Source organism: Bufo gargarizans, chromosome 11 (genome assembly GCF_014858855.1).
Source record: "Bufo gargarizans isolate SCDJY-AF-19 chromosome 11, ASM1485885v1, whole genome shotgun sequence".
Taxonomy (NCBI): domain Eukaryota; kingdom Metazoa; phylum Chordata; class Amphibia; order Anura; family Bufonidae; genus Bufo; species Bufo gargarizans.
Genome location: NC_058090.1, coordinates 9,554,792 through 9,615,739, shown reverse-complemented (window position 1 = coordinate 9,615,739; position 60,948 = coordinate 9,554,792). Strand labels below are relative to the sequence as shown.

Sequence of the window (60,948 nt, the reverse complement as noted above, 5' to 3'; positions counted from 1 at the left end):
GTACAGGCATGGTGTATAGAGGTGGGCACAGGCAGGGTGTACAGTGGTATGAAGAATGTGGGCAGAGTATACAGTGGTATGGAGGAGGTGGGCACAAAGGTACAGGTCAGGAATACAGTGGTATAGAGGTGGGCACACGCATGGTGTAAAGAGATGGGCACAGGTACAGGCAGGGTACACGGTGGTTTATAGGAGGTGGGCACAGGCAGGGTATACAGTGGTATGGAGGAGGTGGGCACACATGTACAGGTACAGGCAGAGTACACCGTGATATGGAGGAGGTAAGCACACATGTACAGGCAATGTATACAGTGGTATGGAGGAGGTGGGCACACATGTACAGGCAGTGTATACAGTGGTATGGAGGAGGTGGGCACACATGTACAGGCAATGTATACAGTGGTATGGAGGAGGTGGGCATACATACAAGCAGGGTATACAGTGGTATGGAGGAGGTGGGCACACATGTACAGGCAATGTATACAGTGGTATGGAGGAGGTGGGCATACATACAAGCAGGGTATACAGTGGTATGGAGGAGGTGAGCACACATGTACAGGCAGGGTACACGGTGGTATAGAGGTGGGCACAGGCAGGGTGTACAGTGGTATGAAGAATGTGGGCAGAGTATACACTGGTATAGAAGGGGGCACACAGGTACAGGCAGGGTATACAGTGGTATAGAAGTGGGTACACAGTGGTATAGAGGGGGGCAGGCACAGGTGCACAGACACACAGGCCGCCCGCACAGCGGCACAGACACTCGCCCGGGTCACTTCCTCTCTAGTCTCCTCCCTTTCCGGCGGGCAGCGGTCACATGACCGTGACGTCAGGCGGCGCTCTCTTGGCGGTGGCCGGGCCCGATCTGCGCCGCTGTCTCCCCCTCATCTCCCCGGAGCCCGGGATCGCACAGTCCGGGAGAGGAGCCCGGCAGCCGGCCTCCTACATCCGCAGCTTGGGGTCTGATGCGGCAGGCCGGGCCCGCGGGTAAGCCCTCTCCTCCTGTCTGCGGGTATCGGCCCCGGAGCCCGGCACAATGCGCTGACAGAGGCTCCATGTGCCAAGGGAAGGGGCCTGCTGCCAGGCTACGGGGTACCACCTCACCAGGGCTGCCTGGAGTATGGTGCCAGGCGGTGGACTGCCGGGAGTGTGCCAGCTGCTGGGTGTAATGGAGCCAGTCAGCGCCAGGCATTGTGTACGGGGGGCAGGTTGGCAGGTATTCAGTTGGCAGGTGTCATGGTGCCAGGCGGCTGTTTTTTGGACTTTGTGGTGCTAAGCAGCTGGTTGTCAGGTGGTTCAGAGCCAGGTGGCTGGGTGTTGGTTGTCAGGGTTGTGCCACATGGTGGACTGCTGGTTCTGTGCCAGCTACTGAGTGTAATGGAGCCAGTCTGTGCCATGTGCCAGGGAGCTGGTTGTCAGACAGCCTTGTGCCATATGGCTGTGTTGAGTGCCACGCAGTGGACCGCTGGTTCTGTGCCAGCTACTGGTTGTCACGGTGCCAGGGAGCTGGTTGTCAGACGGCCCGGTGCCAAGTGGTGGATCGCTGTTTCTGTGCCAGCTACCGGATGTAATGGAGCCAGTCAATGCCAGGGATCACTTATGGGTGTCAGACTGTACGGTTTTCGGTGGGCAAGCTGCTCCGTGCCATATGGCTGGGTGTCACAGTGCCTTGTGGCTGAGTACTGGGTGCCACGTTGTGACTGCTGGTGCTGTGCCAGCTACAGGGTGGAATGGAGCCAGGCATCTCTTATGGGTGTAAGGTTTTCAGTGGGCAGGCGGCTCAGTGCCATGTGGCTGGGTGTCACCGCTTATTCCATGTGATATGTGGCGTTGCCTGGTAACAGCCGATGGATGCAGCGGGTGACCACCTCTCTATCACGTCATATTCCGCTCACCTCCAGAATTCCTCTTCTCTCCCGGCCGCCCCTGTCCACCGTCCTGTACATCATGGCTGCAGGCGGCGATGAGGTGACCTTTATGACATCACGTCTTATGTCACCGTGAACACTAAAGGGTTAGAGGCCCCCCCCCCCCGCTGACCTGTCCGTCTTGTGGTCTTTTTAAATTCTCCACATTGTTCCTTTGTTCCTCCTCCTGGAAATGTATAACTATATTGACAGCGAGGTGTTTCCAGCTGAGGGTTATATACACCGTCTGGTATGTCCAGCGTCGGCACGAAGGGGCCCGCCCCCTAATGGGCGCCCATCTGGAGATCGTAGTCGTACCTTTCCAGGAGGGACTGCAAAGGAAAAAGGGGGTCAGTCTGCACATCCCAAAGCGCAGGGGCACGTTGCTATGGCTGAGAACAAGACTGTTAAACAAAACATGCAATGCAACGGCTCACTGAAAACCAAATAAAGTACAAAATTGTGTCAGTTGAACATGCTATACTAATAAGTTAGAGAAGCTTGGCAAATCATTTTGTACAAAATTATTTGAGCCCGTCTGCCGCACGCCAAGGCGATCTCTAGTTAGACGGGTCCCTAACACTAAATTCTATCTGTTATGTGCCATGATGGCTACCATATAGTTCAGCAAGTGTGGGTTCCACATGCATGCTGGGCCCGCCTTAATTTCTATCATTTTTTGGTGCCAAAATGGCCTCCATTATATCCTAGGAAAGCAGGTACCAACATGCATGCCGGGCCCACTCCACATCACTGCCGGCGCCAAATGGCCACCAAGGACTGCAATGAGAGTCCACAAACTATCTCTCTCCTGGTGACAGATGGCTTCAGTGAGTGAGGGGGAGCGGGCCAAGCTATATACTCACACTAATTAAAATCAGCCTATGGGGCAGACGAGCTGGTCAGGAGTGGACGGCTGGGGAGGCAGCCACAGGAGGGACGGCCCGATATACGGGTCTTGGGAACAATGGTCCAGAAAGGTTATATTTTTGGGAGTGGAATAAAAATTATTTAAAAAATTTTTGTGTAGTCCTGGACCTGAATTAAGCCCGTCCTTAAAGGGGATGACCGGGAATACATCATTTCGGACAGATGCCGGCAGCCCGCCTCCCGTACTGAAGGCATCATTCTTACATCTACGCTGCCCGGTCCGTCAGAGGAACAGACTACCGGACTTCACCATAGCCAGATACTGCCGGTCACTGCTGGGCCCCATTGACTAAGATGGGATCCGGCTGGTTTCCAGCATGAGTGCCCGATTCCAGCTGGATCCCATTAAAGTCAATGGGGTCCGGCAGTGAACCGCAGTTCCCAGCTATACCGGATACGGTGAAGTCAGGTAGCACGGATGTGAACGTACCTGTTCCCCGCCGCTCTGGCCCCTCTGCTGATCGGCTGTTGGAAGGGGCCACGGCGCTTGGGTGTTTGCTGCGTCCTCTTCCTCCGTCCTGTGGCTTCTCGTCCGTCGGTCACGTGGCCTACGTGCAGCTCAGTCCCATTCAGGTTGCGTGGGATGGAGCTGCAATACCAAGCACATGGCGTCCCCTTTATGGGCCAGAACCTAGAGCTGGGACGTCCATACGTTACAAAGAGCAATCTGTGGCTGGGACCTGGTGATTGCAGCTAGGAGATGCCGGGCCAGAAGAGATCAGCGGGTCACTGCGCCGCTTATTTCTGCGAAAGGAAATGTGTATATGCTTGTGTGTGAAACATTTCGTCTAATATCATATGCACAGATACTAAATGTATGCTTGAAATGTCTATTGTGCCTTGCAAAAGTATTCACACCCGTGGCGTTCTTTCTGGTTTGTGGCAATAAATCCTGGAATTAAAATGGATCTTGGACACGAGTTTGTGCTCATTCTTCTCGGCTCCTCCAGGTTAGATGGTTGCACTGGTGTCTCCAGCAGTCTTCAGGCCTTGCCTCAGATTCTCCATTGGGTTGAGATCTAAGCTTTGACCAGACCATTCCAAGACATTTACACACATCCTCTTAACCCCCCCTCTGTGTAGCTTGAGCCGTATGTTTAGGGTCATTGTCCTGCTGGAAGGTAAACCCCCATCCCAGTGTCAAATCTCTGGCAGACTGAAAGAGGGTTTCCACAAGTATTGTCCTGTATGTGCTGCCATATTTCCTTCAATTCTGACCAGTTTTCCAGTCCCTGCCTATGAAAAGCTTCCGCATAGAATACAATGCTGTCACCACCATACGTGGTGTTCCTAGGATGATGGGAGGTGTTGGGTTTGCACCACACACAGTATTTCCCATAATGGCCTCATCTCAACAGAAAACCTTCTTCCGTGATTGGGGAGTCTGGGGAGGTTTATAGTGTCCTGTCCAATGGACAGATCCCTCCATCTTCTCTGTGTAGTGTACGGCTTATAGTGTCCTATGGACAGGTCCTTCCATCTCCTCTGTGCAGTGTACGGCTTATAGTGTCCTATGGACAGGTCCTTCCATCTCCTCTGTGGAGTGTACGGCTTATAGCGTCCTATGGACAGGTCCTTCCATCTCCTCTGTGTAGTGTACGGCTTATAGTGTCCTATGGACAGGTCCTTCCATCTCCTCTGTGCAGTGTACGGCTTATAGTGTCCTATGGACAGGTCCTTCCATCTCCTCTGTGGAGTGTACGGCTTATAGTGTCCTATGGACAGGTCCTTCCATCTCCTCTGTGGAGGGTACGGCTTAGTGTCCTATGGACAGGTCCTTCCATCTTCTCTGTGGAGTGTACAGCTTATAGTGTCCTATGGACAGGTCCTTCCATCTCCTCTGTGGAGTGTACGGCTTATAGCGTCCTATGGACAGGTCCTTCCATCTTCTCTGTGGACTGTATGGCTTATAGTGTCCTATAGACAGGTCCTTCCATCTCCTCTGTGGAGGGTACGGCTTATAGTGTCCTATGGACAGATCCTTCCATCTCCTCTGTGGAGTGTACGGCTTATAGCGTCCTATGGACAGATCCTCCCATCTCCTCTGTGGAGTGTACGGCTTATAGTGTCCTGTGGACAGATCCTTCCATCTCCTCTGTGGAGTGTACGGCTTATAGTGTCCTGTGGACAGGTCCTTCCATCTCCTCTGTGGAGTGTACGGCTTATAGTGTTCTATGGACAGGTCCTTCCATCTCCTCTGTGGAGTGTACGGCTTATAGTGTCCTATAGACAGGTCCTTCCATCTCCTCTGTGGAGTGTACGGCTTATAGTGTCCTATGGACAGGTCCTTCCATCTCCTCTGTGGACTGTATGGCTTATAGTGTCCTGTGGACAGGTCCTTCCATCTCCTCTGTGGCGTGTACGGCTTATAGTGTTCTATGGACAGGTCCTTCTATCTCCTCTGTGGCGGGTACGGCTTATAGTGTTCTATGGACAGGTCCTTCCATCTCCTCTGTGGAGTGTATGGCTTATAGTGTCCTATGGACAGGTCCTTCCATCTCCTCTGTGGACTGTATGGCTTATAGTGTCCTATAGAGGGTCCTTCCATCTCCTCTGTGGACTGTATGGCTTATAGTGTCCTGTGGACAGGTCCTTCCATCTCCTATGTGGAGTATACAGCTTATAGTGTCCTATGGACAGGTCCTTCCATCTCCTCTGTGCAGTGTACAGCTTATAGTGTCCTATGGACAGGTCCTTCCATCTCCTATGTGGAGTGTACGGCTTATAGTGTCCTATGGACAGGTCCTTCCATCTCCTCTGTGGACTGTATGGCTTATAGTGTCCTATGGACAGGTCCTTCCATCTCCTATGTGGAGTGTACGGCTTATAGTGTCCTATGGAATAATTTTGCATCTACATTTCTCATATATTCGCCTAATATCTAGGAAATAACGATCAGTCTGCTTGATTTCCAGATTATAACTACCACCGTGTGTGATATTTTTTATTTATTTGCTTTATCAGATGCACCTGATTATAAGACGCACTTAGATTTTAGAGTAGGAAAACATATTTTTCATCAGATCGGATCAGACCAGAAAATAAATAAACCTACTTACCTCTCCTGCTTCTGACAGTGCGCGCTCTTCCTGCACTCGTCACTCCCTGGTCTGCTGCCGCCACTGCACTGCGACCTGACGACACAGTGTCGGGTAGTAGTGCAGGCCTACGTGCGCAACGTCCTGACACTACATGCAGTGCCAGGAAGAAGACCAGGGAGCGGTTGGTGCAGCCAGCGCTAGCAGAACTACCCTCATCTTTCCTCCTGCATACTAATGAGCGCGTCCATAATGAAAGCGCTCATTAGTATTTTACTTTTGGGGGGAAAGGTGCGTCTTGAACTGTGAAAAATACAGTATTTGCCAATATTGGTACGATGTTGCAGTGAGTAAAGGTTCTGATAAGATGCATTCCTTCTAACCTCCTGTGACTGTAATATTTCCTCTGCTCTTCCTTTACAGTTATGACGATGTCACAGAACGTTTCAAGACTTTTGGCATTTGTGACCTCTCAGACTGACAGAGGTGAGTCACTCGCTCTCAGTAAACTTCCAGTATTCCGAAGCACTCGGTAAGGCGGCAGGTGTCTAAACCTGCAGGACTGTGATTTCTATCCTGGATATTTCTGTGTTTTCCTGACTATTGAAATGTCTTTCTTGGATTGCTGGACTATGCCTTCCAGTCCCCTCGCGCTGCGCCCTCTAGACGTCTGGCCGTAGTAACCCCTCGCGCTGCGCCTTCCAGTCGTCTGGCCGTAGTAACCCCTCGCGCTGCGCCTTCCGGTCGTCTGGCCGTAGTAACCCCTCGCGCTGCGCCTTCCGGTCGTCTGGCCGTAGTAACCCCTCGCGCTGCGCCTTCCGGTCGTCTGGCCGTAGTAACCCCTCGCGCTGCGCCTTCCGGTCGTCTGGCCGTAGTAACCCCTCGCGCTGCGCCTTCCAGTCGTCTGGCCGTAGTAACCCCTCGCGCTGCGCCTTCCGGTCGTCTGGCCGTAGTAACCCCTCGCGCTGCGCCTTCCGGTCGTCTGGCCGTAGTAACCCCTCGCGCTGCGCCTTCCGGTCGTCTGGCCGTAGTAACCCCTCGCGCTGCGCCTTCCGGTCGTCTGGCCGTAGTAACCCCTCGCGCTGCGCCTTCCGGTCGTCTGGCCGTAGTAACCCCTCGCGCTGCGCCTTCCGGTCGTCTGGCCGTAGTAACCCCTCGCGCTGCGCCTTCCGGTCGTCTGGCCGTAGTAACCCCTCGCGCTGCGCCTTCCGGTCGTCTGGCCGTAGTAACCCCTCGAGCTGTGCCTTCCGGTCGTCTGGCCGTAGTAACCCCTCGAGCTGTGCCTTCCGGTCGCCTGGCCGTAGTAACCCCTCGCGCTGTGCCTTCCGGTCGCCTGGCCGTAGTAACCCCTCGAGCTGTGCCTTCCGGTCGTCTGGCCGTAGTAACCCCTCGCGCTGTGCCTTCCGGTCGCCTGGCCGTAGTAACCCCTCGAGCTGTGCCTTCCGGTCGTCTGGCCGTAGTAACCCCTCGCGCTGTGCCTTCCGGTCCTCATGTGTACTGTTTCTCTATTTGCAGAGCTGTGCCGATCCTCAGCTGCAATGATCTAAGTCATTGGACGATAGAAGACCCTCAGCATGGCTGGCCTGCAGCTCCTCACCCCGGCCTCCTCACCCATGGGCCCTTTCTTTGGACTGCCCTGGCAGCAGGAGGCAATTCATGATAATATATACACCCCTAGGAAGTATCAGGTACTTGGCTTCTTTATAAAACTGTATGAAACGGGGACACCTAGTGTGAGCACGTGGGGGGTGCTTGCAGCTTGTTACCTACACTGCTTGCCGTAAACTCCAAGCATGTCCTGACCACCACAGGCTGTTCCGCAGGTGAACAGTTCTTACTACTTTAAATACTAAGGAAGTCCGCCACACATGGGAGACTGACAACCTGTCTACACAATGAAGCGAGCTGTGGACCTGTAGTCGGACTGAAGATCCTGTGGTACAGTCCATAGCGCTAATGCTTCTGTGCAGTCAACACCACATGATGCTTCTCACCCGATCAACGGCAGAGATCACCCTCATATTTCTGGGATTTAAAGTTGCTGCATTTGGATTCAAAAGTGAAAAAGTACTCCTACCAATCCGTCTGCGCTCTGTACCCCTGTAATCATGAAAAGTATGTGTAGACCTCTCATTGTCCTCTGGTTCTCCTGCAGGTGGAGTTGCTGGAAGCAGCTTTGGACCACAATACAATAGTATGTCTGAACTCGGGCTCAGGGAAGACGTTCATCGCTGTACTACTTACTAAAGAGCTGTCCTATCAGATCCGGGGGGACTTCGATAATGCCGCCAAGAGAACCGTGTTCCTCGTCAATTCTGGTAAATGTCACAAAATGCTTAATCATCTTGTGGCCAGAGGGGTTGCTGCTGGTGGATGGCGTTGTTGAGATGTGAAGCTCTCTACACAGCAGGCGCCCAAGAGCACCAGTGTGCAGGGACTTGCCAAAGGGGCTGCAGTGGTCCTTCATTCCGAGGACTGATGGGGGCCCTAGCGATATCACATCCCCTTTCTGTGATGGAAAAACCCCTTTATACCAGTCCTGTTTGAGTTTTTAGTTGTTGCCTCGCTGCATTTCAGCAGCAATATGTACAAAGGTTCCCCCAGTCCCCTGTCATGGTGCTCCGTGACCCAATTAAAGCCTCCCCTAAGTCTCCTTTTGACTGCGGCAACCTAAGGGTCTAACAGTCAGGATCAGAGGTTCCTCTGATACCGGCTGTAAGGGACCTTGACTGTCATTAGATGACAATACCTAAACAATGCTTATATCGCCCAGTGACATTTTAGGGCTCCGCAGCCTCCTTTTTGCTTTTCTTTCAGCCTGCTTACAGAATTCTGTGATTATCTATTCTTTCCAGCAAAACAAGTTACCCAGCAAGTGTCTGCCGTTCGCACTCACTCAGATCTGAAGGTCGGGGAATATTCCAGTTTAGAAGCCGTGGAAAGTTTGTCGCAGGAAAAATGGAACAAAGAGTTTGCGACTCATCAGGTACGATGGGCAGGGGCCTTATGTTCCCTGCAGATAGAAGAAATCAAACTTCGCTTTGTGTGAGCTGCATAAACCTTCTGCTGGTGAGGGGTTAATCGCAGTGTTTCTCGCGAGTATGCACAGTCGGGACTAAAGTTGGTCGCGCACTATAGATTATGGATGGCCGAAAAGCCCAATTTAGGCCATTCATTTTTGGGACCCGATCCAGAAAGACAGATGCCACCTGATGGCTGAATGGCTGTGATGTCACTAAGCCCCAGATTTGGTCAGCAATTTTTATTTTTATTTTTTGGTGAAATGACAAGTCGCCCAGAAAATCCATCTGAAACCCCTAAAGCCTCATGCAGATGTCCGTGAGATACCGGACTGGCGTCCTGCTGAGTGCAGGAGCGCACGGCGTCATTGGTTCTTATGACGCGTGCGCTTTGTGCCGCTGCTGTACAGTAATACACTTGCATAGATCATACCAGTGTATTACTGTACAGCGGCGGCGGCACGACGCGCACGGCGTCATAGCAACCAATGACGCCGTGCGCTCCTGCACTCAGCAGGACGCCAGTCCGGTATCTCACGGACCGCGCATGAGGCTTAATACATGGCCAGCTTCAGCAGGAGGTAGCAGACTTGTAGACCATGTTGTGGTCCTGTGAGCCTTCTCCTTCACCCTGGGGTCTGTCTGTGTGTGTGTAGAAGTAAAGGTGGCCATACATCTTACGGTTCACCCTGCAGCTTTTTCCCCTGACCCCCTGTACATATGCACGCTCTACTGCAGGCACGCTCAACCTGCGGCCCTCCAGCTGTTGCAAAACTACAACTCCCAGCATGCCTGAACAGCCTACAGCAGGGCATTGTGGGAGTTGTAGTTTTACAACAGCTGGAGGGCCGCAGGTTGAGCATGCCTGCTCTACTGAATGCATGCATTGTAAATAGAGAGGAGCATGTCACTGCACCGGACCCCTGTGGTTCCATCTTCTGGCTCTCCGTGGTCTCCCTCTCTCTCCCCTGGCAGTGGATTATCTCCCTTGAGAGCAGAGATCCATCAATGCTGAAATCCAGCATGACCAATCCTTCTCTTGTGACATCCGCTCTCAGAGGAGAACCTGCACAACTCCATACACATTAGATATGATTTTTTGCAAGTACACCCCATTTTGTCTGATCCGCAGTCCTTCCCCCTATTATCTTTCCCCTACTTTCAGTAGAGGGGAAAGAATTAGGAGCCGCAGAGTCACATTGCAGGCCTTGTGATAGCTGTCGCTCAGCTTTTCCCGATCCCTGAATTTGCTTAGTGACTCAAGTCACCCAGCGTCACCAGATACGGATATGACCAAGAAGCTGGAGAGGGCGACACAAGGAATTACTGGATTCAGCCTCTGGGTGAGGGGTCGGTTATGACTGGCACCAGTTAAGCTCTGCACCTCCAGGAGAGGGTCGCTGGGTGGTTCAGCGCTCGATCTCCAGCCATTCAATGCCGACATCTACTTTTATCATCCATCATAACAGCACTAGGATTATTTCCTTGTGTTAAAACATCTGTCCTATCATCGAGCCCCTGTACTGGGGGGGAGGGAGGGTCAGGTATCTCCCCTTATATTGCAGGCTTGGTGTAACACATTTACCTAAGAAGCAACTATGGGGGGGGATCTGATTGTTACAAGGCATCTAATAAAAGGGGCAGTAATTTAAGTCGTGGCTTTGAGTTTTCGCCGGGACACTTGTCAAACTTCATTCTCCAGAAAACGTTTAGCACAAGAGCAATTTGGTGCGTGTCAGCCACTGGACGTGATGGGAACTGTCAGATAGTTTACAGAGGAATCATTGGAAACATGTGGGCGCTAAAATTCAAACCAGACGTCCGCAGGTTCCTGACGTCCTCCCTTGTGCTTTATTTTCTAGATTCTGGTGATGACTTGTCACATCTTCCTCCACGTCCTGAAGAGCGAGAGCCTGTCCCTATCCAAGATCAACCTCCTGGTGTTCGACGAATGCCACCTCGCCATCGAGGATCACCCGTATCGTGATATCATGAAGGTAGGAGGGGGAGACTTGTCACTTCTTAAAGGGGTTATAAAAGATTAGAAAAACATGGCTGCCGTCTTACCTGTCCGCAGAGAGTGTATATCGCAGCTCTATCTAATTTACTTTAGGGGAGCTGAGCAGTAATACCAGACAGGGACGCCGCTCTTTCTGGAAGAAACCGCCATGTTTTTCTAATCCTGGACAGCCCCTTTGACCCTATGCCCTCCCCCACGGAGCAAGTGAATGAGTGATTATGCCAAGTCCTTCAGAGCAGTACTCCTCTCTGGCTAATGGGTCTTCAGCCGGGGAACCCACCCCACCCTTGACATGCAAAAATCAGCCTGATGGGGGCGCTACTTGAGGTCCACTTTATACCGGGTCATAATTGGGCAAAGACTTATGAAACCTGAAAGGGGCTTATGTGCGATTACAGAAGAAGAAAAAAAAAAAAAGCGCCTCAAATTATGACAAATGCCACATTTGCGCCGTGATTTCTAAAAGTGGACGGGGCTTATCAGACGGATCCACCCACTTTTATCATGCTGCAGTCGGTCCAGATTGGGGACAATCCAGCTGGGGAGCCAGAGCTTGGCTGCAGAGCACCTGCTCCCGGGCGGCGCCTGTGCAGGACAAATACTACTGCCTCCTGAAAACGCCACAGGCCAGAATAAGGCCACTCGATGACCAGCAATTTGGCGGTCATTAGGGTTTTTAAGGACCTACCATTGTACATGAACTAGTGCAAGTGGCATAATCCTTCTCTGTGCATTTCCAATTTTTGGGGTGAAAGCACCCCCCCCCCCCCCCCCCCTCTTATGGGGCGTAGCTCATGTCTTTCATGATCTTATCCCTTATGAATTTTTCCAGCAGTAATCTCATTCATGACCTGCTCCTTCCCTGTCACGCACAGATCTGTGAAGGTTGCCAGACATGTCCGCGGATCTTGGGACTGACCGCCTCCATACTGAACGGGAAATGTGACCCCCGCGATCTTAAAGAGAAGATCCAGAAACTGGAGGAAATTCTGAAGAGCAACGCTGAAACGGCGACCGATCTGGTGGTTCTAGACAGGTAAACACAATGCAGAGCTGGAGCTCATCTCCTGCTTATAAAGGACAAGGCATGGGTGGGCTTTTCTCCCTGCGGTGCTAGGTTAACCCCTTACAGGGCTTATCCCGTAAAAAAGTATTTATCACCTATCCACAGGACAGGTAATAATTGGTCCTCAAATCCCTTCCCTAAATGGAGCGCCATCGTGCATGTCCATCCACGGCTCCATTAATTTCTATGGGATTAGTTTCTTAAATGTTATTTAACTTACTTTGACTTTTTTCACACTTTTTCTTGACTATAATTTAACTTAATTCTAAAGCATTATTGCCTGTCAGTGTAAAACTGACAGGCACACTTTTAGACCATGCTTCTGGCAGACCTTGGAGGTCTTTGCCAGGCCCGGGCTTTCATGGAAACCCATTGGTACCACGCAGTCATGCTGCAGGGTGCCAGTGGACCACTAGGGGGAGCACCCTCCCTATATTAAAATGGTTTTCTGAGACTTTTCTACGGATGACCTATCCTCTGCATAGGTCATCGGTGGTGGCCCTGGACCTCTGCCAATCAGCTGTTTGAGAAGGCAGTAGCGCTGTGGCCTTCTCTAAGCGCACCAAGCACAGTGCCGTCCATTTGATAATGGCTGTGCTTGTATTGCAGGTCAGCCCTATTCACTTCAATGGGGCCGCACTGCGTCTAGGTCATTTGACAGATCATCACATGGCCTAGGAAAATCTGTGAGAAGTCGCCGGTGCTACTGCGAACGCAGGTGCCTTCTCATCCAGTCGATAGGTCATCAGAAGAAAGCTCTCAGAAACCCCTTTAAACTCCTTAGGGGCCACAGTTATTGCCCGTGGCATCTAAGGGGTTAAACAGTCGGGATAAGATATAACTCAACTATTATGGGATGTTTGCACCTGCAACTAATGGCACGGTCTGGTTCTTGTAAAGGTACGCCTCGCAGCCCTGTGAGATTGTTCTGGACTGTGGCCACTATCACGACAGAAGCGGACTCTACCAGAAGCTCCTATCAGAACTGGAAGACGCCCTGGACTTCCTGAAGGACTGCAACATTCCCATCGTTTCTAAAGAGAGAGATTCGACATCCATCTCCAAGCAGGTACAAGAAGTCAGGACGTGGAAGTCGAGCCCTATTGCCTGTGGATGAGGTAGAGCGGGCGATCTCCGCTTACTGATCTGTAGTCTCTATGGCATGGAGAGGCAGTCTCCTGTACAGATAAGATGGGCTGTGACCAGTTCTGTACTTAGATTTGCTCACATGGTTGTCACCTAGACAGGAAGTTGCATTTCTAGGCAAAAAAGTACTACTTCCTGGTGGGTACCATAAAATGTTCCCATAGACCTTAGAGGGGAAAAAATGGCACCGTTTTATTTCTGACAACGCAGGTCTGACTATTGACGAGAACTGGGACCCCGTTTCAATGATGCTGTGGTCAGGCATATGCTCTGCAACTCCATTCACCTCTGCGGGTCTGCCAGAGAATGCCGAGAGCTTGTACTCATGTTCATGGGAGCCACGGCGGTCTGAACACCGCTAATCAGACGCTTCTCAACACTCCTGTGTATATAGGACAACCCCTTTAATCTTTTAATGATTGCCGCTACCCCTTATTCCAGAATACCAGGCTTTTCTGGAGATCATTGGCTGTCATGTCTGCCTTCCTGATTGCTCTATACACGGTGCTTATACGAGCTATGGAAGAGGAAAAATGGGACTTGTTGTTAAAGGGCATCTGTCAGCAGTTTTGTCCCTATGACACTGGCTGACCTGTTACATGTGCGCTTGGCAGCTGAAGACATCTGTGTTGGTCCCATGTTCATATGTGCCCGCATTGCTGAGAAAAATGTTTTAATATATTCAAATTACCCTCAACCAGGGCGTTACCATTACACCTAGAGGCTCTGCTCTCTCTGCAACCATCGCGTCTGCTGCACTTTAGTTGACAGGGCCAAGTGTGATCACATTTATACCGCCTGGCCCTGTCAATTAAAGTGCAGAGGGCACGGCAGTTGCAGAGAGAGTAGAGCCTCTAGGTGTAACGGCAACGCCCTCGTTGCTCCTAGGGGAATAGAGGTAGTCCCAAAGTTGGGGGGGGGGGGGGGGGGGGCGGAGAATAGGCTTCAAATTAGAGTCAGCCAGTGTCATAGGTACAAAACTGCTGACAGATGCCCTTTTAAGTCCTAAGCAACATGTTGTCTCACTAGACAGAAGCTTGCATCGGGGGGGGGGGGGGGGGGGGTTGGCATCTGTGCAGGTACCAACCCTCCAGCTATTGTCTGTGTTACACTACAGTTGCATTAGAATAGATATTAGCCAGTGGGGCTTTCATTATAGCAGCTGACGGGGGTCCCAGCTTATGGACGGTCACCAGTGCAGATGATGCCCTAATTCTGTTCTACCCATTGGGTGCCCCACATTTGGTGACTGGTTTCCATCTCTTCCTCTAGATTCTCTCGGACTGCCGGGCGGTTCTGCTTGTCCTGGGTCCGTGGTGTGCTGATAAAGTTGCCGGGATGATGGTGAGGGAACTGCAGAAATATATTAAACACGAGCAAGAAGAGCTGCACCGGAAATTCCTGCTGTTCACAGACACCATCCTGCGGAAGATCCACGCCCTGTGCGAGGAGCACTTTTCTCCCGCCTCCCTCGACTTGAAATTCGTTACCCCCAAAGTCATCAAGCTTCTGGAGATCCTGCGCAAGTACAAGCCCTATGAGCGGCAGCAGTTCGAGAGTGTGGAATGGTACAACAACCGCAATCAGGACAACTATGTGTCGTGGAGCGACTCCGAGGATGACGACGATGAGGACGAGGAGATAGAGGAGAAAGAGAAGACTGAGACCAGCTTCCCCTCACCATTTACCAACATCTTGTGCGGGATCATCTTTGTGGAGAGACGATACACGGCGGTCGTTTTAAATAGGTAAAATTGAGTTCTAAGATATGTTCACATAGATGTTATGCAGTGAGACCCCTTCATCTGACCATAAGACTTGTATCTGGCATTCTTCAGCAGTCTCTTCCTTGGCAGGCTACATCTCTGATTTTCAGTTGTGTCTGAGATGATGGGTGGAGACGAGCTGTAATGTAGTCTACCCATCGAGTACACGTGAAGTCAGGAGATTCTTCTTCCTATAACTCACTCAGAAGCAGCATATAGGACATAAGATAGAGACAGTGGCGTATCTAGAGTTCTAGGGGCCCCAGGGCAAACTATGAATTGGGGGCCCCCCACCCCCATTAATCCGTAACCCCATTACCCCGCCTCTCGCTCTGTATATATTTCACTTGGCCCCCACCCAGACTGTATACATTTCATTTTGACCCCTGTATATAATTGAATGATTTGGCTGCCCCTGCCCCCCTCTCGCTCTGTATAGATTTTATTTATTTGTGGCCCCCTCTTATATGGCTGGTGCCCTCTTATATGGCCTTTCTAAATTCAGTTCATAGGGCCACTACCAGGTGCCCCCGCCAGGCTGCCACCCTCTCTGTATAGATTTTATTTTCTTTTTGTGGCCCCCCCGGCCCTTTCTAAATTAAATTTATAGTGCTGGGTAGGTGCCGGGTGCCCCCAGTATGGCGCACAGTGTGTGCATACCTAAAAAAAATACTTACCTCTGTTCTGTTCCGTGTTCGGTTGTCTCGACTCGCTGTCAGCATAATCACGTCTTCCCGCGAGACCTGTGACTTCTAGCGCTGCGTGTCACCGACATTGAGCAGAAAGGGTGTATGTATGGGGATGTACGCAGCGCAGCCGCACTAGGTCACTTACTTTTTAAATAGGTAAAGCAGAGGCAGACTGGGCTGGCTAAAAGCACTTGCGCCCCCCCTCCCCCTGTGACCGACGTCGTTACGCCCCTGGATAGAGAGAAGTACTGAGCAGTATAGATGTGAATAAAGCACTGATAGTGAGATACAGTATACCAGTATTAGCTGCATGCACAGCTCTCCTCCATTAATTTCTATAGGAGTGACAAAAATTCAGAGCGGCACACTGTAATTCCAGCAGTCCCATTGAAATGAATCAGAAGCCCCTCCCCCCTCTAACTTGTAATTTAAGGGAGAATACTTTTCAGGGTTGTGTGATCCCTGTAGAGAAAGAAACTGCATGCAGTATTTTTAGTGCAGTATCTCGGTCGCCTGGCATCACCTGTACCCCACGCGTTACCGTCGTTTAATGAGTTTCCCTACATTCTGTCTAGTTGAGGCTCTCTGTTGTGTCCCAGCTGTAACATGCTATATAACCGCTGCTTGCTGCCTCACATTGCAGGTTGATTAAGGAGGCCGGGAAGCAGGACCCCGAGCTGGCTTACATTAGCAGCAACTTCATAACTGGACACGGCATCGGAAAGAACCAGCCCCGAAACAAGCAGATGGAAGTGGAGTTCAGAAAACAGGAGGAGGTAACTGGCAGCGCCCCCCTCCCCTGCTCACATTGGGAGAAGAGCACTTTTCCTTTTTGGCACAACCTCTGTCCTGAATTTTGCGTTGTGTCTGTTCCCCTCCGCGGCCTGGATTCCCTCCAGCCCCTAACTATAATTATGCGCCATTATAGACCCGGAGCGATCACTTGTAAGGCCATTACAGGTCGGGTCTGCTTTGCTTGCAGCTTATTGACCCTGACAGTTAAATACCGCCATTTACTGCATGTAAGTGGATATATAGGAATGGTCCGAGATTGGAATGGACTTTCCTGAATCCTAAACTGCCACAGCGAACATGTCCTGGGTGCGGTTGGAAAACCTTGACATCATCTGAAGGGGCAGGAAAGTAGTAAATGGAAATACTTCTCATAGCGTCAAACAAAGGAAAATATTCCAATAGTTCCTCTAGGTCGTTAGATCCTTCATTGTACTACCAGACGATGACTGTTTGTTACAGCACATCTATTAGGGGTTGAAAACTGCGTCAGCATGCGGTTTTACTGCAGATTGGCGCGGTTATCAAATTGAATAATTGATGCGCGGTTTTGCAAGTAACAAATCTCATCCAAGAGCTGCAGGAAAAAAATTCCTTTTGTGAAACCGGCGTACAGATGCGGAAAGCACACAGATCATCAATGTGTGAAACGCATCCGTATTTTGCGGATCTGTGATTTGAAGACCGCAAAATACATACGAGTGTTAATAAAGCCTAAGTCCTATAGAGAATCGTAGAGCATGCTGTGCTTTGGAGCGCGCTGGCTGCAGCATTTTTGACCTGATGGCGCTTCTTTTACTGATACACTGTAACCAATCCTTCAGCTGTGTGAGCAGGACTATGTCACCGGAGTTTTTTTTTTAGCCTCTGGATATAATTCTAGGCTACTTTCACACTTGCGGCAGAGGATTCCGTCAGGCAGTTCCGTCGCCGGAACAGCCTGCTGTATCCGTCAAAACGCATGCAAACTGTTGGCATTTGTCATACGGATCAGAATCCTGATCCGTATGACAAATGCTTTGAAATGCCGGATCCATCTCTCCAGTGTCATTTGGAAAAACGGATCCGGCATTTATATATTTTCACCTATTTTGCGGTCTGAGCATGCGCAGACTGCAATGCCGGATCTGTTTTGCCGGAACACTGGGCCGGATCCTGCATTAATGCATGTCAATGGGAAAAAATGCCGGATCCGGCAAGTGTTTCGGAATGTTGGACGGAGATAAGACCGCAGCATGCTGCGGTATTATCTCCGTCCTGAAAAGTCAAAACTACTGAACTGAAGACGTCCTGATGCATCCTGAACGGATTGCTCTCCATTCAGAATGCATGGGGATAAAAACTGATCAGTTTTTTTCCGGTATTGAGCCCCTAGGATGGAACTCGGTGCCGGAAAAGAAAAACGCTAGTGTGAAAGTACCCTTTGACTGTCATTCACTGATCACAAGCAGAGATCTTGAACACAGCGAGAAGTTGATGTTCAAAATTTTTATTGCATTATTCCTTATACAACGCGGGAACTCTTTAGGTCGCTGACTATGCCTCCCATTTTAGGTTCTTCGGAAGTTTCGCGCTCATGAAACAAACCTTCTCATCGCCACCAGCATCGTGGAGGAGGGTGTGGACATCCCAAAATGCAACTTGGTGGTGCGCTTTGACCTGCCAACAGAGTACAGGTCTTACGTTCAATCCAAAGGTCGAGCCCGGGCCCCCATCTCAAACTACATCATGTTGGCAGACACGGACAGAATAAACGGATTCGAAGAGGATCTGAAAACCTATAAAGCCATTGAGAAGGTATGAGATGATATTAATACATTCAGAGGGACCTGTATAGTAATCATACATTGAGAGAATGCGATGCACATCAAGAAGGTACCATATTATAAGGGTAATACATTGAGAAGGGGCAGTATAATGCATAGAGCAGGTGTGATGGAATAATAAAATAATACATCAAGGGGGTGCAAGCAAGAAGGAGTGATCTAAAAGTAGTGCATTGACAAGGTGCGACATATACTAATAATGCATAGAGAAGGTGTGATATAATACACAGGGATGGTACTATATAGTAGTAATTCATGAGGAGGTACAATATAGCAGTAGTACATTGAGAAGATGTAATGTATCAAAAAGGTACCATATAATAATACATGGAGAAGGTATGATATAATAACACATTGTTACAGTAGTTATAAAAGTATACAGACTGATGGGGTGGCTCAGGGGTTTCACATTCGCTTCCTTTGCAGATCTTGCGGAATAAATGCTCCAAGTCCATGGATTGTGGGGACACGGAGTCTGACTCCATTGTGGATGATGACGGTATCTTTCCTCCATATGTGTTGCGGCAAGATGACGGCAGCCCAAGGGTCACCTTAAACAACGCCATTGGTCACATTAATCGGTAAGCACAAAGCTGCCTACAGTCAGAATTATTTTTGGATCCATCAAGCCCTTTCTTATTGTAAAGATTTTTATTCACTTTTACTTTTGATTTATACAATGTTGCTTAAATGTAGTCCCCAGTAAATTCCCACTTGGCTGCCTTCCCCATCTGGTAGCTGTAAATGTAGTCCCCAGTAAGTTTACAGTTAGCCTCCCCCCCCCCCACGGTAGCTGTAAATATAGTCCTCAGTCAGCCTCCCCCCCCCTCTGGTAGTGGTAGCTGTAAATATAGTCCTCAGTCAGCCTCCTCCCCCCTCTGGTAGTGGTAGCTGTAAATATAGTCCTCAGTCAGCCTCCTCCCCCCTCTGGTAGTGGTAGCTGTAAATATAGTCCTCAGTCAGCCTCCTCCCCCCTCTGGTAGTGGTAGCTGTAAATATAGTCCTCAGTCAGCCTCCTCCCCCCTCTGGTAGCTGTAAATATAGTCCTCAGTCAGCCTCCTCCCCCCTCTGGTAGTGGTAGCTGTAAATATAGTCCTCAGTCAGCCTCCTCCCCCCTCTGGTAGCTGTAAATATAGTTCCTAGTAAGGTTCTCTGTATTATGGAGTCTAGAGCAGTGAAAAGAAATCTTGCTCACAAGTCAGTCCTCAGCTTTGCTGTGTATTGCTGTACGGCTGTGGTGTTTCTGCTCCTTCCTTGACGAGCAGGAGCGAAAGCTATTTCTATTGACTGCCCTAAAGTGAACACAGGATCGCTGTGTAAAGGCCTTGGCTGTGGGGAGAGTGTCTGAGCATGCGTGTCCACTAGTACTTTGCTCCAGTAGGTGGACCTGCACTTTTCTAAACCCTTACACCAGGTGGCGCCATACTATGCCAGTAAGTGAACCCCAGGTGGCGCCATACTATGCCAGTAAGTGAACCCCAGGTGGCGCCATACTATGCCAGTAAGTGAACCCCAGGTGGCGCCATACTATGCCAGTAAGTGAACCCCAGGTGGCGCCATACTATGCCAGTAAGTGAACCCCAGGTGGCGCCATACTATGCCAGTAAGTGAACCCCAGGTGGCGCCATACTATGCCAGTAAGTGAACACCAGGGGCGCCATACTAGGCAAGTAAATGTCAGAACTCTTCACTGGATCGTTTATTTTCAGTAAATGGTCTACATTGTACATTTTTATCATCTGTACAATAAACTCTATTTACTGGTGACAGTGGTGCTTTCCTCCCTCTGTACACAGGTATTGTGCCCGGCTGCCCAGTGACCCGTTCACTCACCTCGCTCCAAAATGTAAATCCAGAGAGGTGTCCAGTGGTCTTTACCATTCTACCCTCTACCTGCCAATCAACTCCCCGCTCAGAGCGCCCATTGTTGTAAGTACCTGGTAAGAATTTAGTGGCGAGGTTCCTCAGTATTAAGGTGATGCCTCGTCCTTGTCCATCAGATTTGAAGCTGCACCTTACATCTTATTACGGATTTTGTTATTTAGACTTCTAATTAGTCTTTATACTCACTTCGCTCGTTTAATTTTCCAGGGCCCATCCATGAGCTGTGCCAGGCTGGCTGAACGAGCGGTGGCTCTCATATGCTGCAAGATGCTGCACCAGATCGGTAAGTCTCCCAGTTTTGGATTTACTGTATGTTATAATAATTCGTTATCTTGTGTTTTCCTCGGAGCTTCCCTTTCTCCTGTGCTGTTTGTTGTGCTCGGACACGCTCTTACGTCTTCTTCAGGCCGCTCTTCTCTGCACCGTCTAATGCCTGATCAATCCCCTTTCTCACTTGCACTGCACAGGCGCTTTACTCAATAACATTGGTGCTATGCGTCAAGTATGTGTTCCGGCTTAAAGGGGTTCTCTGGGTGTTTAATATTGATGAACTGTCCTCAGGAGAGCTCATCAATGCCTAATCGGTAGGGGTGCGACACTATGCACCCCCAGTGATCAGCTGTTTGAACTGGTGCTCCGGTGATCGCCGCGGCCTACTCAACGCTTACCCAGCACAGTACCATCCTTTGAATAGGACTGAGCTGCACTTAGGCCATGTGACCAATAGAGATGACATCACAGGCCTAGGAAGAGGCTGCGGTTTTATACAGTGCTGTGGTCTCTTCAAACAGCTGATCATTGGGGCTGTCGGGTTTCAGCCCCCTCCTCCAATCAGATATTAATGATATACTCTGAGCATAAAGTCATCAGTATTAAACACCTGGAAAACCCCTTTAAACGGATTTTTGCAACAGCTCACATGCGGCCTGTAGTTTTTGCGCATAAGTTAAAGGGCATCTGTCAGCAGTTTTGTACCTATGACACTGGCTGACCTGTTACATGTGCACTTGGCAGCTGAAGACATCTGTGTTGGTCCCATGTTCATATGTGCCCGCATTGCTGAAAAAAATTATGTTTTACAATATGCAAATGAGCCTCTAGGTGCAAAGGGGGCGTTACCATTACACCTAGAGGCTCTGCTCTCTCTGCAACTGCCGCGCCCTCTGCACTTTGATTGCCAGGGTCAGGTATGATCACATTTGCACTGCCTGGCTCTGTCAAAGTGCACAGGGCTCGGCAGTTGCTGAGAGAGCAGATCCTCTAGGTGCAACGCACCTAGTGCTCCTAGATGTACATTTGCATCTATTAAAATATCAGCACTGCGGGCACATATGAACATGGGACCAACACAGATGACTTCATCTGCCAAGAGCACATGTAACAGGTCAGCCGGTGTTATAGGTACAAAACTGCTGACAGATGCCTTTTAATGTGGACAGAGACTTGAATCCAGAGTGTTCTCCTGGTGGGAGCAGCGGGTAATGGTTGTGTAGGCTATCGTCACGTGTGATCGGTGATCGCCATTTCTTTTTGGGATATTTAGCAGATTCTCTCTTAGATTTGCATGTAGGCTTCTGACAGTTCTCTATTGCGGAAGTAAACCTTGTAAATCCTCCTCCGCAGGTGAACTGGACGACCATTTAATGCCAGTTGGCAAGGAAACTGTTAAATACGAGGAGGAGCTCGACCTACATGATGAGGAAGAGACCAGCGTCCCTGGCCGCCCAGGCTCAACCAAGAGAAGGCAGTGCTACCCTAAAGCGGTACGTCCCCTCACTAGTCCAAATTCACCCTTCGATATTAGCGGAGTTCCCTGAAATGAACAGATTGTCTACCTGCCCTCCCTCTGGGGTCTTTATGATGGGGCAGCGATAACAGGGTGGGACTGTGTTCTGTATAGGGCCTGGTGTACACACATTAAACTCCTGATCTCTTCTTTCAGATCCCAGAGTGCCTGCGGAACAGTTATCCAAAGCCCGGGCAGCCATGCTACCTGTATGTGATAGGAATGGTATTGACAACCCCTCTACCAGATGAACTGAACTTCAGGAGGCGGAAGCTCTACCCTCCCGAAGACACAGCCCGATGCTTCGGCATCCTGACTGCCAAACCCATACCTCAGGTATCATCACTTACTGCCCCCCATTAAATAAACTGCTGTTTAAAGGGGTTCTTAACTTTGGAAGGGTCCCTTGACGATAAGCAGGTCTCAAAGTTTCCCCTGCTTGGGACCCCCAGTGATCCGCAATAACCCATCGGGAAGCCTGACTGTAAATGTTCAGGAGAAATTAAGTATTCCATAATGCCCATTCACATCAATGTCCTCCAGAGCGAGAGATGCTGTTTGTACCTATTCTGAATGTTAACCCCCCCTTCCCTCTACAAGCTCAGAATAAGAATGGGTTTTCTGACGTTGACAACCCCTTTAAAGGGAACCTGTCACCGGGATTTTGGCCATAGAGCTGGGGACATGGGTTGCTAGGTGGCCGCTAGCACATCTGCAATACCCAGTCCCCATAGCTCTGTGTGCTTTTATTGTGTAAAAAAACTGTTTTGAGTGATATGCAAATGAACCTCATATGTATCCGGAGATGAGTCCAGCGGAAAGGAGCCCAGCACCGCCCCGCGTCCTCCGAATCTCCTCCTTGCTGGCTGACGTCACATAGCTGGAGCGCCGAAATCCCGCGATGCGCGAGCTAGCGCATGCGTAGTTCGTTCCCTGTGCTGATGCCAGCACAGTGAATGAACACGATGCCGACACTGTGCATGCGCTAGCTCGCGCATCGCGAGATTTCGGTGCTTCAGCTCTGTGACGTCAGCCAGCAAGGAGGAGATTCGGAAGACGCGGGGCGGTGCTGGGCTCCTTTCCGCTGGACTCCTCTCCGGATACAGGACACATATGAGGTTCATTTGCATATCGATCAAAACAGTTTTTTTACACAATAAAAGCACACAGAGCTATGGGACCTGGGTACTGCAGATGTGCTAGCGGCCACCTAGCAACCCATGTCCCCAGCTCTATGGCCAAAATCCCGGTGACAGGTTCCCTTTAAGTACCATATCTCTTTGAGGGGGTCAAGCACAATACAGTAATCTGATGCAGGCAGAAGCAACCATCCCCTTGCACTGTAGGAGCTCGGAGAGGCTGTTAGGGCCACGTCTGCTGACAAGCTTACCGACTGTTTCCATTAGCAACCTGCAGATTTGTCTATAGACACTAAATGTAGTTGTCTCTTGCAGATCCCACACTTCCCGGTCTACACCCGTTCTGGAGAAGTGACCATATCGATTGAGCTGAAGAAGTCGGGATTTACCTTGACTTTACAGCAGCTTGAGCTCATCACCCGGCTGCACCAGTACATATTCTCGCACATCCTTCGTCTTGAGAAACCTGCACTAGAATTCAAGCCCACAGCAGCCGATGCGGCTTACTGTGTTCTACCTCTCAATGTTGGTAAGGCGCCGCCATCTGAGTACTGTGCGGGTGTATAAATGGAGCAGCCAGTCTCTCGTGCACGTAGTTGCTCCGTTTATTCTATATGCGGAATACATCACACGACCGTCTCCCACCGTCCCATACAGAATGAAAGGAGCGACTGCGGGCATGTGCGGTCTTCCACTCTATTCATCCCGGGGTGCATGATTGCTGCATGTCCAAAGCTGTCAGACCCCCAAGTGGCCACACGTTTATCCCTTATCGCTGACAACGTCTTAGGATTTTTGTTGTAGTGTTGTCACGTCAGCCTTGGAATCAAATGTAATGGAAATGTGTGTGTACTGAAGGGGCACTTTTGTCATTAGGATCTCCCATTAGTGTAACATGAGCCTAGTCAGCAGGATTAACCCTGTTAAACCAGGCATACTGTCTGGCAGGGTTGAAGCTGCTGATTAAAATGATGCCGGTCTTGTAAAAATCGGTTGTGGCGCTCCTGCCAAAAAAACGGTATTCTTTATACAAATGAGCTCTTCAGTGCACTGAGGGCCGTGTCGGCAATGGGAAGCTGAGGTGCACCAGGGGTCCAGGCCCTGCCCCTCAGTGCACTGAAGCTCTTTATAAAGAAAAAAAATCTTACACTCATTGGAAAACCTCAATGATTTTTCACAAGACAGATGTCATGTTACCCAGCAGGATCATCCCTATCCGATAGGATGTCTGTTTCATCCTGCAGGTGCTTTTTAAATGTGTTTTCTGGGACTAGTATATTGATGGCTTATTTTTAGGCTAGGTCCTAAGTATCGGATTGGTAGGTGGGATCCAATATTCGGCGCCTGTTCCTAGAATGAGCCATCAATCTTCTAGTCTTGGATAAGTGTGTTTCCCATTGTACACTACAGGGACTTCTGTATGTTCTGGTGGCTGACCCTTAAAATCCCATGTAACACGACTTTGTGACTTGTGTTCTCTCCTAAGTTAATGACTGCGGCACTTTGGATATAGATTTTACGTTTGTGGAAGATATTGAGAAATCAGAAGCTCGTACTGGCATTCCTAGTACTCAGTACTCAGCTGAGAAACCTTTTGTATTCAAGCTTGAAGACTACCAGGATGCAGTGATCATTCCAAGGTAGGTCCTGTGGGGTGAAGGCCTTGCAGATCAGTAAAGGACGCCGATGTGTCTCACAGATATTAACACGATTTGCCCTGAAGACCAGGCCTGCCATGTGTTATCATGTCTGAGCCTGGTGCAGGGTCCTCTGGCTTTAACCTGTCCATCAGTGGGTGCTGCATGCAGCAGGTGACCACGTAAGATCTCCACGGACGCCTCCTGTCCCTTGTTGATAAGATATAGCTGTTAACCATACGTCATTCATTTCTGTTCCTGTAGAGCAGTGGTCTCCAGCTGTGGTGAAACTACAACTCTCAACATGCCGGAGACCTCCACTGCTTGGTGTCGGCGATTTATGGTATGGCCACACGTAGCTGGTCTGCTGTGGTCTCCATATCACAACCGTCATTGCGTCAAGTTTTCCAACGCTTTCTAAAATCTAATCCACTTTGCTTTTACTTTAAATGTTACGGATTTACCACCCGAAATTCCACTGTAGAGTATGCGCAGTATGTACACCACACGTGGCCGTGCCCTTTTGCTGACCTGCTTTTCCACCATGGGAGGATGGGTTGAATGCAACAGATGTTTGAGTTATACAATTGAACTCCAATTTCTGAAACCCTTCCTCAGGTGACTCAAATTGTAAAAATTTAAATTTCTCGTTAATGGCATTGGGGGCCGCAGATTTTTGGATGCCCCCTTTCTTTTTTTTTCTTTTTTTTTTCTTTTTTTACTGCGGTTGGATGTTTTGTCCAGCGCTTCGTACCTATGGAACACAATCACATCTGTGGTGACATCAGCATGATGGCCACTGGATGAAATCATTGCACTGTGGCGACTTGTCATGTGTGAAATGGCGCAAAGTGGAATTTTAACTGATGGGGAAACCCCTTTTATAATAATATTCTGCACCTGAGAATGCAAGTTAACAAAACGTATCTTTATTTTATCCCGCCAGATATCGCAATTTTGACCAGCCTCACCGATTTTACGTTGCTGATGTATACACTGACCTGACTCCGCTCAGTAAATTCCCTTCCCCAGAATATGAAACGTTTGCTGAATATTATAAAACTAAGTACAACCTCGACTTGACTAACCTCAACCAGCCACTGTTGGATGTCGACCACACCTCGTCACGGTACGCAAAACCGCCACGCTCTGTGGCGCATCGCAGCGCACTCTGTAGCCGTCTATTAGCACAGCTTGCCTGTTTGTCTCTGCTTGCTGTCTGTGACTAGAAGCATTCATGGTTACATTCAAAAGCTACTCCTGACTGTCTTACTTTAACAGTTTCTTACAATGTACCATAAATGTGTACTTCCATCCTATAGGATATGTTTGTCACTGTTTGGTGAGGGTCTTACTTCTGGGACCCCACTGAACCTGTCCGCAGCACTGGTATAGCGTGGCATCCGCTTCTATGTTTTCTCTATACAATAGGGCCACTGCCACACTGTTGCGCAGGGGAACTGCAGCTGGCACCATTCGCTTGTATAGGGCTGCACTGTAGTACCCTGCATGTAGAGCCCTTGTGCTAAATTAGCGCTGTGGTCCCTTTACTCTCAGGCTCATGGGTGTCCCAGAGATCCCCCACAAATCATGGCCATATGCTATCGCTGTTCCAAACCCTCAGCTGTGGTTAGAGGGCCGGGTTAATTATTGGTGTTCGTAAGTGCTTCCATTCACTGACCGCAATCGGAGACATTAAAACTGTATTAAAGTTGTATTTCACAAAATAATCAATTAATTTACCCCTATAAGACTTAACCTCCTGACTCCTCGGCACCTGAACCAGAAGGGGAAAGCTCTTCCTTTAAGCAGCGCAGAGAAACGAAAAGCCAAGTGGGAAAGTTTACAGAACAAGCAGGTAACTTTCCAAAGTGTTGTGCGTGCGTCACCGCAGACGGGGTGATCGTTCCCGGCCGTAAACACGTCTGCTTTCTTCTATATGACAGATTCTGGTTCCAGAACTTTGTGCGATACATCCCATCCCTGCGTCCTTGTGGAGGAAGGCGGTGTGCCTGCCAAGCATTCTGTATCGCCTGCATTGTCTCCTGACAGCCGAGGAGCTGAGAGCCCAGACAGCAATCGATGCAGGCGTTGGAGTGAAATCCCTTCCTGAGGATTTCCGGTGAGAGCTGCTCAGATGTCTGTACACATTGTTATACACAACTCGATCCTCCTAGGTGAGGACTTCCAGCAATTTCTTAAAGGGGGTTCTGCAGAGAAACACAAGGTGATTGGTGCTGGGGATCAGTCCCTCACCAGTCAGAAGTGCCAGTGAGTGCCTCAGCCCCTTCAGGCAGGTTGTCCTTAGGATAGGCTATTAATATCAGATTGGTGGGAGTCCGACTGCTGCCATCTTACCAATCGGATGATTTCATGTACTGCACCTTCTTTATTGCCGCCCAGGCACAGCACTGTACATTTGTTAGTGGCTCACTTTACATGGGTTATCCAGGAATTTGATCCTCAGGATAACTTATCCATATCAAATCAGCGGGGGCCCGACTAGCAGGACCCCTCTTATATCAGCTGCTTTGCTCACTAGAGCAGGCATAGCTAACCTGCAGCTCTCCAGCTGTTGTAAAACTACAACTCCCAGCATGCCCTGCTGTAGGATAATAGATGTAGGCAGTCTGGGCATGCTGGGAATTGTAGTTTTGCAACAGCTAGAGAGCATCAGGTTGGCCATCCCTGCTCTAGAGCTTCTGTGAGTGCCCCGGTCTCTTCACAGCTTACCAAGCACAGCGCAGTCTATTGTATAGTGCATGTGCTTGGTGTATTGTAGCTCAGCCCCATTCACTGGAATTTGACTAAGCTGGGCCTATGACATGCGATTGTTGTACGGTGACGTCACTGGCCTAAGCGCTCACTGAGCACTGAGGCCTCTTCGCACAGCTGATCGGCGGGGGTGCCGGAAGTCAGACCCCCGCCAATCTGATATTGATGACCTATCGTGAGGATAGGTGATCAATATCAAATTTCTGGATAACCCTTTTAATGGGGCTGAATTGTAATTCCCTGGCTCAGCCGCCATTTAAGTATGGTGCTGTGCCAAGTATACACTGAAGGGGCCATGGCTCTCGCTCCTTTCATTCGGCTGATCGGGGGTGCTGAGTCAGATCCCAGCAATCTGATAACGGAGTGCCGTAGGCCACTTATTTTGTGGAGCTGAAAAGACCCTTTAAGAACTAAGCCTAGAGTTCTGCATTGGAGAAAGATTTGTGCCACTACTGAATCTAGTTTACAAAATTCCCTACACTGCTACATTGTAACAAACTGTTGCTGTGCAAGACCTTGAATAGGTCTCTAAGCAGAAAGTATACCTAACAGACAAACTCTTTCGTTCTTGCTTTTCTGTTTTTCTCCTACTGTTCTGTAGATATCCCAACTTAGATTTTGGGTGGAAAAGGTCCATCGATAGTAAAACCTTCATCTCGAGCCTCAACCCCTCGGCATCCGACCCGGATTGTAAACTGGGTGCAGCTGCAATGCCTGACCATGGTGCCAAACCGGAGGCACCCGCGGAAAATCATGACCAAATGTCTGTGAACTGCACAGCGCCATGTCCGCATCCTCCCAGTGTCCCCCAGGCGGCTCACGCGTCAGGCGATGGCAAAGTGTTCGATGGCGTCTCCCATAACGGTCTTACTAATGGCGATGGCGACGTTTGCCCCGAGAGTCAGCCGACTTGCTGCAAGCTACTACCTGTTCAATCCTCTACCTCATTACCCCTAGAGAATATACCTAACGAGAACCAGCCCACCGCCAACAGTGAATGTACTGTGAGTGACAGTAACGCTACCAAACCTACCTCAGGTGGGAGTCCCGGCCCCGCGGCCAGCGCAGTAGGTGAAAAGCGCGAACACGGGACTCCCAACGGGTACTCCTCAAAGACTCTCGGGCCAAACCCTGGTCTTATCCTGCAGGCTTTGACCTTGTCCAATGCTAGCGATGGGTTTAATCTGGAGCGGCTTGAAATGTTGGGTGACTCCTTTCTGAAACACGCCATCACCACCTACCTATTCTGCACTTACCCCGATGCTCACGAGGGTCGTCTGTCTTATATGAGAAGCAAGAAGGTAAGTGTTCATTTCTTAAATGGCTCGTTTGCTCCAATGCACCTGAAATAATAAAAAAAAGAAAAACAAAGCAACTCCCTTTTTGTGTTTTTAACCCCAATACAGACCTATGGGTCTCTATGGTGAAAGGGTGATCCTGCAGTCATGTCGCTCTTCCGTCCCCTTAGCACAGCGGATTTATTCTGTGGCTAATCTGCGAGCGAATGCCCAAAGTGGTTTCCGTCAGAGATAATGCCAAGAAAGGGCATATCCTTTCTTTGCGTGATCTGGAAGCTTGCTCCGGTGCTGTGGCTGTGTCGGCTGTCGCATAAATCTGAGACGCTGCTGCAATGGCTGGGATAGGAGCTAACTCCACTCCAGATTGTTTAACCCCTTAGTTGTCGTGGGCAGCGACCATGGCATTGAAGGAGTCCAGCAGAGACAGGCAGCTCCTTCTGTTAACCCATTGGTGTCCCTGCAAGGTGATCATGGGGTGCCAGTGGGTTGTATTGGCAACCGGAGTATCATGAAGGCAGGGCCAAATAGAGTGCCTGTCAGTAAAGCCCTGACGGGCAATAATAAACTGCAAGACGGGAGTATTGCAGTGTATTACCAAAGTGTTTAGAAGTCAGTTAAGTCATGCCCTTCCCTCAGTTCCAGAGTAAATTGGTACCTGGCTCCTGATAGGCCATGAACTGTTAAAGGGGTTTTCCCATCACAGACAATGGGGGCATATCGCTATGCCGAGAGCGGTGGCTGGAGGACCCCGGGATCCGGCCACCGGCAAGCGCTCTCCCCATACAAGTGAATGGAAGTGCACCGCGCTTGCGTGGCCACCGCTCCCATCTATTTTTGCCAACGGAAATAGCCGAGCCAGTGTTCGTCTATTTTCAGCGGCCCCATAGAAATTAATGAAGGGCGGCTGCGCATACGCAGTGCACCCTCCACCACCTTTCCCCGCTCCGTTCTCAGTGTAGGTGCGGGTGCCATCTCTGGGACCCACACCTATCAGACAATGGGGACATATACCATTGTCTGTGATGGGAAAACCACTTTAAGGGGCTGGCCACCAGTACTGATTTTCGTTGGCGTGTGAACTAGAGCTGTGACACTGTTTGCACTGATGCGACCGTCTCGGAACGCTCTGGTTCACTCCGCTTTGAAAATCTGTGCTTCTGACTAGTGTGCATCGGAATGGCATTGTGAGGGGAACGATGAGGTGAGTATCGCTTCTTTTATTGCTCTGCACCACTTTAAATGTCCCTACTCGCTGCCAGCAAGCATAGATCTTGACAAGGGATTGAAACAAAGTCTTTTAGGGAATTAGCGAATCATTTAACTTGGCCTTTGGTGAAAATAATAATGTGTTAAGTCCATTTCTTGTCGCTCTCCCCCCCAGGTCAGTAACTGTAACCTGTACCGTCTCGGGAAGAAGAAAGGCTCGCCAAGCCGCATGGTCGTCTCCATATTCGATCCACCCGTGAACTGGCTCCCTCCTGGATATATTGTGAACCAGGATAAAAGTTGCTCTGAGAAGTGGGAAAGTAATGAAACTGTGAGTAAGAAGTGAAATATTGTAGGAATCACTAAAGCAGGCCGTGTAATATGAAATGTAACACGTGTGCGTCGCCCCCTTCCCTCCCCCCGGAGACCCCGCACACCTCGTACCGAGCAGGCCAGCCCAGCGCTTGCCCAATTTAATTATGTTTCGCTCTGTGGAGAAAATGTAGAAACTTCCGGGAAAGTCTCCAATCTGTGGAGTCTGCAGTCGTTCATGATGTCCCGATGACTGTAAAGGAGGCAGGTTTTCAGGTTAGGCCAGATTCTTAAAGGGCATGTCCACTGTGAGTAAAAAAAATCCTCTACTATTTCCTTGAGTCATTTTTTTTATTGGAGAGGGAAAGTTTTGAATGAATCCTATTGCTTACAACCAGCTGCTTGGGCTGCAGTATACATAGTCTGTGTTTCTCTGCTTGCTGTCAGTGAATGAGAACACTTTTTTTTTTATTTTTGTCCATAGCAGTTGTCTCCAGAGGTGGATGCCGTTGTATCCAGTCTGGGCCACGAGCTTAGTACATGATGAGCTCGATACAGGTTTACTGCCTCTGAACGTAACCGAGAGTCTTCTCGTTCACTGACAGCAAGAGATTTTGAGAAATTAAAATGCAAAATCTATTAGAAAGTTTTTTTTTTTTTTTTGTTTTTTTTTTCCCCGCAGTTAAGCTTTATCAACCTAAAACTGGAAGACTCCTTTAAAAAAGGTCTCCGAGAAGACTGTCTCGTATAGTACGTTGATGAGCCTTCAGCAGCTGCAAACTATCTTTTGGCATCGCTGCTTTAACCCCTTAAGGGCTGAGCCTATTTTAATTTCAGATTATTATTTTTTTGCAGAACCATTAATAAAAAAAAAAAAACACGGAAGTTACTCCGTGTGCATTCCTTTTCCGTATGCTCGCATGTCCGCTCTGTAAAAATAATAAAAATGTCCTATTGTTCTCATTATGGACAAGGATAGGACTGTTTTATTATGGGCCAGTTGTTCCGTTCTGAAAAATACAGAATTCACACGGACACCATCCGTATTTTCTTGTGGATACATGTTTTGTGGACCACAAAATACATACGGTTGTGTGCATGAGCCCTTAGGCCTCTTTCACACGGGCGTGAGTTTTTTTGCCCGGATAAGAGCCGGGTGCGTTGCGGGAAAATGCGCGATTTTTTTCTGCGCAGGTGCAAAACATTGTCATGCGTTGCACTCGCGTGAGAAAAATCGCGCATGTTTGGTACCCAAACCCGAACTTCTTCATAGAAGTTCGGGCTTGGGATTGATGTTCTGAAGACTGTATTATTTTCCCTTATAACATGGTTATAAGGGAAAATAATAGCATTCTGAATACAGAATGCATAGTAAACCAGCGCTAGAGGGGTTAAAAAAATAATAATAATAATTTAACTCACCTTAGTCCACTTGCTCGCGAAGCCCGGCATCTCCTTGTGTCTCCGCTGCTGATGAACAGGACCTGGGGTGAGCTGCTCCATTAAATACAGGTTAAGGACCTTCGATGACGTCACTCCGGTCATCACATGGTACGTCACATGATCTTTTACCATGGTCATTCACCATGGTAAAAGACCATGTGATGACCGGAGTGACGTCATCGAAGGTCCTTAAGCTCTATTTAATGGAGCAGCTCACCCCAGGTCCTGTTCATCAGCAGCGGAGACACAAGGAGATGCCGGGCTTCGCGAGCAAGTGGACTAAGGTGAGTTAAATTATTATTATTATTTTTTTAACCCCTCTAGCGCTGGTTTACTATGCATTCTGTATTCAGAATGCTATTATTTTCCCTTATAACCATGTTATAAGGGAAAATAATAATGATCGGGTCTCCATCCCGATGGTCTCCTAGCAACCATGCGTGCAAATCGCACGGCATCCGTACTTGCTTGCGGATGCCATCCGATTTTCACACACCCCATTCACTTCTATGGGGCTTGCGTCACGTCAAAATATAGAGCATGCTGCGATTTCAACTGAACGCACAAGTGATGCGTTAAAAACATCGCTCATGTGCACAGCCCCATAGAAATGAATGGGTCAGGATTTAGTGCGGGTGCCATACGTTCGCCGCACGGATCGCACCCGCACGGAAAACTCGCCCGTGTGAAAGGGGCCTTAGGGTGGGGTTTTTCCAGTGGGGCTTCAAGCTGGCTTTAATCTAGGACTGCCATCAGAAATTTGAAGGTTCCATAGAGGCAAGCAATGTGCCCCCTGCTCCCAGGTTTACAAATCGCCTTAAATAAATTTCTCACTATATTGTATGTTAGGCCTCTTGCACATGAAAGTTTTTTTATTTTTATTTTTTGCGTTCTGTATACGGAACCATTAATTTCAATGGATCCCTAAAAAACGGAGGTACTCCGTATGCTTTCCGTTTTTCCATTCCGTTCAAAGATAGAACATGTCCTATTATTGTCCGCATAATGGACAAGGATAGGACTGTTCTATTAGGGGCCGGCTGTTCCGTTCCACAAAAAACGAAATGCACACTGACGTCATCCGTATTTTTTTGCAGATCGCAAAATACTGAAAAAGCCTTACGGTCGTGTGCAAGAGGCCTTATTATGATTACAGAGATGCCAAACACTGTTTTGTGATTTACTTTTTTATTTATAAAAAAACTAAGGCATAAAAAAATCCCATCTTCACAGCAGATCCTTTCTATAGAGCAGTGGGTAAGGCAGCTGTCTACTGTACAGAAGGTCTGGGCAGGGCCGGTTCTAGGCGAAATGGGGCCCTGGGGCGGAAAACAATAAGGGCCCCCCCCCCATGATGCCCGCCCCCGCCATGACGCTTGCTTACTTTGTGGGGCACAGTGTAGCGCTATACTGTACATTGTGGGGCACAGTGTAGCGCTATACTGTACATTGGAATGGATGGATGGATGATGGATTCATTAACAACAACCAAACAAGGCTACTTTCACACTTGCGGCAGGACGGATCCGGCAGGCTGGTCTCCCTGTCGGATCCGTCCTTCCGCTGTTTCGCCCCTATTGACTATAATGGGGACGGGGGCTGAGCACCAGCGCAGCACGGCGAAAGCCGCCGGACTAAAAAGTTGGACATGCAGGACTTTTTAGTCCGGCGGCTTTCGCTGTGCACCACCGTGCTGCGCCGGAGCTCAGCCCCCGTCCCCATTATAGTCAATGGGGACAGAGCAGCGATATGGCGATATAGCGGAAGGACGGATCCGCCAGGGAGAGCAGCCTGCCGGATCCGTCCTGCCGCAAGTGTGAAAGTACCCTAACCAATGAATTATGAACCTATCAGACTGGAACTTGGCTGGGGGCGGCGGGCCTTCCCTGGCGCTGCTTGATTGATTTTCTTTCTCTTTGTTTCTTTCCTTTCTTTTCTTTCCTTTCTTTTCTTTCCTTTCTTTCCTTTTCTTTCTTTTCCTTGCCCTGCTCAGTGAGGGGGCGGAGCCTTGTGCCTGCCTGTGCCGTGCATGCCGCTGCTGCTCCAGCCTCCAGACAGTCTTGACTCTCTGAAAGAGACCGCGGCAGCGGCGCAGCCACCTGCGCCCGGCGGGGGGCCCCCTCCAACACTTGACTCACCCAGAGTGAGTAACTTAGTTTAATGTATTAATTACATTACTGCCGGCTGCCGCGCGGCGCCAGCCCGCAGAGTCCAGCAGCACTGTCCCAACTGACAATAAGAATAGTAAGGCCGGGCCGGCGCTAGGGGCCCCCTAATGAGCGGGGGCCCGGGGGCAATTGCCCCCCTTGCCTCTATGGTAGCGCCGGCCCTGGGTCTGGGATTCAAATCTCACTGAAACATAATCTTAATCTCAATAAAAGTTATGGCAGAAAACTAGCATTTTTGCTTTCCAGTTTTTCTTTCAAGGTAAAAGTTATAATTTTCTACAAAGTTATTGTTACTAAAAAGAAAACAAAGCAAAAGCCATTAAAGTTTTTCTAACATCCTTAGTATGAAATATATCAAAACAGAATTTGGTATCCCTGTATTCATAAAAGGCTGTACAATACAGTGAACATGTTTATGGTGATTGGTAGATGCCGCAATTGTTTTTCTTTTCAGCAATATAATATTTATTTCTTCTTATGCCTGTGAAGAAAATAGCTTTTTAAGCACAAACTTCAGTCCTTCCAACAGAGCAGGTCTGTAGTGTAATGGTAACTCTGACAAACAGAAGGTCTGGATTTAAAATCCTGATGAAGACCTGTTACCCTAAGTTCACACCTGAGCGTTTTACAGCGCGTTCAAACGCGCTGTAAAACGCTCAACACATGAAAACCAATGCTTCCCTATGGGAATGGTTCTCACCTGGGCGTTTTACAGCGCGTACGATCGCGCTGTAAAACGCCCGACGCATAATCAAGTACTTGAGCTTCTTTGGGGCGTTTTGACGCGCGTTTGTGGCCATAGGACACTGCAGTCAATCACACAAACGCGCGTTTACTATTACAAAAAACGCGCGTTTGAGAAACGCTCAGGTGTGAAAGCAGGGTTAAAGCAACCTGTCACCGGGATTTTGTGTATAGAGCTGAGGACATGGGTTGCTAGATGGCCGCTAGCACATCCGCAATACCCAGTCCCCATAGCTCTGTGTGCTTTTATTGTGAAAAAAAAACAATTGATACATATGCAAATTAACCTGACACAAGTCCTGTCCCTGACTCTTCTCACATACAGGACTCATCTCAGGTTAATTTGCATATGTATCAAATCGTTTTGTTTTTTTTACACAATAAAAGCACACAGAGCTATGGGGACTGGGTATTGCGGATGTGCTAGCGGCCATCTAGCAACCCATGTCCTCCGCTCTATACACAAAATCCCGGTGACAGGTTCCCTTTAAGTAAAAGTCTGGAAGAGGTCTCTTTCCCCAACCCATATCCAACACGGCTTCATTAGTATCCACTGCATTTGATCTGTGATGTGACTGAAGGGTGAAATCCACAGTGAAAATCCATCCACACAGATCAGTTTATGGTGCAGATTTTCTTTTTTCATAGCGTGTGGAACCGCCCAAAAGGGTAGGTTCACCCATTTATTTTTTTTTTTTTTTATTTTTATTTTTTTTTTAGCTGGTTTTGAGGCAAATTTCTCTTCAGGTTTTTCAGCCAAGGTCAGAAGTGGAAGGAATGACTTGCACTTCTCCACGTGGCTGGATCCACTTCTGGTTTCGGCTGAAAACTATGAAGGCAATCTGCCTCAAAACATCCTTTTAAAAACTCCTTGTGAACCTACCCTAGAAGTACTAATTTGAACACTGTTACGCGTACAGCTATATTTTTGGCTTTTCTTTTTTTCTGCCATTGATGAGGAACCATTTTTCTGCAGGCCAGCGATAGCGTAACTGCTAATGGCAAGATGGACGATGACTTTGACGATGAAGAGGATGAAGATCTGATGTGGAGGAACCCTAAGGAGGAAGCTGAGTTTGACGACGACTTTCTGGAGTATGACCAAGAGCACATCAAATTCATTGATAGCATGTTAATGGGATCAGGAGCCTTTGTAAAGAAGATTCCGCTTTCAACCTTCTCCGCTCCTGACCCAAGTTTTGAGTGGAGAACCCCAAAGAAAAGCTCCATGGATCATTGTCAGTTCTCACCCGATCTCGATGACTTTGATTACAGCTCGTGGGACGCCATGTGTTACCTGGATCCCAGCAAGGCTGTAGAAGAAGACGACTTTGTGGTGGGTTTTTGGAACCCTTCAGAAGAAAACTGTGGAGTAGATGCCGGGAAGCAGTCCATCTCTTATGACCTCCACACTGAGCAGTGTATCGCAGATAAGAGTATAGCGGATTGTGTAGAAGCCTTGTTGGGCTGCTACTTGACGAGCTGCGGTGAGCGGGCCGCCCAACTCTTCCTCTGTTCTCTTGGCTTGAAAGTTCTCCCTGAGATTAACAAACAGGAGAACGGTGTTAACTTGAGCAAACGTAACAGCAAGACAACTTCTGACCTTTCAACCTGCAAAGGGGTGGAGTACGGTTACTTGCAGATACCCCCCAGATGCATGTTTGACCACCCAGATGCAGAAAAAACTCTTGATCACCTGATATCTGGATTTGAAAATTTTGAGAAGAGAATTAACTATCCATTTAAGAATAAAGCTTACCTCCTTCAAGCCTTTACTCACGCCTCCTACCACTACAATACCATAACTGGTAAGAAATGGACTGCAAAAACTGTACTGCCCCCAATATAATAAAATACCTCCCTCTATGTTCAAGAATATGTCCACTATAACACTCCTCCTATGTTCAAGAATATACTATAATACTGCTCCTATGTTCAAGAATATACTATAATACTGCTCCGATGTACAAGAGTATACTAGAATACTGCCCCTATGTACAAGAATATAACTACTATAATACTGCTCCTATGTACAAGGATATAACTACTATAATACTGCCCCTATGTACAAGGATATAACTACTATAATACTGCCTCCTATGTACAAGAATATAACTACTATAATACTACTTCTATGTGCAAGAATATAACTACTATAATACTGCCTCCTATGTACAAGAATATAACTACTATAATACTGCTCCTATGTACAAGAATATAACTACTATAATACTACTTCTATGTGCAAGAATATAACTACTATAATACTGCTTCCTATGTACAAGGATATAACTACTATAATACTGCTCCTATGTACAAGGATATAACTACTATAATACTGCCTCCTATGTACAAGGATATAACTACTATAATACTGCCTCCTATGTACAAGAATATAACTACTATAATACTGCTCCTATGTACAAGGATATAACTACTATAATACTGCCCCCTATGTACAAGGATATAACTACTATAATACTGCCTCCTATGTACAAGGATTAAACCTAGTTACTGTTGCTATGGGGGCAGTATTGTTGTATATTCAGTGCTCCGAGCAGTTGTCACTTCCCTTCCCCCACTCTCACTGACATCTTCTGAAAAACATTCAAACAGACTGAACAATGTTCATGTGGTTATTGGATCGGCCGATGTGACTTCTGGTAGCGGACTTTACAGTAAGCTCGTATGCAGTAAGTGACCTGGAAGCGTGCCGCGCGGTTTCATGCATTCTCCTCCTTCTTTTCAGACTGCTACCAGCGCTTAGAATTCCTCGGAGATGCAATTTTGGACTACCTCATTACTAAGCACCTTTACGAAGACCCCCGCCAGCACTCCCCGGGAGTTCTCACTGACCTGCGCTCGGCTCTAGTCAACAACACCATCTTCGCGTCGCTGGCTGTGAAGTACGACTACCACAAATACTTCAAGGCCGTCTCTCCAGAATTGTTCCATGTCATAGACGACTTTGTGCAGTTTCAACTGGAGAAGAACGAGATGCAGGGGATGGACTCGGAGGTAGCAGAATAATCCCTCACGGGTGGATCGATATGTGCCGTGGCGCTATTTATATTTTTATATAATTTTTATCCTTTCCTCCTCAGCTGAGAAGATCGGAGGAGGATGAGGAGAAAGAAGAAGACATTGAGGTGCCGAAGGCCATGGGGGACATCTTTGAGTCCCTTGCTGGAGCTATTTATATGGACAGTGGGATGTCTCTGGAAACCGTATGGCAGGTGTATTACCCGATGATGAGACCATTAATAGGTATTTCTATACATTATATTAAAGGGAGCAATGATTGGTGGACGTGTGATGTCTGTAAGTTTTAAAGGGCATCTGTCTGCAGTTTTGTACCTATGACACTGGCTGACCTGTTACATGTGCACTTGGCAGCTGAAGACATCTGTGTTGGTCCCATGTTCCTTTGTGCCCGCATTGCTGAGAAAAAAAAGGATGTAAGATATGCAAATTAGCCTCTAGGAGCAACGGGGGCGTTGCCATTACACCTAGAGGCTCTTCTCTCTCTGCAACTGCTGCGCCCTCTGCACTTTGATTGACACAGCTAGGTGTGATCATGTTTTCACTGTCTGGCCCTGTCAATCAAAGTGCAGAAGACGTGACAGTTGCAGAGAGAGCAGAGCCTCTAGGGGTAATGGTAACGCCCCCATTGCTCCCAGAGGCTCATTTGCATAAATTAAAACATAATTTTTCTCAGCAATGCGGGCACATATGAACATGGGACCAACACAGATGTCTTCAGCTGCCAAGCGCACATGTAACAGGTCGTGTCATAGGTACAAAACTGCTGACAGATGCTCTTTAAAGGGCTGTGTCGACGGTGTGTTACAAGGATTACAGTCACTGGAGGTCTGATCTCGTGGGGGCCCACAGAGGACTGATCCCGCAATCCATGCTAACATCCTTCTGCTCACACAGCGGAGGCTCTGCCTGTTGTTCCTGTACTGTCAGATGTTGGCTAAGCTGATACATTGTAACACCGTCTTCAGCTGTGTGTGAGCTTGACTACATCCGGACCGGTGTCGGCACCTGATTATAAAAGCAATGGGAGCATTTATTAATCCGTTTGCACCACTTTTGTGGCATAAAAGTCGTGACCTGTGCAGTCATTTGACCGACGGCAAGAAAAGTGGGTGTGGTTTAGCGGGAGGGGCGGGGCTATGGTTATTCAATTTTAAGCCATAAAATGGCGCAAAGAACAGTGCAAATCTATGCCTTATCATTGCAGACCATGTCGTTTTCTGGCTGCCAGACAGCCCAAGATGCACCTTTTAAAAAAAAAAAAAAAAAAAAAAAAATTGGTGCTTAAATAATATTGGAAAACAAAAGGTTTTATAAAAAAAAAAAAAACATTAAGCACAAAAAACTGAACCATTGCTTCAGAATTTCCGGGAAATCTCAATATGACAGGTTTTATGATGATTATTATACTATAGAGCACTTGTGCTCTTACTAATATTTGCTGACGGCAGAATGTTTTTGTTTTTCCAGAAAAATTTTCAGCTAATGTTCCCCGATCCCCTGTGCGAGAATTGTTGGAAATGGAGCCGGAGACGGCCAAATTCAGGTCAGTATGCGCATCCAATCCGTACTTGAGACTACTCCTCACCCCACTACTCTTGGGGAACATTCTAGATTTTTATTTTATTTTTTTATTTTTGCTCGCTCTCCATAAATTTTCCTGCCTTGTAGTAGCCATTGTGTGTAAAAATGCATTTGAACTCCATTTTGTCTTCAGCCCGGCCGAGAGGACGTACGACGGCAAAGTTCGTGTCACCGTGGAAGTGGTAGGCAAGGGCAAATTCAAAGGGGTTGGCAGGAGTTACAGAATTGCCAAATCGGCAGCTGCTAGACGAGCCCTCAGAAGCCTCAAAGCAAATCAACCTCAGGTCGCGAGCAGCTGAGAAATCTCGTCGCCCGTTGCCAACGCCCATCCGGAAAACAGATAACAATGTAACGGCATCCAGACGAACCGATCACCGATTGAATGATATCAACCGGCCTTGTGGGACGCCCCCCCCCCTTCCCCTCTTCTCTGATCCTCTTTGCAGGCACACCCTTTTAGTGCATTGTGGGAAAAGATAATAGCGTGCAAGCACCATCAGGTCACCTATCCTGCCATCTGTCTAATCACGACGGCGCTTTAGCTAGGACGTCGCCAGTTGTGAATCCGGTCTCCATCTTGTCTTTAGAACGTTCCATTTTAGGGGAGGATAGGGGCCAGGGTCAGCTATTTGGGTTCTTGAGGGGGCAGGGGGGAGAAAAAGTTTATGTAGCCGAGAATGAAATCTATATATATTCACATACGTCAAATATTTAATTCACTTATTGAGGGCTGTTTTTCTTTCTCTTTTTTTTTTTTTTTTGGAGGGGGAGGGGTGTTGCAGAATTTATATTGGGTTAACTGGCCTGACGGGAATTCCCAGTTTTTCCTCACTGTGTCATGCAAGAACACCCGTAACATTTACAATATACATTGCACTTCTAGTGACACCGCTGTGTCGAGGAGCGAGTGAAAGGATGAGAGTTACAAATGTTTTTTGTTTTTTTTTTTCTCTAAAGAAAAATTTTTGGAAAAATTTCCCACTGCCTTATTATGGACGCAAGACCTTTGTGGCATTTGTACGGATCTAGTCATTTCTGGGTTTAATGCACATGCAGTAATTACTCCTGTCAAATAGATTTTTCTTCTTCCACCCCCCAATGGAGTAGTGGAAATTTTTTTAAAAAATAATCACATTTTGTTTGTCAAGTGTTGAGCCGTGGCAAACATTGGAACAGAAAACAAAAATATTCCTCTGGATGGATCTTCAGATGACCGCTGCACATACCGAGACGCGTCGGGCGTTACAATGTAACCTATCCGAAGAGCCTCCTCGCCCGTCTCTGCTTTCTTAGGATGCCACCACCATCAAATTTGGTTACCAAAATTTTCTAGGATTTTGCCGAAAAAATCCAAAATGTGACCGGAATGAGACGCCGTGACCCTTTGTGTTCTGTGATATTTTTTACTTTATTTTTAATCGAAGCGATTTTGTCATTTTTAGTTTGGTCGTCATGGGTAAGGGGGAGGGGTTTGTAGTATGTCTAGTGTTTTCTGTGTCCACCCGCATACCCCCCTTTTTGTCTTATGGGTCGGGGGTTTCGCCTAAATTTTTAGTCTACGTAGGCAGTCTTTACTTGAATACCTCATTTATCCTTTTTTTTTTTTTTTTTTCCTCCCTCCTGCATGCTTTTCTCTTTTATTTTTTGTCTTGGTGCTATGTTTGTATTAAGCTTGAAATGCGTATTTTTTTTATTTGCACTGTAACTGTATTACCTCCTTAATTTACGTGTTTCTCGTGTTTCTTTAAAAAATATTAAATAATTGTTGGGTGTTTAGGGGCTTTCGACCACAGTCAAATTGTCAGAGGTTTGCTGCAATTGCTTTTGCTTTACTGATGTTTCAAGCCACAAAATCATGTTTTTTGCATAGATTAAGGCCGGGGGGGTGGAGACGTATCTGATAACTTTCAGTTTTCAACATAGAATGTTTTTGCTTTTCTTTTTGGATTTCTAAAAATGTTTAATCTAGCATGGTGTCATGCTTTCCAAAAAAGTCAGAAATGTTGATTGCTGCCTTCTGTTTCCTCCTCCTCTGTCCCTCTTCCATCATGTCACCATTGTTCTTCAATTCGGTAACTTAAAAAAAAAATAATAATAATAATTTATTTTTGGGGCTGACAATTGTCAGACCAAAACATTTTTTGTTTTTTTATTTGTTTTTTTTGTAATTCACCTGTTTGGTGCAAGCCAAGGGTTGAACATATTTCTCTATCGCCCACCGGTTTATTTACCCCCAGACCGATAATCTAAAAATGTAGTTTGTCATTTTTGATATTTTTGTGATCCCAGGTTTTTTTCTCTGGATGCTCTTTGAGAATTTTTACATTGCATTAAACACCCTGTATACATTCATCCTTTCCAACCATAATCACTAAGGGCTTGAAGATTTTATTCAAACATTTTCAAAGTTAATTTTTAAGGATAAGGACATTTATTATGATTTTTTTTTTAAAGATTTTACCCAAAGTGCCAAAATTGAAGACCTCTTCATACGTAGCATGCAGTTTTTTGTTCTATGTCTACCCCTCGAAAGGAGACAATGTATAGTTTCCCAAAAGTGTTAAGTTTTGCAGAGCAATCCTTAATAATAACTTTCATCAGTTAAAAAATTCCCCCAAAAATCGAAGAAAAAAAAAAAAGCTGCTGTATAAAATAAAGGTGTAACAGATATTTCACTATAATACAAAAGGAAAATGAAATACAAGGCAGATAAATGAAATAAAATAAATGTATTTACAACTCTAATACAATGAAAGAATTCGTGAGTGACGTACGCAAAATGTTTTTGCTTAAAAGGAGAAAAAAAAATGGAATGATGCTTATTTTTGAAAAGCCCTTTTTATGGGTTCTTAAGCTAAATGCAAATTTTTAAAAAAAATATTGTATCATCTCGTAATGTCTTTCATTCTCTGCCAAATCCATTTGTGTTGAAGCCCATTGTGTTACGTTTTTTTTCCCCCTAGTTTCCATTCTTACACTCTTTTTCTTTGTGAATGTCTGTCAGCGCAAACCTCATTTTGACTCTTTTTGTGCCCCCCTCTGTACAATTTATGGATTTTTTTTTTGGTTGGGGGGGTGGCTTGATGGAAAATGCAAGTATACTTAAACCATTTCAGTACAAAGAAGAAAAGAATAAATCTAGAATCTTTTTATTGCATTCTGGAGATGGTATTTGCTTAAAAGTGTATATTTTTGACCCCCTTAGATTTACAATACTGTATTTTGACTAGACCTAACTATGCTGCATATACGTGTGTGTTAAAGCTTTTTTTTTTTTTTTTCTTGCTTTTTTTTTTTTTCTTCTGTTTTTTATGTAGCACAAATAAGCCTTGCACTTGGTACCGTGCTTTACCTCATTTCAGACTGACTATATGCTTAACGGGGGAGGGGAATAACGTGGTTTGGATTTCACTGTCCTCAGAAAATAGGATAATTTTTATGCCTGCATTGTGTCATATTCTTGCGCAGCAAACAGCCTTGTACACTATGTAACTTTTTGGGGTTTTTTCCCCTGGTTTGTGGCTTTTTTTTTTTCACTATAACATCTGGTGTTTTTTTTTGTTTTGTTTTAATTCTGAATGTCGGGATTTTTTTTATTTTGTTTTTTGTTTTGCTTTTTTCAATCGTGCAAAAAAAAAATTTAAAGGGGTTCTGCACTTTCATTTAACTGATGATCTATCCTCTGGATAGATCATCGGCTTCTGATCGGCGGGGGTCCGACACCCGGGACCCCCGCCGATCAGCTGTTTGAGAAGGCAGCGGTGCTCCAGCAGCGCCGCGGCCTTCTCACTGTTTATCGCCGGGCCGCCCGCCCACTGACGTCACGACTTGTATCAACTAGAGTGGGCGCAGCTAAGCTCTGTTCACTTGAATGGAGCTTAGCCGCGCCCACTCTAGTTGATACAAGTCGTGACGTCAGTGGGCGGGCGGCCCAGCGGTAAACAGTGAGAAGGCAGCGGTGCTGCTGGAGCACCGCTGCCTTCTGAAACAACTGATCGGCGGGGGTCCCGGGTGTCGGACCCCCACCGATCAGAAGCTGATGATCTATCCAGAGGATAGATCATCAGTTAAATGAAAGTGCAGAACCCCTTTAAATCCTGATTATATAACATTACTTTTTCGCGGTGGATGTAACCTGATACGATATCTTCGCCTTTGTGGCCATATGTTTAATCTGCGGCACTTGTCGTTTTTGAAAGTAAACCTGAGACTTCAGGTGTTGTCATGGATCACCGCCAAAAGATATTACGGGATGTAGGAATTGAATAGGGTTCGGTTTGTGAAGATGCTTCATTGTTTTTGGATAATTTTATTTTATTTTTTATATAAAAAAATTGGTCGCCCACAGACCAGCAAAACTGTGCACTTGCCCGTTATCTGCCCGGGAAACAAAAAATTTTTAGCAAGATAATGAGAATTTGCAGGCAGTCCTATTGTAAATATTGCATATTGGGGCGGGGTTGTTTGAAAAGAGCGAGACCGTAATCTGGACGTGAAATTGTCAGTGTCACATGCTGCAGCTGTCTCAATGATTTTTCATACTGTAATCGTACTGCAGGAATTTGCAGTCTGCACCTTATGGATCACAAATACTTTTAATAGTTTTTGTAATAACTGTAGCGAAGTATATCTCCAATAAAGTTATGTTCTGGTTGTTGAAACTTTTGTCTGACTACTTTTATTTCTGATCGATGTGAAATTTTTTTTTGGAGACTTTCTTTTTATCTGTTTTCATCCACTTCCATTTTTCCCAGGAGTATTAACACACATGAAGCAAATATACAACTACCTACAAGGGGGAAATATTTGCAATCCAACTCCTAAAAATTAAAGGGGTTGTCCGGGTTCAGAGCTGAACCTGGACATACCCTTGTTTTCACCCAGGCAGCCCCCCCGATGTTGGCATCGGGGCATCTCATGCTCCGATGCGCTCCCTTGCCCTGAGAGAGATCGCACAGGGCAAGGGCTCTTTTCTTTACAATAACAAATTGCCGGGCAAAAGCTTCCGTCCGGTAACGTCACCTGCTCAGATGGGCGTGCTTTAGCGCTGCCCTAGTCGTTTTACCAGCAGCCCCATGGAGAACCCCGGTACGTCACCGGAACTCTTTAAAATGCCTTTGCTCTGCCCGATTTAGCACAGGGCAAAGGGGAGCATGAACTGCTCCGATGCTCAAGTCAGGGGGGGGGGGGGGGGCTGCCTGGGCGAAAATGGAGGTATGTCCAGGTTCAGCTCTGAACCCGGACAACCCCTTTAAGACCTAAATTGCACAGGGCAAAGGCATTTTTCTGAGTTCCGGTGACGTACCAGGCTCTCTATGGGGCTGACAGGAACCCCGGTGACGTCACCGGCACTGATGGGCGGGATTTGGCTCTGCCCTAGCCAGTGAAACGGCTAGGGCAGAGCTAAAGCCCGCCCCTCAGAGCCGGTGACGTCACCGAACACACTGCTGGGCGGAAGTTACCACCCGGCAGTGTGTTATTGAAAACACAAGAGCCCGTGCCCTGCGCGATCTAGCGCAGGGCATCGGAGCATGAGATGCTCCGATGCTAGGCTCAGGGGGGCTGCCGGGGTGAAAATAAGGGTATGTCCGGGTTCAGCTCTGAACCTGGACAACCCCTTTAAAGGGGTTATTCGGGAAAAGATATTGATGACCTATCCTCAAGATAGGTAATCAATATCCTATAGGCCGGGGCCTACTCCCGGACCCCCGCTGATCAATTGTTAGAGTGCGGCAGCCGCTTCCTAGGCAAGTGACGTCATGTGGCCTAGTTGCAGCTCAGCCCCATTCCAGGTCAGTGGGCCTTGGCTGCAATACCAAGCACAGCCACTATAACGATGTACAGCGCAGTGGTCAGTAAGCTGTCAGGAGGCCGTGGTTGCGGCTCCCTGGAACAGCTGATCGGCAGGGGTGACAGAACTCAGACCCCCGCCAATGTGATGATGATCTATCCTGAGGATAGGTGATCATTATCATTTCCTGGATCATCCGAGATTTTAATCTTTATCGTCACTACCCATTGCTTCCACTGATTTACCTGTCATACTATTCTCAGGGACATCTCACAAAGCAGAACTTTCAGATGGGGTGTGTGCAGGCTGGGTTTACTAAAAGGTGCCACATCTTTTATGTGCACTACCTACCTTGATCTGTTTATATGCCATTTCTATGTGGCTTCTTTAAAGGATATGTACGCATTTGGGGAGATTTTTTTTTAATGATTGCATTGTACTTATTTTGAGCTAAAAATAATTTTTTTCAATTGGTCTTAATAAAAGTTTTGAGCTGTTCTGTCACACAGGGTTAACGGTTTTTCTAGCCGGATTGCATCTTGCTTTCACTTTCTGCTGGTCAGAACCAGCTACTAGAGAAACTCAAAACTGTGGAGGAAAAACAGCTTAATATTTTTTATAAAGATCAATTTAAAAAAATTCGTTTTGAGCTCAAAATGAGTAAATTGCAATAATAAAAAAAATTGCCACCGAAGGTGCACATAGTCTTTAAGATTGTGCCTTTTAAGGGGAATTTTTACCCAACTCTTAAAAATGTCCATATATTGGTAAATAACATATTAGAGCTTAGAGCATTGGTTAATATTTTGTGTTGGCTGTTTTTTTTTTTTTTTTCTTTATAATGTGGGAGATGGTGCCCCCCCCCCCCCCAGCGGTGGACATTTTGTAGGAAACATTCAGAAATATAACCTTATTGGCTTTCACATTTGAACTGACACTTTGTTCTTGTTAGAACGTGTTGAGAAGATTTTGCCATCAGTTGGAAAAGGGAATTCAAAAGTGATGAGCAATATGGTTGCACTTCCTGTTGTCTTTCAAAATGGCTGCCTCTACAAACTAAAGAAAAATCCTGTTATCTTGGTAATTAAAAGAGACAGCCATTTTGGAAGACAACAGGAAGTGCAGCCAAGTTTTCTTTTGTCTTCCAAAATGGCTGCCTCTTAAATTACATAGATAACAGGATTTTTCTTTAGTTTGTAGAGGCAGCCATTTTGAAAGACAACAGGAAGTGCAGCCAAGTTTTCTTTTAAATTACATAGATAACAGGATTTTTCTTTAGTTTGTAAAGAAAACTTGGCTGCACTTCCTGTTGTCTTTCAAAATGGCTGCCTCCACAAACTAAAGAAAAATCCCGTTATCTTGGTAATTAAAAGAAAACTTGGCTGCACTTCCTGTTGTCTTTCAAAATGGCTGCCTCCACAAACTAAAGAAAAATCCCGTTATCTTGGTAATTAAAAGAAAACTTGGCTGCACTTCCTGTTGTCTTTCAAAATGGCTGCCTCCACAAACTAAAGAAAAATCCCGTTATCTTGGTAATTAAAAGAAAACTTGGGTGCACTTCCTGTTGTCTTCCAAAATGGCTGCCTCCACAAACTAAAGAAAAATCCCATTATCTCGGTAATTAAAAGAAAACTTGGCTGCACTTCCTGTTGTCTTCCAAAATGGCTGCCTCTACAAACTAAAGAAAAATCCCATTATCTTTGTAATTAAAAGAAAACTTGGCTGCACTTCCTGTTGTCTTCCAAAATGGTTGCCTCTACAAACTAAAGAAAAATCCCATTATCTCGGTAATTAAAAGAAAACTTGGCTGCACTTCCTGTTGTCTTCCAAAATGGTTGCCTCTACAAACTAGAGAAAAATCCCGTTCTCTATGTAATTTAAAAGAAAACTTGGCTGCACTTCCTGTTGTCTTCCAAAATGGTTGCCTCTACAAACTAAAGAAAAATCCCGTTATCTCGGTAATTAAAAGAAAACTTGGGTGCACTTCCTGTTGTCTTCCAAAATGGTTGCCTCTACAAACTAAAGAAAAATCCCGTTATCTCGGTAATTAAAAGAAAACTTAAGTGCCAAACTTTGGCTGATGCTGTAACTTCTAATTTGCTAATAGTTGAGCAACGTAAAGGTGATTTCCAGACAAAAGCTAAAGTTTAGTAACTTGACATGTCTCAAGTTCTGGTTTCTAGTCTCTAAAATCACCTGAGCCAATTTTCTGTAGGCGAATCCTCTGCTTTTGGCTCTGGCTGTGCAAAAATTCAGACACCAGCGAATTAAACTCCTGTTATGAGTTCTCTGCGCCTGTAAATTTCACTGCCGAGACATGGAAAACATTATTGAATGTATATAAAAATGTTCACAAGTGAATTATACCGGCCAGTTGTTATACGTAATATGGGTTTTAGCAGTCATTTTAATATTGCATAAAATATTTTTTTTTTTTTATTTTTTTCCTTTTTCCCTAAAACGGTGCCACACCTGTTCACAGGTTGTGTGTGGTATTGCAGCTTGGTCTCATACGCTTTAATGGAACAGAGACTCAGTAGCAGACACAGCCCATGGGCAGGTGTGGCAGTCTTTCTAGAAGAACCATCTGAGGCAACCACTGTGCCAGACATCCACCTCTACCGTCCCTGATGGGGGGGGAAAAATTATTTTAAAGGGCAATTCTAATCACAGTTTTATTCACATTAGTAAAATAAATATATATAGTGGTAGTCACTCCCTGATATGATCTGCCAAGTATGGAGCGCAGATTTCATTTTCTGCTTAGCCAGGGAAGAGCTTTCTCCTGTGCTCATTGTCGCCCCCTGCTGACTAATGCCTTCCAATACAGTTTAAACTTTGCATACTGTTGTTTTTAAGGATAACATATACTGGAGAGTGAGGTTAGAAGTTTGGTCCCTTTTTCAGTTGGTAACTCTCACCTGCCTTTTGAGTTTGCAACGTACCCACAAAATTTGGTCAATTTCTCTTTGGATAAACTGGTTCGGTTCAGGTCATGATAAAATTTAATTTCAGTAGAGCCACAGGAGGTTTTGGGTATTGTGCCCAAAATGCAGCCTGGTTATGGCAATCTGAAGGCTTCCTCACGCAGAATTGGAGTGGATCTGCTCACCTCTCTTTCCTTACCTCCCACTGTTCCTAGGAGGCAGTCACTAATATGCAGAGCTGTTCCTGTTCCTCAAAACAGAGTTTCTCTGAAAAATAGAGCATTAAAGTGAAAATCAGAGGTAATATAGTACAATCTTTCTAAAATAATTAAATAAAACTAGAGCCAGCCCTGTACCTCGCATGGATCCAGGCCTCTCCCCATTCATTGCACCAACCGCTTTGCTAGATTTTCTTCAGACTGGCTCCTCGGGGGCGTGTCCTTTATCAGGGCATGTGTCCTTTCTGTTACAGCATTCTCTCAGGACTGCCTTTCCAGGTTTTCCTTTTTTTTTTTTTTTTTTTTTTTTTAGGGGCTGGAATGGAGGGAATTCAAAATGGTGAGAGAGATGTTTCTTTTTGACAAACAAATGTGACCACCCAGCCAGTCGCTGGCCACAAGATGACTCGGCTCGGCCAGCGATTGACTCAACAATCACATTGCTGTGTCAAGAGGGACCAGGAATTAGAGACTGGCCGGAGGCATTGGAATGAGCATAGCTGGGGATCAGAGTGGTGAGTATTTATTTATTTTTTAAAGCAAACCTCCCTCCCCCCCCCCCCCCCATTTTTTTCCTTTTTAAATATCGGTTGGACAATCACTTTAAGGATCTGGTGAGAGACCACCAAATCGTTAAAGGGATTGGAGGGTGGCCATGCATGCACGTCCACTTTCCTTCACTTTGCGGGCTCCGTCTCGGAGAGAGGTGTGGCCCCCCAGAGGTGGGATCTGCACCGATCAGACATTAGGAGCATATCCTGGTGATATGACCTCAATGTATGAGATGGGCTTTTGCAACCATTTTGCTTTCATCTGCAGGACTTTATTTTTCTTTGACCCGCAATCTTTGACTTTTTTTTTTTTTTTTTTTTACAGCCCATTTTTTTATTTTATTTTTTTAATATTAACGCTTCCCCCTTTTTTTTTTTTATTATAAGTTGGACAGCCCCTTGAAGGATCTTGCTGAAAGACAACTTCAAACATCTAGCTATAATATTTAGCCAAGCATTTTACAAATGCAACCGTTTCTCATTCATCTGCAGGATTTTTTATTTGACCCACAATCTGTTTGTTTTTTTTTTTTGTTTTTTACAGCCGAATTATGTCTGAGTTTCCATAAAACCAGAGAATGACATGAGAAGCAGCAAAATATAAAGGCTAATCTTATTTAAAAGTAATGTGTGTTTCTTGAGTGGAAGCCCAGATACGCTCAGCTGGGACCATGGCTTTTTTTTTTTTTTTTTTCTTCTCTACAGAGGAGTTAAATTTTTTTTTTTACTTTTTTTTTTTTTGCCAGAGCTAAATACTCTTGTGGCTGCGTTTAATAAAGAAACAAGTCTTAGGTAAAAGGATATGATTTTTTATGACATAAAGAATGCAAATAACTTTCAGCCTCCTTGCCTTAGCCCAGGTTTCGGGCTGATGTGATGGGGTTTAATAGTGACTTATAACCTGTGTTGACAATGTGCAGGCCTCCACAACGTCATTTAACTCATTTATTATGCTTGCTGTAAAAACAAAGAAATGGGCAAATAAATATATGGAAAGTTCATTGTTTGTCAGGGGCTCCCGAGCCAAAAGTTTTCGGTGACCTTTTAAAATACGGTCCCCTGCTAGTACTAAAACGTCTGTCACTCAGCGTACACGCTCGCGTAATTTGCCCTCTTCACCCAAGCGGGCCTTGTTTTTCTCTCTTTCAGCTGCTTGTATGAATTTCCAGTCGGCTGAAGCTGAATTTACGGAAAAAAAGAGAAAAATTTTAAAAAAAAAATTTAATTTTTTTTTGCCTAGAAAGATAACAGTATATTGCAGGCTGACAATTACAGTGCGCAGGATTATTAATGGTTATACCTACTGCTGTCCTTTCAGCGCTGAGCCGGGCCTGTGCTTACTCAGTCTTAATTAGATTCGGTGAGTGAAGAGCGGTCAAGTGATGCAAGGGGTCGTCCAAGGAGCTTCGCTTTATCGGAGGTGGATAGCCATTGATCATGGAGGGCTCCCCTCGACCGTGTCTAAACCTCTAATTCACCATCTACTTAATGAGTTGGTTTGGCTTAAGAGGCTCAGTCGCTTGACAGCGTCGATCTCCGCTAACAATGCTGAGCAGGTGGTTTTAATAAAAAGATTTTGTGGGATTTTTTTTTGGGGGGGGGGGGGGGGGAGCGGAGGGGCAGTTACTTAAGACAGAGCTGCAGACACAAGTTGAGGCCTTTAAAATAGGTCTGAGATCAGTGGATGGTAATATAACTCATCCACTCGCTCATTATGCAAGAGTTCTGGGAGTTCACTCTGTTCTGGTTCTCTGATTGTCTGGAAGGTTTAACTCTTTAATTTCTTAATATAGCTTTAAATCTCTTACGTAATTCCTGCTGCCTGAAGGTGCCACCAGGTGGCGCTCAGGAGCTTACTGCATACTGGTTATATATTAAATTCAATCATAAAGCAGTATGCAGTAAGCTCCCCCTAGTGGCGACTCCGAGCAGCCAGAATTTTAAGTCTAGTCAGAAGATTTGGAACTAAGCTCCTATTTAGGTAGAGAAATATTTTCAGGAGCTGACATTCCTTTTAACCACCCATATCCATAGCGTTTTAAAGGATGCTTTATAGCAGCACGTGGAGTCACTCTATGAGCCCACTACCCCCACGTGGCTACTAGAGGAGAGTACTCAATAGTCCTCTTTATAAAATCGGATGAAATCTTGCATCATTGTCATCTATTAGGGCTTCATGTCTGGTCTTGGGTAGCTCCTCGGTCAGTTTCCTAATCTTGTGTCAGAGGTGCATGAGCTGAGGACTCGTCACCTAATAGATCATGTCACCAGATGAGGAGGCCATGCTTCCCCCATCCTGTCTGCTACATCGTCATCCTATAACCTCATCCCCTCCGAGGCTCTAATACTTTTTACTGGATGCAAAGTCCACAATTGATGGGACGACTTGGGAAACGTCTTCTCGTTCTTGATCTTATTTGCTGACTTCACAGATAATTTCCCATCTTCCAGCTGGTTATTTAGATGTAGCAAAGCTGAATTTGTCATTTAACCCCCCCTTTTGTTTCTGCACATGTCTCAGCTGCTGCAGAACATCACTTTGAAGAAAAAGCCAGACCTTCATTATAGTCATTGGCCAAATTACATGAGATGCTTCCTCTTAAAAATGAGGTTCTACCAGTCCCCTGTCCCCCATAGAACCAGCCACAGCCCTAATGCTGCAGTAAATACCTACATGTTCCCCACCATCATTGTCCCCCCGCAGCAGGACTTTCTCGTATAACTGGCAGCCATCAGGATCAAGCTGGAAAAGAGATAAGCGGCACCTAAAGTCCTAAGTGGAAGGTGCGTTGCATCTACTAATCATTCCCTCCAAAGTTCTAATTTGAGGTATGCTAGTAGCCCTCCTGGTCGTGATGTAGATGGGCCTATAGACTCATTTGATTCAAAAGGTGAATGAGCCTAAAAGTAGTCTTAAAGGGCACCTGTCAGTAGGATCAACCCTATTAAAAGAGACGCGTTACCTGCTCTGGTTGATCCTGCTGAACAAAACACCTTTATGCAGAAAACGCATAAACGCCCCTTGGGATGAACCTCTGTTTTCTCTGGAGCAGTGGGGCAGATTGTAGCCATCCAGATGTCATTTTAATCAGCAGAATCAACCCCATGCCTGGTTTAATTGGGTTGATCCTGCTGATGGGTCCTGTTTAAGATTTGCCCTGGATCTGACCTATGATCTCATATTCTCCTCCTTCTGAGCAATGCATACGGGCCATCTTCTTTGAGAAGACCACTTTGGGTGGTTGTCTCTAATGGGTTTCACAGTATTTATCTATCTTTTAGGCCTCATGAACACGACCGTTCCGTTTATTGCGGATCTGCAGAACACGGAAGCCGCCTGTTTGCCTTCCGCAATTTGCGGAATGGAACAGATGGCTGTCCGCATCTTTTGCAACCTCATTGAAGTGAATGGGTCCGCACCGGAGCCGCAAAAACTGCGGCTCGGATGCGGACCAGAACAACGTTCGTGTGCATGAGGCCTTAACCTGATAATGACCACGCGCCATACATGTTGCATATAGTGGGTTTTAAGGCGGCACAGCGTAAATGTGCGGTGCAGGCTTAAAGCTCCTGCAATGTAGGTCTTGTATTGTCCCCAGGCATAGCAGAGCTGTTGGATCTTAGCAGACCCAGATCATCTCCGCCTGTGTAAAATTCCCTCATGGGGGGTTGTTTTCCCCTGTAACTGGGGCTTCTTTGAATGCAGACTTTAGAAAGTGTAAATGTCGCCAGAGGTCTTTTATGAGGTAATATGGTGTGCAAAAATATACTGCATATATGAGTGAAATTTTTTTTAATAAAAATCACCAACCAAAACGGTCATAGGACACTGTACACATTATATTAAAACACAAATTAGAAAACCCATTTTAAGAATTTATTTTGGTGCCAATTTCCTACATTTATTTTTCTCTTAATTTTTTTTGGGTATTTTTCCCCAAATAAATAAAAAAAAATTATCTACTAAAATATTAACAAGCTTCCCTATATGTTCCATAAAAAAAAAAAAAAAACATTGCAGTAATTATCTTGGAAGCCCAATAAATAAATAAGAAACAAAAGTTTGGCCCGTTAAGGCGACCACAGGCGCTAAATCACACAAAAAAGTGTCTGGTTATTTAAAGGTTAGTAAAGTTCATGATTTGCTGATACAAATGTATCCACTTTTAGTGAATAAATGACATTAAAATGTATCAGTTTTCCTATAAAAAAAAAAAGCAAGTATTGAGTCTCAGTCTCTGACAGGACAATTTGTAATCTCCCCCCCCCCCCCCCCCCCATCCCTCCAGTTTTGATAATGGATCAGCGGCTCATCTCCCGGGGTCACCGCTTCTCCTTCACTTTCTCCTTGATGAAGGCAGGCGCCCGGGAACATTCTTCTTGATTTTGGACTTTCACATGACTAATAGATGTCCTTGTTCTGACAAGTGAGACGTGAAGCAGAAGATTGAGCGCTGCGCGGCCAAGACGTTCCTTGTGAGGGTCACACATGCGATCCCGCTGGCCGCCGTTCAACACCGAACATCTGATACTACACAACGTTCATTATTCATAACCCAGGGTTACAGGGAGAGGAAACGCAGGATGGTCACTGGAGTAGAGGGCTTGTCATACACACATAAAGCAGATATATGAGCAGATGGCCGATGAGTTTATGCTGATGACATTTCTGCAATATTCACCTCCACAGCAGTCTCCTCCGTGTAGTGGAAGTTGACCCTTTGACCAGCAATACACCTAGCAGCTCCCACAATGCACTGCGGTTTGGTAGCGGCAAAGCAGCAGATTTTTTGGGGGGGCAGCTTTGGGTGTGACTGGAGTATAGGACCTGATATTTATGAAAAACGGTCAATTACATAAGTCAGGCATCCTCAAACTGCGGCCCTCCAGCTGTTGCAAAACTACAACTCCCAGCATGCCCAAACAGCCTACAGCAGGGTATTGTGGGAGTTGTAGTTTTACAACAGCTGGAGGGCCGCAGTTTGAGGATGCCTGACATAAGTGATGTGTGAGACATTTCACCCATCGGTCAGCGCTGCTGAGATCTACTGGCTGTAGGTTAGGACCGTTTCACACTTGCGTTGTGGCTTTCCGGTTTTGAGATCCAGCAGAGGATCCCAAAACAGATCAGTTTTGTCCCCATTCATTGTCAATAGAGACAAAACTGATCAGGATGTGTTCCGTTTTGTTGCTGCAAGCTGTGATTTTGTGTCCGGTCTGCAAAACTGAACAAACCAGATCCAGCACGAAAATCAATGCAAGGCTACTTTCACACTTGCGTTTTCCGGTATTGAGATGCGGCAGAGCATCTCAAAACCGGGGAAAAAAACGTTTTCTATTTAGTTCTCATGCATTCTGAATGGAAAGAGATCCGTTCAGGATGTCTTCCATTCTGGCAGCATTCCGGTTTGTTACCGGACACAAAACCGCTGCAATCTGCGGTTTTCTGTCGGGTCATAAAAACGGAAAAAAATGGATCTGGCACTGAAAACAATGTAAGTCAATGGTGACAGATCCATTTTTTATGGAGCCTAAACTTTCCATTGACTTTCCCGTTTTGATTTCACACAAACGCATCCTAACGGAACGGATCCGTTTAATTCCGGTATTGAGATCCTCTGCCAGATCTCAAAACCGGAAAGCCACAACGCAAGTATGAAACAGGCCTTAGTAAGAAAGGAGGCAGGTGGTAGAAAAGAGTAACATATAACTTGAAGGGTCAGACCAGACATTGTCTCCGCCAGTGCGACGCAGAGGAGGATCTGTCACTAATGGCTTCCTCCTCCCTCCTTCTCACCACTGCACGACACACTGGCATTAAACCACTAGGGTCTAGGGATATTGACACATGACCAGTGGACATGGACTGGCTTTACTAAAAGTCTGAACACCAGGGACTGCAGTGCAAATCTACTGGTCACCATGACCTGGGGAATTAAGCCACTGGACACCAGGGACTACAGTACTGAACACCAGGGACTGCATTACTGAACACCAGGGACTGCATTACTGAACACCAGGGACTGCATTACTGAACACCAGGGACTGCATTACTGAACACCAGGGACTGCATTACTGAACACCAGGGACTGCATTACTGAACACCAGGGACTGCAGTACTGAACTACTGGACACCAGGGACTGCAGTACTGAACACCAGGGACTGCATTACGTAACTACTGAACACCAGGGACTGCATTACTGAACACCAGGGACTGCATTACTGGACACCAGGGACTGCAGTACTGAACTACTAGACACCAGGGACTGCAGTACTGAACTACTAGACACCAGGGACTGCATTACTAAACTACTGGACACCAGGGACTGCATTACTGAACACCAGGGACTGCAGTACTGAACTAATTACTGGACACCAGGGACTGCAGTGCAAATCTACTGGTCACCGTGACCTGGGGAATTAAGCCACTGGACACCAGGGACTGCATTACTAAACTACTCGACACCAGGCACTGCATTACTGAACTACTGGACACCAGGGACTGCAATACTGAACTACTAGACACCAGGGACTGCAGTACTGAACTACTGGGCACCAGGGACTGCATTACTAAACTACTCGACACCAAGCACTGCAGTACTGAACTACTGGACACCAGGGACTGCAATACTGAACTACTAGACACCAGGGACTGCAGTACTGAACTACTGGGCACCAGGGACTGCATTACTGAACACCAGGGACTGCAGTACTGAACTACTAGACACCAGGGACTGCAGTACTGAACTACTGGACACCAGGGACTGCATTATTAAACTACTGGACACCAGGGACTGCAGTACTGAGCTACTAGAAACCAGGGACTGCAGTACTGAACTACTAGATACCAGGGACTGCAGTACTGAACTACTAGATACCAGGGACTGCAGTACTGAACTACTGGACACCAGGGACTGCATTATTAAACTACTGGGCACCAGGGACTGCAGTACTAAACTACTGGACACCAGGGACTACAGTACTGAACACCAGGGACTGCATTACTGAACACCAGGGACTGCATTACTGAACACCAGGGACTGCAGTACTGAACTACTGGACACCAGGGACTGCAGTACTGAACACCAGGGACTGCATTACATAACTACTGAACACCAGGGACTGCATTACTGAACACCAGGGACTGCATTACTGAACACCAGGGACTGCATTACTGGACACCAGGGACTGCATTACTGAACTACTAGACACCAGGGACTGCAGTACTGAACTACTAGACACCAGGGACTGCATTACTAAACTACTGGACACCAGGGACTGCATTACTGAACACCAGGGACTGCAGTACTGAACTAATTACTGGACACCAGGGACTGCAGTGCAAATCTACTGGTCACCGTGACCTGGGGAATTAAGCCACTGGACACCAGGGACTGCATTACTAAACTACTCGACACCAGGCACTGCATTACTGAACTACTGGACACCAGGGACTGCAATACTGAACTACTAGACACCAGGGACTGCAGTACTGAACTACTAGACACCAGGGACTGCAGTACTGAACTACTGGGCACCAGGGACTGCATTACTAAACTACTCGACACCAAGCACTGCATTACTGAACTACTGGACACCAGGGACTGCAATACTGAACTACTAGACACCAGGGACTGCAGTACTGAACTACTGGGCACCAGGGACTGCAGTACTGAACACCAGGGACTGCAGTACTGAACTACTAGACACCAGGGACTGCAGTACTGAACTACTGGACACCAGGGACTGCATTATTAAACTACTGGACACCAGGGACTGCAGTACTGAGCTACTAGAAACCAGGGACTGCAGTACTGAACTACTAGATACCAGGGACTGCAGTACTGAACTACTAGATACCAGGGACTGCAGTACTGAACTACTGGACACCAGGGACTGCATTATTAAACTACTGGGCACCAGGGACTGCATTATTAAACTACTGGGCACCAGGGACTGCATTACTAAACTACTGGACACCAGGGACTGCAATACTGAACTACTAGACACCAGGGACTGCAGTACTGAACACCAGGGACTGCAGTACTGAACACCAGGGACTGCAGTACTGAACTACTGGACACCAGGGACTGCAAAACTGAACTACTAGACACCAGGGACTGCAGTACTGAACTACTAGACACCAGGGACTGCAGTAGTAAACTACTGGACACCAGGGACTGCATTATTAAACTACTGGGCACCAGGGACTGCAGTACTGAACTACTGGACACCAGGGACTGCAGTACTGAACTACTGGACACCAGGGACTGCAGTACTGAACTACTGGACACCAGGGACTGCAGTACTGAACTACTGGACACCAGGGACTGCAGTACTGAACTACTGGACACCAGGGACTGCAGTACTGAACTACTGGACACCAGGGACTGCAGTACTGAACTACTAGATACCAGGGACTGCAGTACTGAAGTACTGGACACCAGGGACTGCAGTACTGAACTACTGGACACCAGGGACTGCAGTACTGAACTACTGGACACCAGGGACTGCAGTACTGAACTACTGGACACCAGGGACTGCAGTACTGAACTACTGGACACCAGGGACTGCAGTACTGAACTACTGGACACCAGGGACTGCAGTACTGAACACCAGGGACTGCAGTACTGAACTAATTACTGGACACCAGGGACTGCAGTGCAAATCTACTGGTCACCGTGACCTGGGGAATTAAGCCACTGGACACCAGGGACTGCATTACTAAACTACTCGACACCAGGCACTGCATTACTGAACTACTGGACACCAGGGACTGCAATACTGAACTACTAGACACCAGGGACTGCAGTACTGAACTACTGGGCACCAGGGACTGCATTACTAAACTATTCGACACCAGGGACTGCATTACTGAACTACTGGACACCAGGGACTGCAATACTGAACTACTGGGCACCAGGGACTGCATTACTGAACACCAGGGACTGCAGTACTGAACTACTGGACACCAGGGACTGCAATACTGAACTACTAGACACCAGGGACTGCAAGTACTGAACTACTGGGCACCAGGGACTGCATTGCTGAACTACTGGACACCAGGGACTGCAGTACTGAACTACTGGACACCAGGGACTGCAGTACTGAACTACTAGACACCAGGGACTGCATTACTGAACACCAGGGACTGCATTGCTGAACTACTGAACACCAGGGACTGCAGTACTGAACTACTAGACACCAGGGACTGCATTACTGAACACCAGGGACTGCATTGCTGAACTACTGAACACCAGGGACTGCAGTACTGAACTACTAGACACCAGGGACTGCAGTACTGAACTACTAGACACCAGGGACTGCAGTACTGAACTACTAGACACCAGGGACTGCAGTACTGAACTACTAGACACCAGGGACTGCAGTACTGAACACCAGGGACTGCAGTACTGAACTACTAGACACCAGGGACTGCAGTACTGAACTACTAGACACCAGGGACTGCAGTACTGAACTACTAGACACCAGGGACTGCAGTACTGAACTACTAGACACCAGGGACTGCAGTACTGAACTAATTACTAAACACCAGGGACTGCAGTACTGAACTACTAGACACCAAGGACTGCAGTACTGAACTACTAGACACCAGGGACTGCAGTACTGAACTACTAGACACCAGGGACTGCAGTACTGAACTACTAGACACCAGGGACTGCAGTACTGAACTACTAGACACCAGGGACTGCAGTACTGAACTACTGGGCACCAGGGACTGCAGTACTGAACTACTGGACACCAGGGACTGCAGTACTGAACTACTAGACACCAGGGACTGCATTACTGAACACCAGGGACTGCATTGCTGAACTACTGAACACCAGGGACTGCAGTACTGAACTACTAGACACCAGGGACTGCAGTACTGAACTACTGGACACCAGGGACTGCAGTACTGAACTACTGGACACCAGGGACTGCAGTACTGAACTACTAGACACCAAGGACTGCAGTACTGAACTACTGAACACCAGGGACTGCAGTACTGAACTACTAGACACCAGGGACTGCAGTACTGAACTACTAGACACCAGGGACTGCAGTACTGAACTACTGGACACCAGGGACTGCAGTACTGAACTACTAGACACCAGGGACTGCAGTACTGAACTACTAGACACCAGGGACTGCAGTACTGAACTAATTACTAAACACCAGGGACTGCAGTACTGAACTACTAGACACCAGGGACTGCAGTACTGAACTACTAGACACCAGGGACTGCAGTACTGGACACCAGGGACTGCAGTACTGAACTACTGGACACCAGGGACTGCAGTACTGAACTACTAGACACCAGGGACTGCAGTACTGAACTACTAGACACCAGGGACTGCAGTACTGAACTAATTACTAAACACCAGGGACTGCAGTACTGAACTACTAGACACCAAGGACTGCAGTACTGAACTACTGGACACCAGGGACTGCAGTACTGAACTACTAGACACCAGGGACTGCAGTATTGAACTACTGGACACCAGGGACTGCAGTAATAAACTACTGGACACCAGGGACTGCAGTACTGAACTACTGGACACCAGGGACTGCAGTACTGAACTAATTACTGGACACCAGGGACTGCAGTACTGAACTACTGGACACCAGGGACTGCAGTAATAAACTACTGGACACCAGGGACTGCAGTACTGAACTACTGGACACCAGGGACTGCAGTACTGAACTACTGGACACCAGGGACTGCAGTACTGAACTACTAGACACCAAGGACTGCAGTACTGAACTACTGAACACCAGGGACTGCAGTACTGAACTACTAGACACCAGGGACTGCAGTACTGAACTACTAGACACCAGGGACTGCAGTACTGAACTACTAGACACCAGGGACTGCAGTACTGAACTACTAGACACCAGGGACTGCAGTACTGAACTAATTACTAAACACCAGGGACTGCAGTACTGAACTACTAGACACCAAGGACTGCAGTACTGAACTACTAGACACCAGGGACTGCAGTAGTGAACTACTAGACACCAGGGACTGCAGTACTGAACTACTAGACACCAGGGACTTCAGTACTGAACTACTAGACACCAGGGACTGCAGTACTGAACTAATTACTAAACACCAGGGACTGCAGTACTGAACTACTGGACACCAGGGACTGCAGTACTGAACTACTGGACACCAGGGACTGCAGTAATAAACTACTGGACACCAGGGACTGCAGTACTGAACTACTGGACACCAGGGACTGCAGTACTGAACTAATTACTGGACACCAGGGACTGCAGTACTGAACTACTGGACACCAGGGACTGCAGTACTGAACTACTGGACACCAGGGACTGCAGTACTGAACTACTGGACACCAGGGACTGCAGTACTGAACTACTAGACACCAGGGACTGCAGTACTGAACTAATTACTGGACACCAGGGACTGCAGTACTGAACTACTGGACACCAGGGACTGCAGTAATAAACTACTGGACACCAGGGACTGCAGTACTGAACTACTGGACACCAGGGACTGCAGTACTGAACTAGTGGACACCAGGGACTGCAGTACTGAACTACTAGACACCAGGGACTGCAGTACTGAACTACTAGACACCAGGGACTGCAGTACTGAACTACTAGACACCAGGGACTGCAGTACTGAACTACTAGACACCAAGGACTGCAGTACTGAACTACTGGACACCAGGGACTGCAGTACTGAACTACTAGACACCAGGGACTGCAGTATTGAACTACTGGACACCAGGGACTGCAGTAATAAACTACTGGACACCAGGGACTGCAGTACTGAACTACTGGACACCAGGGACTGCAGTACTGAACTAATTACTAAACACCAGGGACTGCAGTACTGAACTACTGGACACCAAGGACTGCAGTACTGAACTACTGGACACCAGGGACTGCAGTACTGAACTACTGGACACCAGGGACTGCAGTACTGAACTACTAGACACCAGGGACTGCAGTACTGAACTAATTACTGGACACCAGGGACTGCAGTACTGAACTAATTACTGGACACCAGGGACTGCAGTACTGAACTACTGAACTACTGGACACCAGGGACTGCAGTAATAAACTACTGGACACCAGGGACTGCAGTACTGAACTAATTACTGGACACCAGGGACTGCAGTACTGAACTAATTACTGGACACCAGGGACTGCAGTACTGAACTACTGGACACCAGGGACTGCAGTAATAAACTACTGGACACCAGGGACTG

General features: G+C 47.0%; 1 protein-coding gene across 1 annotated transcript; it reads left to right on the top strand.

Moving 5' to 3' along the window:
- The first annotated feature begins 827 nt into the window (after positions 1–827).
- On the top strand, positions 828–42,828 carry DICER1 (dicer 1, ribonuclease III). Its single transcript, XM_044271746.1, has 28 exons — positions 828–987; positions 6,299–6,361; positions 7,391–7,563; positions 8,031–8,193; positions 8,731–8,861; positions 10,758–10,892; positions 11,791–11,951; positions 12,882–13,050; positions 14,400–14,875; positions 16,226–16,358; positions 17,929–18,171; positions 18,627–18,781; positions 19,997–20,129; positions 20,292–20,367; positions 21,708–21,847; positions 22,027–22,206; positions 23,325–23,538; positions 24,496–24,649; positions 25,593–25,775; positions 26,399–26,504; positions 26,593–26,768; positions 28,023–28,722; positions 30,101–30,256; positions 35,569–36,400; positions 37,342–37,610; positions 37,697–37,859; positions 39,105–39,180; positions 39,352–42,828. The coding sequence occupies exons 3-28, from the start codon at positions 7,450–7,452 to the stop codon at positions 39,515–39,517; spliced, it is 5,604 nt and encodes a 1,867-aa protein (XP_044127681.1). The 5' UTR covers positions 828–987; positions 6,299–6,361; positions 7,391–7,449; the 3' UTR covers positions 39,518–42,828.
- Positions 42,829–60,948: the final 18,120 nt, after the last annotated feature.

Bases quoted from the DNA above. Each gene is read 5' to 3' on its own strand.
- DICER1 (XM_044271746.1), top strand. From the start codon at position 7,450: ATGGCTGGCCTGCAGCTCCTCACCCCGGCCTCCTCACCCATGGGCCCT. The intron at 8,194-8,730 runs GTAAATGTCACA...TATTCTTTCCAG, and splicing joins CGTGTTCCTCGTCAATTCTG to CAAAACAAGTTACCCAGCAA. The intron at 22,207-23,324 runs GTATCATCACTT...TGTCTCTTGCAG, and splicing joins CTGCCAAACCCATACCTCAG to ATCCCACACTTCCCGGTCTA.